Source organism: Macaca thibetana, chromosome 10 (assembly GCF_024542745.1).
Source record: "Macaca thibetana thibetana isolate TM-01 chromosome 10, ASM2454274v1, whole genome shotgun sequence".
Classification (NCBI taxonomy): Eukaryota; Metazoa; Chordata; class Mammalia; order Primates; family Cercopithecidae; genus Macaca; species Macaca thibetana.
This window is the reverse complement of record NC_065587.1, coordinates 37005460-37073463: the sequence shown is the minus strand read 5'-3', so window position 1 is coordinate 37073463 and position 68004 is coordinate 37005460. Positions and strand designations below refer to the sequence as shown.

The 68004-nt window shown below is 57.1% G+C and overlaps 4 protein-coding genes across 11 annotated transcripts in view; 3 read left to right on the top strand and 1 right to left on the bottom strand.

Annotated features, from left to right (window-relative positions):
- Window positions 1-8616, top strand: part of OGFR (opioid growth factor receptor) — a 431648-nt gene extending 423032 nt beyond the window's left edge. For 2 of the 4 annotated variants that reach the window (XM_050745087.1, XM_050745086.1), the window contains exons 3-9: window positions 2370-2433; window positions 3055-3133; window positions 4376-4454; window positions 5311-5377; window positions 6260-6408; window positions 7030-8060; window positions 8121-8616. In XM_050745087.1, coding sequence (XP_050601044.1) covers window positions 2370-2433; window positions 3055-3133; window positions 4376-4454; window positions 5311-5377; window positions 6260-6408; window positions 7030-8060; window positions 8121-8269 — 1618 coding nt within the window. In that variant the 3' untranslated portion in view covers window positions 8270-8616. Of the gene's footprint in view, window positions 1-2364; window positions 2434-3054; window positions 3134-4375; window positions 4455-5310; window positions 5378-6259; window positions 6409-7029 lie in introns of all 4 variants that reach the window. The other 2 variants (XM_050745084.1, XM_050745085.1) reach the window with 1 other exon arrangement.
- Window positions 8617-11490: 2874 nt separating this feature from the next.
- Window positions 11491-44323, top strand: COL9A3 (collagen type IX alpha 3 chain). The gene is made up of 31 exons (XM_050806927.1): window positions 11491-12183; window positions 13422-13457; window positions 14098-14169; window positions 14824-14877; window positions 16076-16111; window positions 16407-16430; window positions 16657-16710; window positions 17022-17075; window positions 17524-17565; window positions 19513-19569; window positions 20026-20079; window positions 20747-20800; window positions 21117-21170; window positions 21690-21743; window positions 22090-22143; window positions 22771-22824; window positions 23630-23683; window positions 23788-23841; window positions 24302-24346; window positions 24490-24543; window positions 24628-24681; window positions 25220-25273; window positions 25377-25448; window positions 32296-32331; window positions 33225-33269; window positions 36465-36497; window positions 36733-36879; window positions 37015-37069; window positions 37619-37801; window positions 41922-41999; window positions 43770-44323. The coding sequence occupies exons 1-31, from the start codon at window positions 11491-11493 to the stop codon at window positions 43958-43960; spliced, it is 2601 nt and encodes an 866-aa protein (XP_050662884.1). The 3' UTR covers window positions 43961-44323.
- A 21-nt stretch (window positions 44324-44344) lies between these two features.
- Window positions 44345-66071, bottom strand: TCFL5 (transcription factor like 5). Of its 5 annotated transcripts, none has more exons than XM_050745076.1 (6): window positions 65228-66071; window positions 64360-64546; window positions 63614-63776; window positions 61144-61387; window positions 58546-58687; window positions 44345-45290 (listed from the first exon to the last, which is right to left on the bottom strand). In XM_050745076.1, the coding sequence occupies exons 1-6, from the start codon at window positions 65872-65874 to the stop codon at window positions 45168-45170; spliced, it is 1506 nt and encodes a 501-aa protein (XP_050601033.1). In that variant the 5' UTR covers window positions 65875-66071; the 3' UTR covers window positions 44345-45167. The 5 variants fall into 5 exon arrangements, with proteins under 5 accessions (XP_050601033.1, XP_050601034.1, XP_050601035.1 ...); XM_050745077.1 differs by having other exon boundaries at window positions 61144-61384; XM_050745078.1 differs by lacking the exon at window positions 44345-45290 and adding an exon at window positions 49957-50202.
- Window positions 46573-50147, top strand: LOC126929248 (putative DPH3 homolog B). Its single transcript, XM_050745446.1, has 4 exons — window positions 46573-46595; window positions 47282-47291; window positions 49402-49654; window positions 50128-50147. Exons 1-4 carry the CDS (start codon window positions 46573-46575, stop codon window positions 50145-50147), a joined length of 306 nt encoding a protein of 101 aa, XP_050601403.1.
- Window positions 66072-68004: the final 1933 nt, after the last annotated feature.

Here is a 68004-nt window from a genome sequence, read left to right as displayed (position 1 = left end):
CCCCTCTCCCGGGCGGAGACACCTGGGGTCTCCTGGAGCTTCCGCAGCCCCGGGGACCCCACCCCAGACCGGCCGACCCCGGCCCCAGGGCCCGGCGGAGAAGTGCGGGGGCCGCGCGTGGGTGATAGAGCCTCCCGGGCCCCATCGTGCGTGGGAGCCGTTTCCCCCAGGGGTGCCTCGGGCGCGTCCCGTCTCCGGCCGCCGTGGCCGCCCCCGATGGGACCCCTCCTGCCTCAGGCCCGCGCCTTGGCCTCCTGGCGGCCCCTGCGCAGGCCCCGTGGCCTGGGGCTGGGTCTGGAGCCCGGGCCGGGGCCGGGTCTGGCCTGGGAGGCTTCGCTTCTGCACCTGCGGGAGCCCGGGGCTGGCTGGTGGGGCCTTTGCCTGTTACTTTTGTTACCGCCGGGCGCCTGTCAACGCCAGGGTTACTTTTGTTGCTAGCGGCTCCCTGAGCCGCGCTGGGAACGCCGCATTGTCACCGTCCGGTCCCGGTCGGGGAGCTGGGATTTATTTGGGAGCGTCCTTCCAGCTGAGCTGCCCGGGTTGTGGGGCCCGGGAAGTATCTGGAACTCCGAGCCATAGGCTCCGCATGGTTTCTCCCCTTGGCACCCAGCACTGTTTGCGTTTGCGCCTGGCCATGGTGGAGTGGGCAGTGAGAGAGCACGGAGGGGCTGGGCCCTGTCGCCGGGAGGGCAGCTGCCAGGCAGGCTGGGCAGGGGGGCGGGGTCTGGCACTGTCCTCCAGGACGGCGTGACCCCTGGGTGAGCTCTGACGGGCTCCTCTCACTGGAGTTCCTCAGGCCACTCTCCTGAAGCGGTGCTCAGAGGCCCTGACCATCCTGCCAGGCGCCTGTGACCTTTGACCTCTTCCCTTCTGCCTCCTGCTGTGGCTTCTGTCCCCAAGCCCCTCCCCTTCTCCTTCGGACCCCTCAGGCCTCCTGAGCTGCCTGTGCTGGACCCTGGCGGGGCTGTTTCACTTTCTCCTGGGCAGTGTCATGTGTGCACCTGTGGGCTGTCTGTGGCCACGTGCAGGCAGGACCCAGCCTCCAGAACTGACCCAGGGAGGTTCCCGCTGGCCCCAGGAAGAAGTAGAAACTGATGGCTGGGCCGGTCGAGAGAACCACAGGAGCAGGCCCTGTTGAGAAGTCAGGCTGAGAGGCTGGTGGTGGTGGCTCAGGCCTGTAATCCCAGCACTTTCGGAGGCCTAGGTGATCAGATCACCAGAAGTTAGGAGTCCAAGATTAGCCTGGCCAACATGGTGAAACTCTGTCTCTACTAAAAACACAAAATTAACCAGGCGTGGTGATGGGCACCTGTAATCCCGGCTACTCGAGAGGTTTAAGCAGGAGAATCACCGAAACCTGACAGGTGGAGGTTGCAGTGAGTGGAGATTGCATGAAGCTCCCATCTCCGGGGGAAAGAAAAAGAAGGAAATCAGGCAAAGAGGCAATGCCAGGCCCCAGCCGGAGCTCAGCGGGGAGCCAGGGGATACAGTGGCTGACTGGGCCTCCCAGACCCCCTTCTAGCACTCCCCAGGGATCCTGGGTCCCAGTTGTTGCCCTGGACAAGCACACCCATTCCTGCCCTACCCACCAAGTAGGGCTCAGCCCCAGCCCCCCTACCCTCATCACAAGGTCAGGGCTGTGTCCCAGCATCCTCATCACTAGGTACTTCCAGCCCTTTGCTTAGCCTCATGATGCTTGGCCTGCAGAGATGGGGGCTGAAGGGCTTGGGGCATCAAGAGGACCTGACGTCTTGCTGAGAAGCCATCTCCAGACAGGGCTGGAGGCTGGAGACTCAGGGCCTGACCTCACCATGGCCAGTGAGGTGTGGGGTTGGGCAGGGAAGGGGCATTCATTCATTAGACCCTGCCAGAAGCACCTGGTCTCCTCCTGGGGCTATAGGTGGTGAGGCCACTGCCCCCAAGAACCCAGCCTGGTGACTTCAGAGCACAAAGCAGGGGGAGTCTCCAGGGGCACAGAACAGAGGCTAAACCCAGAGTGGGGGGTGGCCAGCAGGCCTAGGAGGAGGAGAGGGTCAGGGCCACACCCCTGGGGAGGTGCACGTCAGCCAGGGGCCATCCTAAGGTGGAAACCAGGAGTCCCAAGGGGGCCTATAGAAGGAGCAGACCCCTACTTGGCTACTGTAGCCCTCTCTGGTTCTGTGCAGGGTGTTCGGATACTTTACTGAGCCCCAAATCTGCCCCACTGGGAACCCCCGAAAAAGAACCAGGGCGGGAGAATGAAAGGGAGGAGCCGTGAAACCCCCATCCTTTAAAGACAGGCCCAGGCCCTGCAGCCCTCACCACGGTGGGGGCTCACTTGGGGGTCTCCCGTGGGGGTCCTAATCCCATCTCTTCTCTTCCCAGTCCAGGATGACAGGGTCCCGAAACTGGCGAGCCACGAGGGACATGTGTAGGTACCGGCACAACTACCCGGTACGTGCCTGCCCCTGCCCCAGGACACAGAGCCCTCCCACCAGCTGCTCTTCTCAGAATGTCCCGGCTTCTTCTGGAAGGCCGGCCTGGCTTGCTGCGCCAGGGCCACAGTTCTGGGCAGGACCCTGCCTGGGGCACAGCCTGGTGTAGATTCAGAGCCCTGCCCATCCCCTCTCGTGGGAGACCACGGGCGTCCCCCTACCTTTCTGAGCACACTGTAGCCTTGCAAATGTGGCCATAGTGCCAGCCATGATGTCACCCACACGGCACCCCACCCCATGCCAGTCCTGTCTCCTGCGGGTGGTGGTTGTCCTCAGCAATTACCTCCACACCCCTGAATCACAGAAACTCCTGTGCTGCCTTCAGGGTGCTGAGGAGGGGACCTGCCAGACCTGCCAGGCCTGGCCTGGCTGGCGAGATGGGGAAGGGGGGGTCCCTGCCGCTTGGAGACAGCTGCTGTCCTCTGAATGGCCCCCACCTGCACAGTGAGGAGCCATGCGGACTCCTGGGGTCTTGGGCCAGCCTGGAGGTTTGCAGGTGCTCCTCCCCGAAAGGCACGGAGGGCCCCAGGGCAGCTTGTGTCTGATGGGTCCCTGCTGTCCCCTTTCTCTGGCTCTTCAGGATCTGGTGGAACGAGACTGCAATGGGGACACGCCAAACCTGAGTTTCTACAGAAATGAGATCCGCTTCCTGCCCAACGGTAGGTGCCCCACAACCGCTGGCAGCCGGCACTTCCGTCCTTGCCTGGCGGGGGTGGTCCACTGGGGCCTGGTTTGGGATGTCCCCCCGGGATTACCGGGACCACGGCTTTCAAATAGCGCCACAGTGCCCCCTGGAGGCGGCCAGAGGGACTCCAGGTCCCCCAGCCTGGGATCTCTGCAGAGAGGTGTTTGGGTCAGGGTGGGCTAAGTCTGCAAAGAGCCAGAGACTGAATATCGGCAGCTTTTCAGGCCACACGGTCTCTATCAAAACCACTGAGCTCCTCCACGACCTCATGAAAGCCACACATAAACCAAGGAGCTAAGGATGGTTTTTATATTTTTAAATAGTTGGAAAAAAATTATAGAAGCCGGGCCTTGTGGCTCATGCTTGTAGTCCCAGCACTTGGGGAGGCCGAGGCGGGTGGATCACAGAGTCAGGAGTTCGAGACCAGCCTGGCCAATATGGCGAAACCCCGTCTCTACTAAAAATACAAAAAAAATTAGCCGGGTGTGGTAGTGCGCGCCTGTAGTCCCAGCTACTCAGGAGGCTGAAGCAGGAGAATCGCTTGAACCTGGGAGGTGGAGGTTGCAGTGAGCCGAGATCACGCCACTGTGCTCCAGCCTGGGCAACAGAGCAAGACTCCCTCTCAAAAAAAATAGAACAGTATTCTATGACTTTAATATTATAGGAAATTAAAATGTCAGTGTCAATAAAGTTTCATGGGCACATTCCACACCTGTTTATGCATTTGTCATGGCTGCAACATGAAACAAAGAGACTGGGTGGCTGCACAAAATACTGTCAGGCCCCCATCTCGGGAGACTGTGCCTGCCACATCACGGGGCTGGCTTCAGCTGGGGGCTTTGTTTGAGGACAGATTTCTGTGGCTGACAGGCCACCTTTTGCAGGAGGCACTGAGGCCCCCTCCTATACAGATAGTTCCTGGTCAAGGACCACTGGTTCCCCCAGAGGGACCTTCCGGGCTCTCACTTGGGTTTGCCGCCAGCCAGCAGCAAGGGTCCAGTTCACAGATGGCAGCAGGGCAAGGGCTGTGTGTCGGAGGAGGGATGGGTAGCCCCGCTGAGCCTGGCACCCTGAAGAGCCTCAGGAGACAGGGACGAGGAGTAGCTTAGGGAAGCTGCTGGCAGCACTGCCTCCGTTTGTCCCCCCCACACACCCTGTCCTCCTGAGCGCGGGCAGGGTAGCTGCCACAGCTGACTTGTCCCCATGGGGCTCCCAGGCTGTTTCATTGAGGACATTCTTCAGAACTGGAGGGACAACTATGACCTCCTTGAGGACAATCACTCCTACATCCAGTGGTGAGTTGGGGAGAATAGGAGGATGGGCGGTGGGGGAGGCTTCGGGGGAGGGGTCCTCCCAGGCAGGAGCCTTCCCCATGCTGCTTCCTGGTGTGACTGAGCACTCCCTGTCCTTCCTGGAAGCTGGTGTCCATATGACACGAATGGACATTACTGGACATGCAAGAGCCACTGAGGGAAGGCTCAGGTCTGTCCCCAGTCTGTGGGCTCTTGGTGACCAGGGGGACAGGAAGGGCTGCACACAAGCTCCCTGAAACAGGAGAGGGGCGGGTCCTGCCTGCCAGAGGGGCAGCCTTGGTGCCAGGAGGCCTCTGTGAGCCTCAAGAGGTGGCCCCTGTGTCCCACTCAGCTGGGGCAGGATCCTGGCATAGTGCTGGGGTGAACCGCGTGGCAGGCGTCTCGGGGATCCACACTGTAGCCTCCCAAACACAGCAAGCCCTACTTTGGGGACAGCTCTCTGGGCGTCCACAGGGAGCCTCTGCTGGTGTGCGATGTGTCACGAGTGACAGCACAAGAGAGGGAAGACTTCCGTGAGGAGTAGAAAGGAAGGCCCTGGTCTGCCCGGGGTGGATGGCCACAGGGCCCCTTGCTGTCTGAGTCACCTCCCCAGTGCTGCTGAGCATGCAGGCTGTGGCTCGTGGCCGCACACCTCCTGTCCTGGGCCCTCGCCCGCTCACCTGAGCTCTCCCACCCGAGCTCTCCCACCCTTGCTCCTCTGCCTAGCCACTCCCTCCTAGAGTTGAGCCTGGGGGAGCCCAGAGAGGATGGGAGCTGCCCCGGGCTACACAGCAAGTACGTGCCTGAGGGCTGGAAGCAGCTCTCCTAACCCCTTGCCTGGGCATCTCTTCTCCTGCAGGCTGTTTCCTCTGCGAGAACCGGGAGTGAACTGGCATGCCAAGCCCCTCACGCTCAGGGAGGTCGAGGTGAGCCAGGCCTTGGCTGTGGCTGGAGGGGGAGATGGGGAGGCCTGGGCAAGCCACGCCTCTTCAGAGACAGGGTCACATCTGACAGCAGGCATTGAGTGCCCCCTCAGGGGCCCCTTGAAAGGCAGAGGTCCAGTACGATGACCGTCCCTCCCCAGTGGTCCTCGCCCCACCAGGCATCTAGAGAAACCTAATCTCCGAGGCTGTTTGTCCCCACGCGGGAGTCTGGGGCAGAGCCCCTGAGAGACCTGGAATGGCGGGATCTGCCTTTCTCACCACTGGTTCAGGCTGGAGTGGGGTCACCCAAGTCTGGAAGCTGCCCCTGAAGGATGCAGGGACTTAGAGAGCCAAGGGGCCCCTCCTGGCGCTTTCCCATGGCCAGCGACTTCCTCTCGGGGGAGGGCAGCAGCCTCGGGCCCTGGCAAGAGCTCGGAGCAGCTCAGAGGAGAGATGAAGACATGAATGTGTCTCTTGTCACTTTACCCTAAAAGTCTAAGTTCAGGCCAGGTGCCGTGGCTCACATTTGTAATCCCCACACTGTGGGAGGCTGAGGCGGGTGGATCACCTGAGGTCAGGAGTTTGAGACCAGCCTGACCAACGTGACAAAACCCCGTCTCTACTAAAAATACAAAAAAAAAATAGCCAGGCGTAGTGGCGGGCGCCTGTAATCCCAGCTACCTGGGAGGCGGAGGTTGCAGTGACTGAGATTGCACCACTGCACTCCAGCCTGGGCAACAGAGCAAGACTGTCTCTAAATGTATGTGTGTGTGTGTGTCTAGTCCAGGCCTCTGAGTGAGTCGGGACCCAAGGCCACCCCCACACTCCCCGAGAGAACCGGGGCTTCAGGGATGGGCCTGAGCTCTCCAAGGGGGTCTTTTCCAGGTGTTTAAAAGCTCCCAGGAGATCCAGGAGAGGCTCGTCCGGGCCTACGAACTCATGCTGGGCTTCTACGGGATCCGGCTGGAGGACCGAGGCACAGGCACGGTGGGCCGAGCACAGAACTACCAGAAGCGCTTCCAGAACCTGAACTGGTGAGGCCCAGCTAGTCCTGCCCACCCCCAGCCCCAGCACAGAACAGGGTCACGTCAGGTTCCGGGCAGGTCACAGAGCACTGCTGCAGACACAGAACTCCAGGGCCGCTTGGGCAATGGACCAAGGCCCTGAGCCCCTCCTTGCTGCCTGTAGAGCCAGGCGGTCCCTCCCTAGTAGGGTTGGTGAGAAGGTAAAGAATGCTGTTCCTGCACCTGGGAGGTGGCAGTCCGCATAGAGAAGCAAGCAGGGGTGAGGGAGAATCTGCAGTGGTACAGCCAGCTCTCACAGGGTGATCAAGGCCCCTGTACCCTGGAGGGACCCCTTGTGGTTCTTGTCCAGCCAGCTCCTCCCCACCAGGGGGACTCGGGGTACAGCCACCCTCTAGGTGATGTGTCAGTATCCCCCCCCACCCCCCATGTGTCTAGGGCCCACAGGCCATTTTCACGGGGACAGCGTGAGTCCTCCCCTGGGCCCAGGGAGGCAAATGGAAAGAAAGACTGGATCGTGGGCCAGGATGGGGAGACTCCCGTGGAGCTGGGTGGGAGTGCAGGCCAGGACAGGGTGCAGCCCAGCAGGAGGGGCCCGGGCCATTGACCTCTGCTGACCCGGATCTCCCACAGGCGCAGCCACAACAACCTCCGCATCACGCGCATCCTCAAGTCGCTGGGTGAGCTGGGCCTTGAGCACTTCCAGGCGCCGCTGGTCCGCTTCTTCCTGGAGGAGACGCTGGTGCGGCAGGAGCTGCCGGGCGTGCGGCAGAGTGCCCTGGACTACTTCATGTTCGCCGTGCGCTGCCGGAACCAGCGCCGCCAGCTGGTGCACTTCGCCTGGGAGCACTTCCGGCCCCGCTGCAAGTTTGTCTGGGGGCCCCCAGACAAGCTGCGGAGGTTCAAGCCCAGCTCTCGGCCCCGTCCGCTCGAGGGCTCCAGGAAGGCGGAGGAAGAAGGAAGCCCCGGGGACCCCGACCACAAGGCCAGCACCCAGGGTCGGACCTGTGGGCCAGAGCACAGCAAGGGTAGGGGCAGGGTGGACGAGGGGCCCCAGCCACGGAGTGTGGAGCCCCAGGATGCGGGACCCCTGGAGAGGAGCCAGGGGGATGAGGCAGGGGGCTACGGGGAAGATGGGCCAGAGCCCCTAAGCCCCAAGGAGAGCAAGAAGAGGAAGCTGGAGCTGAGCCGGCGGGAGCAGCCCCCAACAGAGCCAGGCCCTCAGAGTGCCTCGGAGGTGGAGAAGATTGCTCTGAACTTGGAGGGGTGTGCCCTCAGCCAGGGCAGCCTCAGGACGGGGACCCAGGAAGTGGGGGGCCAGGACCCCGGGGAGGCCGTGCAGCCCTGCCCCCAACCCCTGGGAGCCAGGGTGGCTGACAAGGTGAGGAAGCGGAGGAAGGTGGATGAGGGTTCTGGGGACAGTGCTATGGTATCCAGTGATGGCGCCCAGACCTTGGCCCTTGCCGGGTGCCCTGCCCCATCGGGGTACCCCAAGGCTGGACACAGTGAGAACGGGGTTGAGGAGGACACAGAAGGTCGAACGGGGCCCAAAGAAGGTACCCCTGGGAGCCCATCGGAGACCCCAGGTCCCAGCCCGGCAGGACCTGCAGGGGACGAGCCAGCTGAGAGCCCGTCGGAGACCCCAGGCCCCAGCCCGGCAGGACCTGCAGGGGACGAGCCAGCTGAGAGCCTGTCGGAGACCCCAGGCCCCAGCCCGGCAGGACCTGCAGGGGACGAGCCAGCTGAGAGCCCGTCGGAGACCCCAGGCCCCAGCCCGGCAGGACCTGCAGGGGACGAGCCAGCCAAGGCAGGGGAGGCAGCGGAGGTGCAGGACACAGAGGCGAAGCCTTCTGCCAAATCTGGGAAGCCTTAAGGAAAGGATTCCCCAATGGCGTGTTGGCTCTCCTGGCCCTGCTGCAGGGGCCGGGGCCTCCGGAGCTGCTGCGGGCTCCCCTCAGGCTCTGCTCCGTGACCCATGACCTGCAGTGCTGGCCTCCCTTGGTGGCCACTGTAGCGGCCACCGGAAAGTGCGAGGCCCTCAGGGAAGGCCAAGGCCTGCAGAAGCCTCCTGGCCTGGCTGCGTCTTCCCCACCCAGCTCTCCCCCGCACCCCTGTCTTTGTAAATTGACCTTTCTCGGGTGGAGGGGGTGGGGGGCAGGGCTGCTTTTCTTAGTCTGGTGCCAAGCAAGGCCTTTTCTGAATAAACTCGTTTGACTTTGAGTCTTTGGTATGGACTGGGGTCCTGTTGGGTGGCTGGTAGGGCTGGTGTCACAGCTGCTGTCCCTCCAGGCTCCGGTGGCCTGGCCCGGCTACTGCCTCGCATTGCTCCACCAGGTGCCCGTGGGGGCAGAGTGGTGGCACAGCCCTCCCCACACACCCACTTGGCCACAGTCCCCAGGTGTGCACAGGTGGGCAGGCTGCAGCCTCTCAGAGCCTTTGAAGGTCGGACCGAGGTCCCTCGGCAGGCTTTGCCACCTGTTGAAGATGAGTCTGGGGATTCCCCTGGGGTTGGCTGGGGTCAGTGCTTGTGCATGGTGGGGGTATAGACGAGGCCTTTCTGCCTGCTGTGATCTAGGATGCGATGCTGTGCCTCGGGCAGGCTTGGCAGTACTCTCTGTCTGGCTCCTTGGCTCCCTCAGGTCTGGTGAAGCCAGGTGTGCCCCCTGGGCAGCCCCTCCCTGCAGTCTGGTCTTGTCACCCTGGGCCAGGACCCCCACCCTTCCCGGTTCACCTACATTTCTACATCAGCGGGGTAAGGAGCTTTTGTGGGGCCTCAGAGGAGGGGCCGGACACTTGTCTTTGCTCAGTGAAGGAGGAGGTAGACCCAGGGCACCCCTGGGTGGGAGGATTAAAGCTGTAGACCCTGGTACCACTTCAGGGAAAATGCCCAGGTCCCATCTGGTGGCACCAGATACACAAGCCAGCAGTCACTGGGAGGAGACACCCCAGGTTCAATAATCCCCCAGAGCTGGGTGGGGAAGCTGTGGGACCCCTGGTGCCTCAACTCACGTGTGGCTCAGTGAGGGGATTCCTGCCATGGAGGGAAACCGAGGCAGAGGGGGACATAGGGCTAGAAATGCAGTCACTGGGGCAGCACCCAGCAGATTCAGCGTCCCTGGTTCAGGCCGTTGTGGGGCTGGAGTCGGTGGAAATCAGCACGTGAAGTGAGGAGCCCCTGTTGGAGCAGCCCTGGGGGCCGGTGCCTGGTGGTGGGTGCCTGGGGACAACAGGCAGTCCTGGCCAGCCAACCCGGGCTTCAGGGAGAGTGATGACCCACAACGGGCAGGCAGCAGCTGCGCCACTCAAAGGTGAGCCGGGGGAGGCTGAGCTCTGGCAGCGTCCACCCTCTGCCTAGGATCTGCCTGGAGCTGGGGGTGGTTTTTTGAGGGACTTGAAGGTGGTTCGGGGGACATCAAGTAGGTGTCCCAGGTGTGAGGCGGCTCCCCTGGCCTGAGGTGAAGGCCAGCTGTTTTGTCTCATTTGGATCAGATAGCAATTCATGCTGACCGCATGCTGGGCATCGTGGGGAGTGGGGTGTGGGGCCAGGGACCAGGGGGGAGTCACTGAGGAGGGGGCTGGCCACAGGGTCATGTTGCCAGGTAGAACTGGTAGGGAGGACTCGTCCTGTCCCCTAGACCCTGGGCTTGGGGTGGGGCTGCTGCTAGGAGCCCCTGAGCCCCCCTGCTGTCTGGGCTGACCTGCTCCACCCACCCCTCCCCCTTGTCAAAAGTCCTCTGTTAGGAAGCTCTGTGCCAGGACGACTTGGACTCCTCAGGAGGGTGAGCCTTTCCAGCTCCTCCCCCATCGCCTGATGGAATTCACACCCCCCCCCCCCACACGCTCTCCCCCAGCAGTGAAGGGAGACTCTCCCTCCACTCACTTCACCTCGGGAGAGATTAGAGCTACACTTTATGATTTTGAGACAGGGTCTCACTGTCTTGCCCAGGCAGGAGTGCAGTGGCGCCATCTTGGCTCACTGCAGCCCCGACCTTACGGGCTCAAGCGATCCTCTTGCCTCAGCATCCTGTGTAGCTGGGCCTACAGGTGAGCACCACCATGCCCAGCCGATGTTTTAATTTTTGGTAGAGATGAGGCCTCCCTCTGTCACCCAGGCTGTCTGCGTCCGTCGGGAGTGCCGCACTCCTGCTGAGCTGTTTTGCGCTCACTCCCCTCTCATCCCCTCCTGCCCTTGCTAACTCACAGCATGGCAACAGTCATGAGTCCCCACCTGCCCAACGGAAGCTCCTGCAGCCTCCTACAACCCCCAGGGCAGCCTTTCTCGGGGAATTCTCAAGACTCCTGGGGGAGGGACTGCCATTCTGCGCCTTCATTGACCCTACAGGCAACCGGAGCGTTTGAGTCCCCTAGGGCAGCGACTGCCCTGGCAGCCTGAGACAGACCTTGGCCAGGCTTGGCGACCCCCGAGCTTGTGGGAGATGGACATGGCCAGCACCGCCTTCAGGTTCCTGCTCAGGACACAGTTCCTTCAGGCCGGGGATTTGGGGGAGGCATCCTTCCCCTGGGCCAGGGTCATCGTTCTGCGCTCGCTCCGGGGAGTCTGGGGTTGGAGTCTTGTCTTAGCCAGTGGCAGCTGACGTGGCCTGACCACCCGGCCTGTCCAGGTCCACGGGTGACGGGCCGCGGTGGGGGTGCTCCCAGCCCAGCAGGCAGCCCTGGACAGCGACCCCAGAGCAGGAACCAGGGCTGCAGTGGGCACTGACCCGGCCCTGGTACCGAGGATTCACCCTCCCCCGGGTCTTCCTGGGCCTTGGGCCGCCTGGGTCCGCTCCAGCGCCTGGAGAGGGGTCTGCGGCTTCGGAAACTCGCAGGTCCCCCCTGCCCCTTCCTGAAGGGAGCCCTTCAGCGCCGCAGGCTTCCTCCCCCACACTTGGGTTGAAGAGCAAGGGGAGAAAAGAGCGTCTTTCTCTCTTGCTCAAAGCTGCGTGTGTGCAACGCGTCAGTCCCAGGATAATTTTAACTCGCGGCCGGAGAGAACGCGCCGCCGCCCGGCGCCTTTTTTTTTTTTTTTTCACCCTGGCGGGCTGGGCTGCGGCGGGGCGGGTAGAAGCCCCCCCGCCAGGTGGGCCCGGCTGAATGGGGGGCTTGTGCAGGCGGGGGCGGGGAAGGGGAAGGGGAAGGGGCCGCCCACCTCGCGCCCCGCCCGCCCGCCCGCCCGCTGCCAGCCCCGACGCCGCCGCAGTTCAGACTCCGCGCAGCCATGGCCCGGCCGCCCGCGCTCGTCCCGCTGCTGCTCCTGCTCCTGCTCGGGGAGCTCCTGGCGGCCGCCGGGGCGCAGGTGAGCGCGAGCTCCGGGCTCTGACGCTGGACGTGGAGCCGCGCGGCCCAGGGACGGCCCCAGCCCCGAACCCGCCACTCCGGGGTGCCCGGCGCAGCCTCGACGCCCCCAGCCCGTGTTGCCGTCGGGGCGCGGAGTCGCCAGAGCCTCGGGATGAGCCTCGACCGACCGCGTCCTTGATGGGTCCTTGCTGGCCCTGGTCGGCCGGCGCCGCCGCCTCTGCTGAGAGCACAAGGAGGCCTTTGTTCCCGCGGCCCGAGGGAGGCGGGGGACACACTGCCCGGGGGCGCCTGGCTCCGCCTGAGGCTTTGGGGCTCACGGAGGAGAGCAGGCCCCGGAGCCGCTCGGGACCCGGGAGGAGGGAACGCCGGGTCAGGCCCACCGCGGCACCTGCGCTCCTTAATGAGTTTTCTCCGTTTCAGAAAGTGGGACTCCCAGGCCCTCCAGGCCCCCCAGGGCCGCCGGGGAAGCCCGGCCAGGACGGCATTGACGTGAGTTTGGGGGTGGGGAGGGCCCCGAGCGCTCTGGGGTTCTGACTCTGGCCCCCACCTCCCTGAGCTCCCCAGCCTGATAGAAAACCAGGCCCCACCTCCCAGAGCCAGGGTGACATCAGGGGGCAGCCATAGCCTTCACGGGATGGAGCTGGCCCTGCGGGGATTGCTGGTGGGTAGGGGTGGAGGGTGTCACGTGGTGGCCCCCGACCCAGAATGCTGGCACTGAGCTGTGTGGCTCTGGGTCCCCTGTGTTCTGGGTTCTGGCCCCTGGGGCTGAAGTGGGGAGGGGCACGTCCCTCGGGTGGATGGGAGCCGGGGGTCTTATTGGAGGTTGCTGGGCTCTGGAGCCAGCCATGGAGGGGGCTCAGGGGCCGACTCGGTCCCAGAGATGATGTCCCTCACGGGTATCTCAGGCCTGGTGTGCACCAAGCAGCAGGAGGGGCAGCTGAAATTCTACAGCTGTGTGTCTCTCGGAGGGACCGTCTGGGGTGAACCTCCCCATGTGACCACCACCGGGGCGGGGGTCCCCTCAGGGCCTGTGCTCGCTGTGTGGTTCCCCATGGAGGGCTGTGGAGGGCTGCACCAAGAGCCCCCCGTGACCCACCCTCTGCCCCCCGCCCAGCTCGGCCTCAATGGCCACAGCCTCCTTCCCCGGCCACAGGGCTGTGCTCAGGACAGGCATATGGACCTGAACCCCCATGGCCCACGGCCCTGGCCTCCCTAGGCTCCTCCTGGGCCAGATACCTGGACCCCAGGGCTCCCACCTGAAGCCTGGTCTTGACATCTCAGTTAAAGACCGGGTGGTCGTCAACAGGGTGGGGAGCTGGGGGATCTTCCTGGAGACTGTGGGGAAGCTGCCCTTCGCAGCAGATGGAACAGAGAGGCCTCCCAGCCCCCAGGCCTTCTTCCTAAAGCCCCAGGCCATGGAGGGAGGGGATTACTGATGCATTCCCATCACTCCTGGGAGTTGCGTCCCCACGCCTGCAAAGTGGTTCCCAAATGCCCTGTGGCTGCAAGCACTGAGCCCCTCTCTCCAGGTCACCCCTTTGCCTGTTGCTGCCCCACACATGGGAGGGTGCCCCCTAGGTATGGATCGGAGGCTCAGGGACGCCTTTTGTCTGCTTGAGCTGGGCCTCCAGGGCTGAATTGGAGGCCAGTGCTGCTCTTTTCCCTGAGGCGGGGTTCTTGGGGGACCTCTGATTTTCAGGGTTACATGTGGGTATCTTTCCTCACAGGGCGAAACTGGACCTCCAGGTCTGCCTGGGCCCCCGGTGAGTGTCCCTGGCTGGGGAGACAACCTTTTTCTAGTCTGGAGAGAAAGAGGGGACTCGGAACAGAGGGGTCATTGATGTCCTGCCGCATCCTGCTGGAGCCCGGGTTTCCTAAGGGGAGGCCTCAGAGGGCCCAGAGCAGGCCTGGAGCCAGGGGGGCGGGAGGGGAGTGTGTGGGCTCAGCCTCTGCATGTTCTGGGCAGGGCCTGACTTTGAGCTTTCTTTGGACCAGTGCCAGGCAGGCCAGGGCCGGGGCTGGTACAGCCCTTCAGGTGCCCCAGGCCCAAGGTCGCACGGAGCCCTCCCACCTTCTCCAGCCCCAGGGATTGAGGGTCCTGGGGCTCAGAGTCCTGTCTGGCCCACTGGGGGTCCAACAGAGATGCCTGCTGGCCCTTAGCCAGGGAGGCTGAGGTAACCAGATGAAGATCTTACAGATGCCACTGAGGGATGAGGCAGGCAGCCTTCCTGGGCCAGCAAGGTGTGGGCAAGCAGGACACGCATGCCCCAGCTGAGCTGGGTCTACCAGACGGCAGGGAGGACCCAGGTGGGGGGGAATTGGAAAGCATTTTGCTTCCTTGCTGAAGGCCTGGGCTCGGAGCCAGACCCCGCCCTCACATCTCTGCCCTTTCCTCCTGCACAGGGACCAAAGGGGGCCCCAGGAAAGCCGGGGAAATCAGGAGAGGCCGGGCTGCCGGGACTGCCGGGTGTGGACGTGAGTGCGCCTGCCCCTCCCGCCATGCCCCGCTCCTCGCTCCAAGGCTCTGGAGGAGTCCAGCCTTAATTGCTGTTGTCCAGCTGGGCCTGCTCAGGCGGGAAGCCCAGTCCTGAGAGAAGTCTCCGGAAGTCCCCAACAGGGGTCCTTTGGCCTTCGTCCCAGACGCCACTAGCATCTGGCAGAGGACAGAGCCAGCCCAGTGGAGTCGGAAGTCCCGCCAGCCTTCTCTTGTCCAGGAACGAGTGCCCATTGTCAGGCCCCTCTGCCCACTGCTGCCCGGGCCCCTGTGAGCCCCAGGCTGGCCTCGCTCAGTCGTCATGGGCTCCAGGCCTGGCCCCAGGGCCACTGGAGCTTTATTCGGGAAGCCAGGCCTGAGAAGCGAGCTGTCCAGTCCTACTGGGTTGGTCCCCGAGGCCTGACTACAGCAGGCGCCTCCGTTGCTGGCTTCCTGCTGGCTGCCCCCCTCCTCCCAGACCCTCTGGGCACAGCAGGTAGACAATGGACAGGGCCAAGAGCGGAGGCTGCCAGCCTGAGGGTCTTCTGTGCCTCTCTGGACTCACCAAGGGAAGGGTCCGTGCTTCCATTTTTGCCTGGGAGTGGCATGTGCTTCCCATGTGGCCCCTCAAACTCACCCTCTGCCTCTTTCCCCAGGGTCTGACTGGGCGAGATGGACCCCCTGGACCCAAGGGTGCCCCTGGGGAACGGGTAAGTGCCTGCGCCAAACCCAGTGGCTTCAGTTCAGAAGTGAAGTCCCCCGGCCACCTTTGGCTGTTCTGTGTCCACAAGGCCAAGGAGCTGGTAGTTCCAAGGACAGCTGCCCTGCCCGTGCCTGGGGTGGAGGGGCAGAAGGGCAGGGTGCCACGTGGCCAGTCCCCTGTGCCTGCCTGCCTGCCCCACCCCCACATATGGTCAGAGTTGTCCTGGTATCCAGACCATGGCAGGGAGAAGAGGGATGGTTTGGGGGAACCCACCCCAGGTGCCTCCTCCCCAGGGCCCTGGGCGGACCACCACCAGGCGGACCACTACCAGGGACCCCGGGCACGCAGCCTGCAGAGTCCCCTGTGCCTGCCTGCTGGACACTGAATCCTTTACCCTAACTGAGCGGCGCCACCACCCAAGGGTGCCTTTCTCCCCTCGTGGCTTCTGAGTACAAAACCGAAACCAGCATTCTCTCTTCGGCCCTCATAAGACGTGGCAGTCAGCCAACCGGGTGCCACTGACCCCAGACTCAAAGCATCACAGAGGGCAGGAAGGCTGGGCTGGGGACACAAGGACACAGCCCTGCCCGTGGGCCCCTTGGGAGCTTGTCAGGCGTGAGGCGGATTCTGAGCTGAAAACAGGAGGGAAACAGTAGCTGCTGGCGGCCGAGTCCGTGGTGCCCGGGGGTGTGGGGTGGGCTCGTCTCCAGGCTTTCAGGAGGGCCCTCCAGCCTCAGAGCAGGGCCCGTGTGAGCCGTCCAGGGAATGAGACATTTCAAGCAGCAGGGCCCAGACAGGGCCCAGAGTTTGGAGAGCAGACGGGACCTGGCTGCCCAAGGCTCTGGGGACTTGCTGACGTGGGCGGGGGCTGAGGATTCAGCAGGCTCCGTGGGTGGGTTATCGGGAGGGCTTCCTGGTGGAGACAGGCACCTGGGGTCACTTCTGTGCATCTCAGACCTGCCCCAGGTCGTGCCTTCGCCTTTCTGTAGCAGGCACTGGGACTCTGGTGCCATCTGTCTCCGGCAGCTCCCCAGGACGGCAAAGACCCTCCAGGTCGAGGGCTTAGAGGCCCTGCCCCTCTGTGGAGTGGGGACTTGGACCCTGTTGCCCTGGGAGCTGGAGTTGTGGGTCACACTTCAGCGGGAGGGGATTGGGTTTGCAAATAGAGGCCCAGCCCAACCTAGACGCCTGCTTTCCTCCCACAGGGAAGTCTGGGACCCCCGGGGCCGCCCGGGCTGGGGGTGAGTATGGAGTGTGGTCCTCTCCTCTCCATGGAGTTTGGGGAACTGGAGAGTCTGGTCTAAATGGCATCCAGGAATCGCAGGGGCCATCCCTGGCCCTCTCCTCTGCCACCCCTCTGCAGCCTCTCCAGAGGCTGGTGCCTGAACAGGGTCTTGGAGCCCTCTCTGGGCTGGGACCAGATGCCCATGCTTGGAACCGCCCTTTCCCCGGGACCCACCTGAACCATCTTAGGGAGGGGTGAGGCGCAGCCCATCTTGTGCCCAGCAGGCTCTGACCCCATGTTTGGCTTTGCAGGGCAAAGGCCTCCCTGGACCCCCCGTGAGTACTGACAACCCTTGGGGCCCTGAGCAAGTGTGCAAGTACCCAGAGCCTGCCAGGCTGGGATGTCCCAAACCGTGCCTGGGTGTGGGGCTTCTCAGGGGCAGTGATCTGACCACCCCATACCTGGAGCCCCCCTCCCTTCGGAGGCGGCACACCGACCCTGGGTGGGGATCCTCGGGGCGCCCGGGTGCGGACCTCCTCACCTCTCTTTACCTCCCTCCAGGGAGAGGCAGGAGTGAGCGGCCCCCCAGGTGGGATCGGCCTCCGCGGCCCCCCGGTGAGTGGCTGTCCCAGACCCTCTTAGAGTGTGCTCACCTGTGGCCTCCACCCCCAGACTCAACAGCCAGGGACCCTCTTCCCCTCTCCCCTTTCCCTTTCTCCCCCACCCCTACCTTGGTAGGTATTGGTAGAAGCCCTGGCCAATGATCCAGACCCGACCCCAGGACGCAGACACCAGCAGAGGCCGTGGGAGTGGGGGCTGGCGGGAGCTGGGCGTGTCCACCTCCCTGGGAGAAGCCGGGCACCTCACTTAGGTGGGGGCTGATCCCACTCTAAGTCATACCACTCTAAGACATACCCCCTCCCCAGGGACCGTCTGGACTCCCCGGCCTCCCTGGCCCCCCGGGACCTCCCGGACCCCCTGTAAGTACTGGGCAGAGGCTCTAAGAAGTGCTGGGCATGGACTAGGGCACCGGGTTGGGCCCTCCCCCTTCCCCCTTCCCCCCCTTCCCCCTTCCCCCTCCCCAGGCTCCATGCCCTCCGAGATCTCCTAACCCTAACTTGGCCACTCCTAGGAACAGTCAGTGGTGGGGGCAGTGGCTGTGGCTAGGCCAGCCAACTTGGGGATGATCAGGGCTCAGGTCCCCAAGGCCACTCTGTCCCAAGGACAGGTGGATTCTGTCATTGTCACATGCCCTGTGGGTGGGCCAGCAGCACCCAGCACTGGCCACTTGGGGGACGGGATGAACGGTCTCCAAGTCCCCTGGTGGATGGGGAAGGTCGTGGTCTGTCAGAGAGTGGGTGGGTGGGTTGGGTGGGTGCAGGTGGACGGGGAGGGCAGGAGAATGTCAGCTGTCTCTTTGTATCTTAGGGACACCCAGGAGTCCTCCCTGAAGGTGCCACTGACCTTCAGGTAGGCACTTGCAGCCATATGTGAAGGGTGCTGGGAGATGCCTACCTTGGGGGGCGGGGTCTGGCCTGGAGAGGGACTCGTCCATCCTGGCAAGAAGGCAGGGCCCGAGCACTCCCTGGGGACGGGAGCTCAGTGCAGACAGCTCAGACACAACCTGGCAGACAGCCTGGCTGGGACCTCCCCCTCCCGCTTCCCCGCTTCCTGCCCTCCTCGCCACCGCCTAGACCTGCACTGTCCCTCACGAAGCCACCAGGGCGTGGAGCTGTGCAAATGTAATGAATCACAATCATGTCACGGAGTCATCGAGCTCCCCTGCGTCATCCGCAGAGGGCACCTTTGGCCACAGATGGCGACAGAATAGTCCCTCGCTGCATTCGGGACTGGAGTCTGGGGCCCACTTTTATCTTGATCTTTGAGCCATGTCAGTCACCCGAAAAGAAAACAGGCTCAGGCTAGGCACAGTGGCTTACGCCTGTAATCCCAGCACTTTGGGAGGCTAAGACGGGAGGATTACTTCAGCTCAGGAGTTTGAGACCAGCCTGTGCAACATAGTGAGATCTTTGTGTCTACAAAAAATTTTTAAAGTAGCCAGATGTGGTGGCATGCCTGTTGTCCTAGCTATTTAGGTGGCTGTGGTGGGAGGATCACTTGAGCCCAGGAGGCAGAGGTTGCAGTGTGCTGTGATCAAGCCACTGCACTCCAGCCTGAGCAACCAAGCTAACCCGTCTCAAAAAAAAAAAAAAAAAAAAAAAAAAAAAAAAAGAAGAGGAAAGAAAATGGGCTTGGGAGGCCACGGATCCATCTCTCCTCTGTTTGGCCGTCTGCGGTGGCAGTCAGTGACTCGTTTCCATAGAGACGTTTGATAGTTTTGAAGGGAAAAGCTCGGCCTACTCCGACCTGGCCACCGGTGGCTGTCTACCAGCCTCTCTCCTCACCCCACCCCGGGGCCCGGATGCCTGGCCAGCCTGTGTCTCAGAAGGGAGGCTTTAGGGAACCTTCCAGAATGTGGTGTGTGATTAGGCCCCTGACCATGGGATGAGTGGGGCGGGGGCTGAAGATACGGGTCTGAACCCTTGGCCCAGCCTGCCCATTGCAGCTGTGGGATAATCTAGAAGCAGCCCTGGGTTTCCTGAGCATCAGGCCTGTTGCCTGGGCTCACGGTGTCCCTCCTAAAAGCCCCGTGCTAAGCACGTTCCTGTGCTGAGGACGGCCCCGACCTAAGGCTGCTGCAAGGCCCCCTGCAGAGCCAGCTGCCCGTGCTGTGCTGAATGGTTGCTTTGAAACCCAGTGTCTGCCGTGGGGCTGAGAAATCCGAGCCGGCTGCTCTATGCAGCCTCCGCTGTGCTTGGCCAGTGCTGAAGGAGACCCTGTCTGTGTCCTGTCCTGGTGCCATCACCTGTGCGGAGTGGCCTCCTGGGGTCCCATCACCCGTGCGGAGTGGCCTCCTGGGGTCCCATCACCCGTGCGGAGTGGCCTCCTGGGGTCCCGTCACCGGTGCGGAGTGGCCTCCTGGGGTCCCATCACCGGGGCGGAGTGGCCTCCTGGGGTCCCATCACCCGTGCGGAGTGGCCTCCTGGGGTCCCGTCACCCGTGCGGAGTGGCCTCCTGGGGTCCCGTCACCCGTGCGGAGTGGCCTCCTGGGGTCCCGTCACCCGTGCGGAGTGGCCTCCTGGGGTCCCATCACCGGGGCGGAGTGGCCTCCTGGGGTCCCATCACCCGTGCGGAGTGGCCTCCTGGGGTCCCATCACCGGGGCGGAGTGGCCTCCTGGGGTCCCGTCACCCGTGCGGAGTGGCCTCCTGGGGTCCCATCACCGGGGCGGAGTGGCCTCCTGGGGTCCCATCACCCGTGCGGAGTGGCCTCCTGGGGTCCCGTGGGTGCTGACCTCTGCGTCAGAGGGTCCTGCTCTGTTTGGCTGGGAGGGGTCTGACCGCTCTGTTTTCCGACAGTGCCCAAGTATCTGCCCCCCAGGTCCCCCAGGGCCCCCTGGAATGCCGGGGTTCAAGGTGAGTCACTGGGACCCAAGCACTGCCCTATGCTGGGCAGGAGGTGGCCGGGCTCCCGTGGGGCTGTGGGGGTGGCAGGTCCGGAAAGCCGGGCCCTGGTTCCAGGGTTGCCCCAGGAAGAAAGCCAGTCCAGCCTCCCTGTCCCGCCTTCAACACCCCAGTGACAAGCTGATGCGGCCAGGCTGGGACTGGTAATGGGCGTCAGAGAGACTGTGGGGGAGAGCTAGGCTCAAGCCCCCACCCCCCCAGCCCTGGCCCGCTTCTGACCGCAGAGCGCCCTCAGGTGGGTCCCAGCGCCTCTCAGGCCTCGGTTTCCCCGTGAGGGCCCAGGCCCGCAGTCCTGTACTGCCGTGTGGCGGGCCCTGGGCTGACTGACCCTGCAGGCCTCACTTCAGTGTTGCCAGGGAGAGGGTGTTGGGGGGTCGGAGGGGACAGTGACCCCATGTTTGCTTTCAGGGACCCACTGGCTACAAAGGCGAGCAGGGGGAAGTCGGCAAGGACGGCGAGAAGGTAAAGCTGCTGCACAGCAGCTGGGGAGGGGCTGGGGGCTGGGGGCTGGGCTCGGGCGGGAGGGAGGGGCTGTCTCATGGGTGTGGCTGAGCTGGCACCTGCTGTGCCCTTCTTCTGGGGGCCTGGCTGGCCAGAGCTGCGTGATTTGGGCAGGGTCCCTGGACAGATCCCGCCTGCCTGGCCTGGCTGTGGAAGCTCTCCCTGGTTTGTGTCTGTGGCTGGGCAAGGAGCGTCTGTGAGGATGACTGGCTTTAGCCTGTAGCCTCCCCTCACCTGTGGCTGCTGTCCATGGAGGGTGTCCATCGTCACCTGCAGGCCGGGGGACCGGGTCTGGGATGGCCATTAGCATGGCTGGAGTGATCAGATAAGGACACCCAGGTGCACATCAGAGGGGTCCCTGCTTGGCCATGAGGAGGGGCCTGGACAGGGCTGAAGGGTCTTATGGGAACAGTGACCACGGACCCAGCCCCCCCAGGGCGAGGCCACCGAGACTCGCAGGACTGCTCTGGAGCTGTGTGCAAGTGACCCCTTCGCAGAGCCTCCAAGGCCCAGCTGTGAAGGGGGCAACGCCCCCAGCTGCTTGGACTTGAGTAGGGTGACTGGAGGCACTGAACGGTGCAAGGAGAGCCAGACTGGGCCGCTGACCACCCTGTCCCCTCTGTTTCAGGGCGACCCTGGCCCCCCTGGGCCCGCCGGCCTCCCGGGCAGCGTAGGGCTGCAGGTGAGGCTAGGAAGGGGTAAGGATGGTGGGATGAGAACTCAGCCCTGCACGTGTCTACCCCCGAGGGGGCCGTCTCGGGCTGGGGAGTGTTTGGCCAATACCCAGGCACAGGAGCGCGACCTGGCTGGGGGTCTCACCTCTGCCAAGGCTGCTGATCTCAAGGCTGGTGCCCCCTACCTCTGGGGGACCTGAGCTGAGGCTGAGGGCTCATGGAAGACACCAGGGCTCCCAGGGGTACCCTGAGGGCCGAGGCCCTGCGTGCTCCCCGGGGTAGAGGTGAAGCCCTAGTCTCTGCATCTGTGCCTCTCTCCCGCAGGGCCCGCGGGGATTACAAGGACTGCCAGGGCCACTCGGACCCCCTGGGGACAGGGTAAGTCCTGCAGCCCCTAGTGGGGGCCGGCCAGGTGGCTGGGGGCCTGGTTGTCCACATCTCCAGACTTCAGATGGGCCCCGTGAGTGACGCTGTGAAGCAGCCGTCACTCCGGCTCTGGCCGTCGCCGCTGTGGTGCACGCCTTGCTCTGGGCCCCAGTTCTCGCGTGTGCTCTGGGCCCCTGTTCTCGCGTGTGCCTGGGCTGACAGTCAGCGATCACGGACACCCACACGTGGTCCCAGGCTGCTGTGGGGGCTGTTCTTGCGTGTGCCTGGGTGAGGGCTGATGAACTGCTCGCTGACACCCACACGCGGTCCCAGGCTGCTGTGAGGGCTGTTGTGGCTTAGGCCAGAGCAAGGGGCAGGAGGGATTTGGAGACGACCAGGTGGCATCTTGGGGGAACTTGCTGGGGAGCCCTAGAGGAAGGGCTGCTTGTGTCTGGGCCTCCCCTGAGGGAGCACTGGGGGGATGCCAGCCAGGCCTCAGACAATAGGACCCCAGATCCCCTCTCTCTGCAGGGTCCCATCGGGTTCCGAGGGCCACCTGGGATCCCAGGAGCGCCTGGGAAAGCGGTACGTGTGTCAGTGGACGGTGGGTCCCATGCCTCGTGGCCTCTCTCCCCTTTCCCTCTGCTCCTCTCAGATGCCCCCAGCCCCACTGGGGCCCCCCTTCTGTGGCTGAGCTGTTCCCTGGACACCCTGGGAGGGCTTGTGGCATGAGTAGGGGGTGCTTACCAATGGAATCCATTCTTCGTGGGACATTCGCCTCCTTTCTGGTTCTGGACGTGGAACGAGAGGTCACCATTGTCCCTGTGGCACCTCCGGCCATCTCTGACCACTCCTGGAGGGCTGTCCCCTGCCACTCTCTGACCATCTCCGTGGTGTTAACTCTGTCCTTGTCCCACCTTATTATTTCCAGGGTGACCGAGGCGACAGGGGCCCAGAAGGATTCCGTGGCCCCAAGGGTGACCTCGTAAGTGAGAGGGAACTTGGTTCCCTGGGTCCTTATGTGGAAGAACCCAATTTCCCTCCTGACTCGTGCTGGGGAGGGGGACACACTTGGGAGTGAGACTGTGAGGGGCCACCCTGGTTGGGCCTGGGGGTGTGTGGGGGTGAGCCTGGCCCTGGAGGGCCCCAGCTCTCTCCCTGGCCCCAGCTGTTCTCCCAGAGCCACATGGGAGCTCTGTGGCCCCTGCAGAGCGGCCAGCGGGCCAGGTAGAGGGACCGGGTTCCAGGGCTTGGATCCTGCCCCAGAGAAACGGCTCTCGGGTTGAGCAAGTGAACATAAGGAAAGTCCAGAGACAGTCAAGCGTTCCAGGAGTGGAACTGAAGTGACCGTCCCCAGACTGGTCAGCCTCCACACCTCCCTCGACCGAGCCCTCGAAGCCGGAGCCGCAGGGAGCCACCGTGCCATGCTGCAGCACCCGTGGATCCAAACACAGTTTTCTCCGAGCACCCACAGGCCCCAGGGTGGTGGTCGGGGGTGGCCCCTGCCACTGCCCTCCACAGCTCGTTGGTGTCCCCGAGCAGCTGGCCGGGGAATGCGTGAGGCCATCTGGGAAGAGACTGCCACTGCCTCTGTCACTTGTGTGTCCTCTAGGGCAGACCTGGTCCCAAGGGAATCCCCGGAGTGGCCGGGCCAAGTGGGGAGCCGGTGAGTGCACGTGGCTACTCCCCCGAGAATGCTCCTCCCCTGGGTGCTGGCCACGTACAGGCAGAGGCCGCATTCAGAAGAGCTGGAGCTCAGTGCCCTCTGCTGTGGCCATCTTGAAATCCGGGTTAACGGTTGAACAGCCCCACTGCCCTGCACATTTCTCTTTTGCCCAGAGCCTCACGAGTGTGCAGGAGTAGGGGCCTCAGGCTGGGTTTGCCTGCATGGAGGACACGGGAAGTAAGGGTGGGTGGGCAGCACCGCTGGGCAGAGGTGGCCACTCCTGGGGTCCCAGGCACCCGTGCAGGCACCTTCCTTCCTGCTGTGTGCCCACCCTCAGCCCAGACTGGAGCTCCCGTCCAGCCCCTCGTGTTGCCTCTGCCCCTGGAGCGGTGCCCTCTCTTGGGACACCCAGCACTTGGCTGTGTCCTGATTCCAAAACCAGTCCAGGGTGGACGAGGCAGGCCTGGCCTGAGTCCTGGCTCCCAAGCCTCAGTTTTCCCCCCGTAAAATGGGCCAGAACCGAACTTCCCTTAGGGCACCATGATGTGCCTCGTGGACAAGGCCTCGGGCGTCCGCGCGGCTTCAGCACCACCTCTGCCACCCACCGCACCCCTCACCTGTGTGGTCACCGAGGCAGCACTGGTTGCCACAGGCCACCTCGATCATGAAACCAGACAACTGCCAGGGTTTGGGGGCAGACACAGTTTTAGGTTGATGGGGAAGGAGGCTGCCCCCAGGGCGGGACTGTAGAGGAAGGGAGCGGGGGCCGCCTGCCCAACGGGCCTTACGCATCCCTTGTCCCCAGGGCATGCCGGGCAAGGACGGCCAGAATGGTGTGCCAGGACTCGATGGCCAGAAGGTTGGCATGGGGCTCAGGGTGTGATGAGAGGGAGGGGCTGGAGGGGAGTTCAGCCTTCTGAGGCCTCAGCCTCCCCTTCCCCACCCCAATCTCTGTCCTCACAGGGAGAGGCTGGTCGCAGCGGTGCTCCGGGAGAGAAGGGCCCCAACGGGCTGCCGGTGAGTGCCTGGTGGGTGGGGCCAGCCTGGGGCGCCACAGCTTCTGCCTGCCCTGGGGCCCCTGTCGGGCTGGGTGGGTTGGTCGCTGTAGGGCTGGCTCCCTGTGAGGGGTTCTGGGGCCTGTGTCCATCAGGGCCTGGCACAACCCCTGGCTCCCAGTGGGTGCTGTGCCCGGTGGGTTGCCTGTGTGTGTGCATATGTGTGCTTATTCATATGTACGTGGGACATGTGTGAACACGTGTATGGCCATCCCTGGATGCCGTGCGGTCATCACCCCCAGGGGCCCGGAGTAGGGGCTCCTGCATCCAAGGCCAGGGAAGCTCTCAAAGCCGCACGTAAGGTCGACAAGGCTGGGAGAAGTCAGCCCTGCCCTTTGGGTGCACTCACTCTGGCCCCTGCACCCTGCCTGTGTACACATTGCCGTGACCGGCAGGCCTGACCTCAAGCTCTCTCCTGGCAGGGCCTCCCCGGACGAGCAGGGTCCAAAGGCGAGAAGGGAGAAAGGGTATGTGGCTGCAGCCGCTTTCTCTCTGCAAAGGGAGGCGAGGGGATGGGAGGCGAGAGGCCGGGAGGCGAGGGGCCGGGAGGCCAGTGACCCGGCCCAGATGCAGGTGTAGGCAGGCACTCATAGCTTTCCTTTCTCTGCAGGGCAGAGCTGGGGAGCTGGGTGAGGCTGGCCCCTCAGGAGAGCCAGGCGTCCCTGTGAGTATCTGCGGCGCCCCAGACCCCACCCCATCTCGCATGTGTGCAGGCCCTGCCCTCACACCCTCCTTCCCTTCCCTGTAGGGAGATGCTGGCATGCCTGGGGAGCGTGGTGAGGCTGGCCACCGGGGCTCAGCGGTGAGTGCAGGGATGTGGTCTTGGGTCAGGGGTTAGCACTGAGCCATTGGCACGTGGGCCCAGTTTCTGAGCAGGCCGGGGTGGCATTTGGTTGCCTTGATGAGCCAGGCTCACAAAAGCCGAGGATGCTGGGAGGTGTGGGGCCCTGCCTTCTTGTCCCTCGCCCACTGGGAGATGGTCCAGGCCAGGCCGGAGCTGCCCTGTTTTCAAGCCCTCTATGCTGAGCCTAGCCTTGTGCCCCTGTAGACTGAGATGACAGCACGAGCCACAGGACCCTGGTCGGGGGAGCCATGGGCATGGGTGTCTGGCCCCGAGTCTGACCTGACAAATTGGGTCCAGGGCATGCCTGCGTTCTGAGACCCCCTAAACTGCCCTGGGAGGTAGCCCTGCCTCTGTCCCCAGCAATCCAGCCAGGTGGCTTAGAACTGGCTCCAGTGTCCACCCAGCTCTGGGGGAAGGCCGAGCCAGGCTCCCTGGGACCTCTTGGGGGCTCCTCGAAACCTGAGACATCCGCTCACACCTCATATTTGTCTTCCAGGGGGCCCTCGGCCCACAAGGCCCTCCCGGAGCCCCTGGCATCCGAGGCTTCCAGGTGGGTGAGGTTGGGGCAAGGGTCTGGCACAGGGGGCGGCATACCCAGACGGGTGAGACCCGACAGGGTATGGGCACTGATGAGCCAGGACCTCTTTCCCCAGGGCCAGAAGGGCAGCATGGGAGAACCCGGCCTTCCAGGCCCCCAGGGCTTCCGAGGTGATGTGGGCGACCGGGTAAGTGGCCCTCTCAGCAGGAAGCAGCCCTGCGCCCCCACACCCACCCCCTACCACAGTCCCCAACCCCCTACGACAGTCTCCACCCCCTACCACAGTCTCCACCCCTACCACAGTCTCCACCCCTACCACAGTCCCCACCCCTACCACAGTCTCCACCCCCTACCACAGTCCCCAACCCCCTACCACAGTCTCCACCCACTACCAGTCCCCACCCCCTACCACAGTCTCCACCCCTGCCACAGTCTCCACCCCCTACCACAGTCCCCAACCCGCTGCCACAGTCTCCACCCCCTACCACAGTCCCCCAACCCCTACCACAGTCCCCCACCCCTACCACAGTCTCCACCCCCTAGCACAGTCTCCACCTCCCTACCACAGTCCCCACCCCTACCACAGTCTCCACCCACTACCACAGTCCCCACCCCCTACCACAGTCCCCAACCCCCTACCACAGTCCCCACCCCCCTACCACAGTCCCCACCCCTACCACAGTCCCCACCCCCCTACCACAGTCCCCAACCCCCTACCACAGTCCCCACCCCCTACCACAGTCCCCAACCCCCTACCACAGTCCCCAACCCCCTACCACAGTCCCCAACCCCTACCACAGTCCCCAACCCCTACCACAGTCTCCACCCCTAACACAGTCTCCACCCCCTACCACAGTCTCCACCCCCCCCACAGTCCCCAACCCCTACCACAGTCTCCACCCCCTACCACAGTCCCCAACCCGCTGCCACAGTCTCCACCCCCTACCACAGTCCCCCAACCCCTACCACAGTCCCCCACCCCTACCACAGTCTCCACCCCCTAGCACAGTCTCCACCTCCCTACCACAGTCCCCACCCCTATCACAGTCTCCACCTCCCTACCACAGTCCCCACCCCCTACCACAGTCTCCACCCCTAACACAGTCTCCACCCCCTACCACAGTCTCCACCCCCTCCCACAGTCCCCAACCCCTACCACAGTCTCCACCCCCTCCCACAGTCTCCACCCCCTACCACAGTCTCCACCCCCTACCACCGTCTCCATCCCTGCCACAGTCCCCAACCCCCTACCACAGTCCCCAACCCCTACCACAGTCCCCACCCCTACCACAGTCCCCACCCCCTACCACAGTCCCCAACCCCCTACCACAGTCCGCACCCCCTACCACAGTCCCCAACCCCCTACCACAGTCCCCACCCCCTACCACAGTCCCCACCCCTACCACAGTCCCCACCCCCTACCACAGTCCCCAACCCCCTACCACAGTCCCCACCCCCCCCTACCACAGTCCCCAACCCCCTACCACAGTCCCCACCCCCTACCACAGTCTCCACCCCTAACACAGTCACCACCCCCTACCACAGTCTCCACCCCCTCCCACAGTCTCCACCCCTGCCACAGTCTCCACCCCCTACCACCGTCTCCACCCCCTACCACCGTCTCCATCCCTGCCACAGTCCCCCACCCCCTACCACAGTCCCCAACCCCCTGCCACAATCTCCCACCCCCTACCACAGTCTCCACCCCCTACCACAGTCCCCACCCCTTACCATAGTCTCCACCCCTTACCACAGTCTCCACCCCCTACCACAGTCCCCAACCCCTACCACAGTCTCCACCCCCTACCACAGTCCCCAACCTCTACCACAGTCTCCACCCCCGCCACAGTCTCCACCCCCTACCACAGTCTCCACCCCCTACCACAGTCTCCACCCCAACCACAGTCCCCCACCCCCCCACAGTCTCCACCCTCGCCACAGTCTCCACCCCCTACCACAGTCCCCAACCCCTTGCCACAGTCCCCAACCCCTACCACAGTCCCCACCCCCTACCACAGTCTCCACCCTCACCACAGTCTCCACCCCTACCACAGTCCCCCACCCCCGCCACAGTCTCCACCCTCGCCACAGTCTCCACCCCCTACCACAGTCGCCAACCCCCGCCACAGTCCCCAACCCCTACCACAGTCCCCACCCCCTACCACAGTCTCCACCCTCACCACAGTCTCCACCCCCTACCACAGTCCCCACCCCCTACCACAGTCTCCACCCTCACCACAGTCTCTCACCCCCTACCACAGTCCCCGACCCCCTACCATGGTCTCCACCCCTACCACAGTCCCCCACCCCCTACCACAGTCCCCCACCCCCTACCACAGTCTCCACCCCCTACCACAGTCTCCACCCCTATCACAGTCCCCCACCCCCTACCACAGTCCCCACCCCCTACCACAGTCTCCACCCCTATCACAGTCCCCACCCCCTACCACAGTCTCCACCCTCACCACAGTCTCCACCCTCACCACAGTCTCCACCCTCACCACAGTCTCCCACCCCCTACCACAGTCTCCACCCCCTACCACAGTCCCCGACCCCCTACCACAGTCTCCACCCCTACCACAGTCCCCCACCCCTACCACAGTCCCCCACACCTTACCACAGTCCCGCACCCCCTACCACAGTCTCCACCCCCTACCACAGTCCCCCACCCCCTACCACAGTCCCCACCCCCTACCACAGTCTCCACCCCTACCACTGTCCCCACCCCCTACCACAGTCTCCACCCCCTACCACAGTCTCCACCCTCACCACAGTCTCCACCCTCACCACAGTCTCCACCCTCACCACAGTCTCCCACCCCCTACCACAGTCTCCCCCCCCCTACCACAGTCCCCGACCCCCTACCACAGTCTCCACCCCCTACCACAGTCCCCACCCCTGCCACAGTCTCCCACCACCCCTGCCACAGTCTCCCACCCCCTACCACAGTCTCCACCCCCTACCACAGTCTCCACCCCTATCACAAACCCCACACCCTACCACAGTCCCCACCCCCTACCACAGTCTCCACCCCTACCACAGTCCCCAACCCCCTACCACAGTCTCCACCCCCTACCACAGTCTCCACCCTCACCACAGTCTCCACCCTCACCACAGTCTCCCACCCCCTACCACAGTCTCCACCCCCTACCACATTCCCCGACCCCCTACCAGTCTCCACCCCCTACCACAGTCCCCACCCCTGCCACAGTCCCCCACCCTCTACCACAGTCTCCCCACCCCTACCACAGTCTCCCACCCCCTACCACAGTCTCCACCCCTACCACAGTCCCCCACCCCCTATCACAGTCCCCAACCCCCTACCACAGTCCCCAACCCCCTACCACAGTCCCCCACCCCTGCCACAGTCCCCAACCCCCTACCACAGTCCCCCACCCCTGCCACAGTCCCCCACCCCCTACCACAGTCCCCACCCCTACCACAGTCCCCACCCCTACCACAGTCCCCAACCCCCTACCACAGTCCCCAACCCCCTACCACAGTCTCCAACCCCTACCACAGTCCCCACCCCCTACCACAGTCTCCACTCCTAACACAGTCTCCACCCCCTAACACAGTCTCCACCCACTACCAGAGTCCCCAACCCCTACCACAGTCTCCACCCCCTACCACAGTCCCCAACCCCTACCACAGTCTCCACCCCCGCCACTGTCTCCACCCCCTACCACAGTCTCCACCCCCTACCACAGTCTCCACCCCCTACCACCGTCTCCACCCCCTAGCACCGTCTCCATCCCTGCCACAGTCCCCCACCCCCTACCACAGTCCCCCACCCCTGCCACAGTCCCCCACCCCCGCCACAGTCTCCACCCTTGCCACAGTCTCCATCCCCTACCACAGTCCCCAACGCCCTACCACAGTCCCCAACCCCCTGCCACAATCTCCCACCCCCTACCACAGTCTCCACCCCCTACCACAGTCCCCACCCCTACCATAGTCTCCACCCCTTACCACAGTCTCCACCCCCTACCACAGTCCCCAACCCCTACCACAGTCTCCACCCCCTACCACAGTCCCCAACCTCTACCACAGTCTCCACCCCCGCCACAGTCTCCACCCCCTACCACAGTCTCCACCCCCTACCACAGTCTCCACCCCTACCACAGTCCCCCACCCCCGCCACAGTCTCCACCCTCGCCACAGTCTCCACCCCCTACCACAGTCCCCAACCCCTTGCCACAGTCCCCAACCCCTACCACAGTCCCCACCCCCTACCACAGTCTCCACCCTCACCACAGTCTCCACCCCCTACCACAGTCCCCGACCCCCTACCACAGTCTCCACCCCTACCACAGTCCCCCCCACCCCCTACCACAGTCCCCCACCCCCTACCACAGTCTCCACCCCCTACCACAGTCTCCACCCCTATCACAGTCCCCCACCCCCTACCACAGTCCCCACCCCCCCTACCACAGTCTCCACCCCTACCACAGTCCCCACCCCCTACCACAGTCTCCACCCTCACCACAGTCTCCACCCTCACCACAGTCTCCACCCTCACCACAGTCTCCCACCCCCTACCACAGTCTCCACCCCCTACCACAGTCCCCGACCCCCTACCACAGTCTCCACCCCTACCACAGTCCCCACCCCTACCACAGTCCCTCACCCCCTACCACAGTCCCGCACCCCCTACCACAGTCTCCACCCCCTACCACAGTCCCCCACCCCCTATCACAGTCCCCCACCCCCTACCACAGTCCCCACCCCCTACCACAGTCTCCACCCCTACCACAGTCCCCACCCCCTACCACAGTCTCCACCCTCACCACAGTCTCCACCCTCACCACAGTCTCCACCCTCACCACAGTCTCCACCCTCACCACAGTCCCACCCCCTACCACAGTCTCCACCCCTACCACAGTCCCCACCCCCTACCACAGTCTCCACCCTCACCACAGTCTCCACCCTCACCACAGTCTCCACCCTCACCACAGTCTCCCACCCCCTACCACAGTCTCCACCCCCTACCACAGTCCCCGACCCCCTACCACAGTCTCCACCCCCTACCACAGTCCCCACCCCTGCCACAGTCTCCCACCCCTGCCACAGTCTCCCACCCCCTACCACAGTCTCCACCCCCTACCACAGTCTCCACCCCTATCACAAACCCCACACCCTACCACAGTCCCCACCCCCTACCACAGTCTCCACCCCTACCACAGTCCCCGACCCCCTACCACAGTCTCCACCCCCTACCACAGTCTCCACCCTCACCACAGTCTCCACCCTCACCACAGTCTCCCACCCCCTACCACAGTCTCCACCCCCTACCACATTCCCCGACCCCCTACCACATTCCCCGACCCCCTACCAGTCTCCACCCCCTACCACAGTCCCCACCCCTGCCACAGTCCCCCACCCCCTACCACAGTCTCCCACCCCCTACCACAGTCTCCCACCCCCTACCACAGTCTCCACCCCTACCACAGTCCCCCACCCCCTACCACAGTCCCCAACCCCCTACCACAGTCCCCACCCCCTACCACAGTCCCCCACCCCCTACCACAGTCCCCAACCCCCTACCACAGTCCCCAACCCCCTACCACAGTCCCCCACCCCTGCCACAGTCCCCCACCCCCTACCACAGTCCCCCACCCCCTACCACAGTCCCCAACCCCCTACCACAGTCTCCCACCCCCTACCACAGTCCCTAGTGCCCCGGGACGCAGACAGGGAGAGGCCCTCATAGCTCCTGGTGGCAATTCTGACCATGGGCAGTGTCTCCCTGCATGGTGGAGGCAGTGGCATCAGGGCCCCAACTGTGGCGCCTTCGGCCCCTCTGACCTTCCATGTGGTGTTACTTGTGGGTGGGTGGCTGCAGGAGCCTGGGCTCTGCCTCCTGCCTGTGTAGAGGCCTGGCAGGGGACCTGGCGGGCGACCCGCACACAGGCAGTGCTCATTCCTCAGGACTGGTGTGGAGGCTGAGGCTCCAAGAGCCAGGCCGGCTCCTGCCTGCGGTGTCTGCAGAGGCACCATTGACAGAGGATTGCGCTGCTATAAAATGGGTTTGAACACCAAGTCCAAGTGACCACAACAGTCACAGTTTCTACCTCGTCAAGACTTTTTCCTGCTGGGCTTGCAGCAGCTGCGGCGTCGGCTCCTTGGGGTCCGGGCAGAAGGGGGACATGGCCTGCCCAGGGCCCCAGCTCACTGGGAGGAGCCTATGGGTCTGGTCTAGGCCCCAGCCACGCTCCGCCAGGTCCCTGGGGACCTCGTGTGCCTGCTGTGGCCGCCTCTGCCCGGCAGACAGACCCCTTTTTAGACGTGAATCCCGAGAAGCCTCCAGGACACAGCTGCAGATGCCGGTGCCTCCAGGGTGATGGTCATTCCAGGGTGATGGCCAGGGCTGTAGACACCACTGCCCCATGGGGAATAGCGGGCTGTTTTTTAGCCTCCAGGCAGGACATTCTACAGGTGGGGGCCGTGCCAGCAGCCTCAGGGCCTCCGAGAGATGTCAGGGCTGGCACTTGCCCTGCGGGTAGTGCGCCTGTCCCAGGTGTGGGTGGGGCCTGGTGGCTGAATTTCCCTTTTGCTTTAAACTCACAGGAAAGCCTCCTGCTTTTCTGCCCCTTGGGCAAGTTCTCACTTACACGGCCATGTGAGCACGTGGACGTTTTTTAAAGGGGTTCATAGCAACTCCCGGACATGTCCTAATTTCACAATCCCAGGGGAAGGTGATTAGATGAGCTTTTGCATCTTTGACTCCACTGTGATGGAATTATCCTGCGATTGTGCAAAAATACCCGCACGAATTCACGGGTGTTACAAACAATGCCAAACCTAACGGGACTGCACTATCCACAAGGGAGACTGGACAGAGCCGTCGGGCCCAGAGGCTGTGAACCTGAGCTTGGTCTATGGGCCTGTGTCTGGGAGGCTGTGTTCACAGAAGCCCTTTGTACAGCACAGATGGGGATGTGGGGAGGTGTTTACCATTCCTGGGCCCAGGGCAGGCTTACTTTAGGGATTCTTGTCATTCCTCTAATCCAGAGCCTTTTCTCCACTCCCAGGGTCCGGGAGGCACCGCAGGCCCTAAGGGAGACCAGGTGAGCTGGGCGCAGGCCGGGGCAAAAGGAATGATGGCAAAGCTGCACGGCTTCTCCCAGACCCTGCCTGCCCTGGCTCTGGCCCTGGCTGTGTTTTCGGGACGCTGAGCCTCCTTTCCCCTCTTGCTGTCTCCGTCGGTCGCCCTTTCTGGCTCCTGCCACTCCTGCTTAGGACAGCGGCAACAGCACTGGGCACCCAGCCCCCAGGCATGCCCCAGCGTCCCCCGCTGCCTTCCTGGGTGCAGACGGCTGGCCAGAGTGTCCCTGCATGGCCCTGGGTGCAACAGAAGCTACTTCTGGTACAGGAGGCACCAACAGGGACCCTCAAAAGGACGGAGGTGTTTCCTGCTGTCCTTTTGGAGAATGAACAGAGGGAAGGGGCTAGGCTCTGCGTGTGTGTTTTGCAGGCAGATTCGAAATGCATTTCTGCTCTTCCGAGCACTTCTCTCTCTGGAAAAGTGTCGGGGTGGCTGGGGCCGTGGTCGTGGCTGCCCTGCCCTCCTGCACTGCCTGCTCTGGGTGAGTGGGGCCGTGGTTTTTGTGGCTCCCCTGCAGTGCCTGCTCTCACTTCTGGGCACACGGCCTTTCCATACAGCTGGAGGGCCTGCGGCAATCGAACCCCCACGCTCGGTTCTGCTTGGCAGAAAAGCCTCATTATGCAAACAAATGTCTTCCCTTTTTTGGCCCCGCCTCTGCCTGCAGGTCTCCCAAGGCAGGGTCCTGGGCTGCCTTTGGAGCTGATTAAAAGGCAGTGAGACCCTGGGGCCTGGGCTTTTGGCCTGGACCTCAGGATGAACATTACACCCACAGAGGCTTGAGAGCAGGGAGTTTAAGGCATGAAGTCTCTACTGATGCATGAACAGCTCTTTTAACTTTGGGGGTATTGTTTTCAGGGCATTGCAGGTTCCGACGGTCTTCCTGGGGATAAAGGAGAACTGGTGAGTAATTAGGTAACCTCACTGTCACCAATAGCTGGGAGCGAGGTCGTCACTGTGGCCGGGGAGTAGTCCTGGGGACAGGGTCAAAATCTGCAGCTCTCGGTGGAAGAGCTGCAGCTCTGCTGGGCAGCGTGGGGATGGAGCAGGGTCGGGCAGAGGCCCTGGCCACTGGCCGTCCCTTAGCAAGTGGGCAGGGCCTGGCAGGAAAGCAAGGAGGCTCTGAAGCCTGACCTGACCAGGTCAGACCTGTGGGGCTCCCACACTCTGCCCCGTGGAGTGGCACCTGCCTGAAGCAGTCACAGCGGCGTTTTTGTTTTGTTTTCTTGTTTTTGTTTTTTTTGGGGTTTTTTTTTTTGAGACGAAGTTTTGCTCTGTTGCCCAGGCTGGAGCACAGTGGTGCGATCGTGGCTTACTGCAGCCTCTGCCTCTTTGGTTCAAGCGATTTTCCTGCCCCAGCCTCCCAAGTAGCCAGGATTACAGGCCCTCCCACAGCCGACTAATTGTTTATGTTTTCTGGGGGTTTTTGTTTGTTTGTTTGTTTGTTTTGAGACGGAGTCTTGCTCTGCTGCCCAGGCTGGAGTGCAGTGGTGTGATCTCGGCTCACTGCAAGCTCCGCCTCCCAGGTTCACATCATTCTCCTGCCTCAGCCTCCCGAGTAGCTGGGACTACAGGCGCCCGCCATCGCGCCCGGCTAGTTTTTTGTATTTTTTTTTAGTAGAGATGGGTTTTCACCGTGTTAGCCAGGATGGTCTCGATCTCCTGACCTCATGATCCGCCCGTCTCGGCCTCCCAAAGTGCTGGGATTACAGGCTTGAGCCACCGCGCCCGGCCTGTTTGTTTTTGAGACGGAGTCTCGCTCTTTTGCCCAGGCTGGAATGCAGTGACGCGATCTCAGCTCACTGCAACCTCCCTACTTCAAGCGATTCTCCTGCCTCAGCTTCCTGAATAGCTGGGATTACAGGTACCTGCCACCACGCCTGGTTAGTTTTTGTATTTTTAGTAGAGACAGGGTTTCACCATGCTGGCCAGACTGGTCTCGAATTCCCGACCTCAGGCAATCCGCCCACTTCCGCCTTCCAAAGTGCTGAGAATACAGGTGCGAGCCACCCTGCCTGGCCTAATTTTTGTATTTTTAGTAGAGATGGGGTTTCACCATGTCGGCCAGGCTAGTCTCAAACTCCTGACCTCAGGTGATCTACCCGCCTTGGCCTCCCAAAGTGCTGGTATTACAGGCGCGAGCTGCCGTGCCAGGCCCACAGCTGGTTTTTAACTCCACTTCCACAGACCTGAAACTCAGGTGAAGCATAAAATTAGGTTCTTGTTTGAGTCCCTTGATAGACAGATTTCTCCTTCTGGAGGTAACAAATGGAGCAGTCATGAGTCCGAGGGAAGGAGGGCCTTTCTGGCTTTCCCGAGGCCAGGGTTTTTAATCTGTAATTAAGTCTTTCCTTTGTGATTGGGTGAAATAGAAGCAGCCTAGCCTCAGGGACCCCAGTCTCTGGCAGACCCCCACAGCCCCGTGTAAACTTTTTGTGCCTCTGGCCAAAAGACCTTAGTTGTATGTGTTTCATGTCGTGAATTCTTTTTTTAATTTTTTTTTGAGACGGAGTCTTACTCTGTCCCCAGGCTGGAGTGCAGTGGTGGGATCTCAGCTCACTGCAACCTCAGCCTCCTGCGTTCAAGCGATTCTCCTGCCTCAGCCTCCCGAGTAGCTGGGACTACAGGTGCCCACCACCACACCCAGCTAATTTTTGTATTTAGTAGAGACGGGGTTTCACCATGGTGGTGGTCAGGCTGGTCTCAAACTCCTGACCTTGTGATCCGCCTGCCTTGGCCTCCCAAAGTACTGGGATTACAGGCATGAACCACTGCGCCTGGCCCATTTCGTGAATTCGTAGACAACCCTGACAAATGGACCCTGGAAATCCCAGAAGCTGCCCTACCTGGCTACTGTTGCTTGTGGGGTGAGGGGCAGAGCCCCTGGCAGGCGTTTCGGGAAACCTAAGGCTTTGCTCTCAGCTACTCACACAGTCGAGCTGTACGAGGTGACCCCTACCCTCCTGGCCTCAGTGGGGCATGGTGCCCGGGCCCGGTTGGTCCCTCAGATGTGTGGTTAGGCTGTGTCAGTCCGTTTTCTGCTGCTGTAACAGAACACCACAGCTTGGGTAATTTACAAGGAAAAGAGATTCATGTGGCTCCTAGTTCTGGAGGCTGGGAAGCCCCAGACCAAGGGGCACATCCATCGAGGGCCTCCCCACTGCGTGATTCCATGGTAGAAGGCAGAAGGGCCGAGAGGAGGTGCCAGAGTGGGGGAAGGGGCCCAACCCATCCTTTTCATGAGGAGCCCACTGTGGAGACAATGGCGTTAGTCTACTCCGGAGAGCAGAGCCCTTAAACCTAATCACCTCTTAAAGGCCCCACCTCTTTTTATTTTTTTTGAAATGGAGTCTCGCTCTGTCACCCAGGCTGGAGTGCAGTGGCCAGATCTTAGCTCACTGCAAGCTCCGCCTCCCGGGTTGACGCCATTCTCCTGCCTCAGCCTCCTGAGTAGCTGGGACTACAGGCGCCGCCACCTCGCCCGGCTAGTTTTTTTTTGTATTTTTTTGGTAGAGACGGGGTTTCACCATGTTAGTCAGGATGGTCTCGATCTCCTGACCTTGTGATCCGCCCATCTCGGCCTACCAAAGTGCTGGGATTACAGGCTTGAGCCACCGCACCCGGCCAAGCCCCACCTCTTAACAGCATCGCAGTGGCCCTTCAATTCCAGCATGTGTTTTGGAGGAGACACTCAGCCCAGCCGACTATGTGTTGACGCACCTGCGGCCAGTCATTTCTGAGGACCCGGCTGGAGGGGGTCCCAGGGTTTTAGGGCAGAGAGGTTCAGCCTATCATTAGGCATGTTAGTAAGAAAAAGGAATGGAAATGAAGTAAGCGTGTGTAGGAGACAGTACCGCACAGCTACCAAAGTCACTCTTCCCGGGAAAGTAAATTTTTAAAAAGCTTCAATCAATCAACACAATCACAGCAATATAAAAAATGTATATAGAAGACAGAAGGAAGGAACCACTGTCAATATTTGGATGTAGTCTAATAGCAGGTGTGTGGATGACTTGATTTATTTTATCCTCGACTGGCTACTTCCCACCCACCCAACAATACACACTTAGTTAAAACACACAACTCTTCTCTCCTCAGGGTGCCAGCGGCCCGGTCGGACCCAAGGGAGAGGTGAGTGCCCGGCCACTGTTCCGACGACACAATCCGTGGGTGCCTGCTGGCTTCCTGCCCACTGCTGGGCAACCAGGCGGCCCTGCAGGGTACTGCCCAGATCCGAGATTGTAAAAAAGCTTGCTCTGGTCAAGGCTGGGCAAGATGGCTCAGTGCCGGCCAGGAAAAGAGCATGTCAGGGTGGCTCTGGGCTCCTGGGCTCGCCCCTGACCCGCCTTCCTCTGTTTCTCTGCAGTCTGGCAGTCGAGGGGAGCTGGGCCCTAAAGGCATCCAGGGTCCCAATGGCACCAGCGGCGTTCAGGGTGTCCCCGGGCCCCCCGGTCCTCTGGGCCTCCAGGGCGTCCAGGGTGTTCCTGGCATCACGGGGAAGCCGGGCGTTCCGGTACGTCGCTTTTCCAGCTTTCACAGGATTGAGATCGTGTTTTTTCCTGAAGGAAGTTACTTTGCGGGGTGATGGTGGGAATGCCTTACAGAGGCTGCCACCCCCATGCTGACGAATGTGTGGGGTGAATTCCAGGGGAAGGAGGCCAGCGAGCAGCGCATCAGGGAGCTGTGTGGGGGGCTGATCAGCGGTAAGTCAGATACACGCACGGCTGCAGCAGGGCCTGTCCCCACCTGGGGTTCCCGTGCCTGGTGCTACACACAGCCTTCGCGCCACCACTTTCCAGCCAGACTGAGCCGCTAGCACTCACCCTGCCTCTTAGCCCTTGGGGGTCCACGTCCGCCTTGGCGTCTGCCCATCCTCTGCACCAGAGGATGGCCCACTCTCCAGCCCCGGATTCAACCAGATGCCCGGCACGCAGCAGACGCCCTAAAGTCTACTGAATGCGATGGGTACAAGAATAGCGGAGTGTGCCCCTGTGGCTGGCAGGGCAGGTCCCCAAACGCCCCCGAGGGCACTTCCTTCACCTTCCCATTCTCAGGCTTCTCAGGCTCCAAGGGGTTGGGGGTCCTTTCTAGCTCCGGCCTTCATCACCCCGAAGCAGTGAAACCGTTTTCCATCAATCGGAAGGAAAACGTCCTTCTGGAAGGCAGCTCTGTGCAGATATTTCATGCTTCACATAACGATACTTTTGATGATCCTCTCTCAAGTAAACGCCTGCACCCTTGTTTTCCCAAAGAACAAATTGCACAGTTAGCCACGCACCTGAGGAAGCCTTTGGCACCGGGGTCCATTGGCCGGCCCGGTCCAGCTGGCCCCCCTGGACCCCCAGGACCCCCAGGCTCCATTGGTCACCCTGGCGCTCGAGGACCCCCCGGATACCGCGGTCCCACTGGGGAGCTGGGAGACCCCGGGCCCAGAGGTGAGTGGTCGACCCCACGACATGGTCACCCTGCTGTAAAAATCCCTGAGACTAACTTGTTAGTAGGCGCTGCTTCTGGTGCCTGCCAAGCGCCTTCAGTGGTAATGCCCGAAGGCAGGGGCCCCTCATATTTTGGGGCCTAGCGCAGTTAACGCCTTAGTAATCCTGTGGGAACTGGAACATTTTTAAAATGTGATGTTTTTCTCAAATACCATTAGAACAATATTTGGCAGGGAGAGGTTGATTAAAACTGTGGCGAAGGCCGGGCAGTGGCTCCCGCCTGGAATCCCAGCACTTTCAGAGGCCAAGGTGGGCAGATCACAAGGTCAGGAGTTCCAGACCAGCCTGACCAACATGGTGAAACCCCATCTCTACTAAAAATACAAAAATTAGCCGGGCATGGTGGCACACGCCTGTAATCCCAGCTACTCAGGAGGCTGAGGTAGGAGAATCTCTTGAACCCTGGAGGCAGGGGTTGCAGTGAGCTGAGTTTGTACCATTGCACTCCAGCTTGGGCAACAGAGCGAGACTCCATCTCCATAAAAGAAAAAAAAAAAGTGAGGAATGGCCAGGTGCAGTGGCTCACGCCTGTAATCCCAGCACTTTGGGAGGCCAAGGCAGGTGGATTACTGGAAGTCAGGAGTTCAAGACCAGCCTGGCCAACGTGGTAAAACCCCGTCTCTACTAAAAATACAAAATTAGCCGGATGTGGTGGCATGCACCTGTAATCCCAGCTACTCGGGAGGCTGAGGCAGGAGAATCACTTGAACCTGGAAGGCGGAGGTTGCAGTGAGCTTAGATCACGCCATTGCATTCTGGCATGGGCAAAAAGAGCGAAACTCTGTCTCAAAAAAATAAAATGTGAGGAATGAATAAATAAGAGTTGCATTTATATTGACAAGATGCACCTTCATGAAAACTGGCAGCATGTGAAAATTTCTGTTGCAGGCCGGGCGCGGTGGCTCAAGCCTGTAATCCCAGCACTTTGGGAGGCCGAGACGGGCGGATCACGAGGTCAGGAGATCGAGACCATCCTGGCTAACACAATGAAACCCCGTCTCCACTAAAAATACAAAAAAATTAGCCGGGCATGGTGGCGGCGCCTGTAGTCCCAGCTACTCGGGAGGCTGAGGCAGGAGAATGGCGGGAACCCGGGAGGCGGAGCTTGCAGTGAGCCGAGATCGCGCCACTGCACTCCAACCTGGGCGACAGAGCGAGACTCCGCCTCAAAAAAAAAAAAAAAAAAAAAAAAATTTCTGTTGCAAAAGGCAAACATACGAAATTCAAAGTTGTCTCCATATTAAGGGCTATGAAGAACACAGAAAGCTTTAATTTAGAAACAAGACGAAAATCACTGACATTCGCTGATCCTCCACGCGGCTGTGCAGTGTGCATGGCTGGCAGTATTGACTTGCCAGAAAGGCTTTGAGGTACCCAGGTGTAAACTGGGGAGGTCTGGAGGCATGGAAGACACACAATTGTGTTAACTGTTGGACACGAACCCTTACCAGAATTTTAAAATGTCAAGACGCCTTCCATCTGCAACATCCGGTCAGCTGCCCTTCAGCCCAAGTAAAGGATTTAAAGCTCACGATTCCAGTGGATCCCACCTTCCGGACCAGATAACGTCCTGCTTCCCAAAAATAGCTTAAGAAAAATGTTTCTAAAGGAAACTTAACTCTGCGAGTTTGTCTTCATCTCTGAGATGAAATTGAACTATTTAGCAAGGTGGTCGTGTTCCATAGTTAGTGATATTATTTCACTTATTTTAAAGATACTGAGATTGAAGATTTTCAGCACTTGAGTGTCAAATTCATTTTGTTGTCCATATGTCCAAATTATCAAATAACTTCCTGTTTTCCTGGAAACTTCTTTAAGTTATGACTTTCTCAGGCCATCTAGGCTAGTCTTATGCCACATGAGGGACTGCAATCTTCAAAAAGAGACCACATAAGATTTTCTCCAGATAGGGACCTGAACTCCTTCAAGACTTTGAAAATAAAATTCAGGCCAGGTGCAGTGGCTCACGCCTGTAATCCCAGCACTTTGGGAGGCCGAGGTGGGTGGATCACCTGAGGCCAGGAGTTCGAGACCAGCCTGACCAACATGGTGAAACCGCATCTCTACTAAAAATACAAAAATTAGCTGGACGTGGTGGCGCGTGCCTGTAATCCCAGCTACTCAGGAGGCTGAGGCAGGAGAATCGCTTGAACCCAGGAGGTGGAGGTTGCAGTGAGCCGAGATCACACCACTACACTCCAGCCTGGGCAACAGAGCAAGACTTCGTCTCAAAAGAAAAAAGAAAAGAAAATTCAAAAAGCACATTAATGACCATTACCGATTCTCAGAGAGTGGTGTGGTGGAATTAGTGAGCAGAGACCACACTGACCCGTGTGCCTGACCGTCCTGACCGTCCTGGCCGGCCTCTGGGACGGCTGCACTTTTGTGCCCTGTGAAGATGGGCACGTCTGCGGCAGGAGCCGCTCCCTGGAGAGGTGCTTGGTGCCTCGGGCCATGGTCAGTGAAGCTGGCACGATGCCCAGAGCTGACCATGGGAACTGAATGTGAATATAAATGCACGCTTGGACCCACTGCAGGTCCTCGCTCAGAAGCCTCTGTTACTGCTGTGCCTCGAGCCCCCTCCCTGGAAAAGGAGCACCAGCAGGACCGCCTTCTGCCCCAGGGCACAGTAGGTCAGCCCGCGGCGTCGGGCCAGTCACGCCAGACACACTGGGCACCAGGGGCCACTGAAGCCCGCTGCCCCGCTGGGGAGGCCCACCCGAGTTCCCAGGCCATGGGCACCGCTCCCGCCCGTGGCCGTGCGTGATGTGCAGATGGGCAGTGACTGCCTCAACGTTGGCACCGCCAATCACACCTGTGCTCATCAATTTCAGAAGGTAGCAGGATTGCAGGATTGAAACACACACACAAACACCAAGCAAAACAGAGTTGGTGCCGCTGCAATGACCATCAGACGAAACAGACCGGCTGTGTGATGCTGCCTGCCTTACGGGATCCCTGCGCTGACAAAGGCTCACTTTACCGGGAGCAAATCCTAGAGCGACCTGTATGCATCCAGCCTCGTGGCTTCCGGGCGCACAAAGCCAGGATTGACACGGCTGGGCGTGGTGGCTCGGCCTGGAATCCCAGCACTTTGGGAGGCCAAGGCGAGAGGATGTCTTGAGGCCAGAAGTTCAAGACCAGCTGAGGCAATACAGTGAGACCCAATCTCTATAAAATTAGCCGGGCATGGTGGCATGCCTGTAATCCCAGCTACTCAGGAGGCTGAGGTAGGAGGATCCCTTGAGTCCAGGAGGTTGAGGCTGCAGTGAGCTATGATCACAACACTGCACTCCAGCCTGGGCAACAGAGAGAGATCCTGCCTCAAAAAAAAAAAAAAAAATAGATGGTAACACACCCCTCTCCTCACCCAGCAAAACACAGATGTAAGATTTGAATGACGCAATTAGAGGGACGTGAAAATGCCCTTAGATGACCCATGGGTTGAAAATCATTTAAAATAGGATTATAAAATATTAATAAATAACTGCTTAATAGGCATAAATATTTTGAACAAAACTAAAATCCCATTCAAATTGCCTGCCGGAGGTCCGCGAGGTCGTTCAGCCATGCAGGGCTCAGCAGCAGGCATATGTTCTGACGGCTGTGCCACTGGGCGGTTTCGCTGTGGGAACATCTGAGTTCACTTGCGCAAGCCCGGCCTCCCTCACCCCTGGGCCGTGTGCCAGAGCTGGGGCTTATGGCTGGAGACCTGCACAGCCTGTTACTGTGCTGGGTCCTGTGGGCAGTTCTAACACAGTGGTGGGTATCTGTGTTAAACACATCCAAACACGGGAGAGGTATGGTGAAAATTGGGTATGATAATCTTATGGGACCACCATCACCTATACGGCGGGTCGTTGACCTGCAGCCGTCCTGCGGCGCAAGACTGTGTACAGGTGGGTCCCTCTTGTCGGACCCCGTCAAGCCCTGTGTGTGTGACGTCTGTACTTCGGTAAAAAGCGGGAACCCTGTTTATTACAAAAGTCGATCAGACACCGCTGTGCTGTGGCTGCAACAGATACTCTAACCATGTGTCCGTGTCCACACCTCGTGACAGGAAGCCAGGGTGACAGAGGAGACAAAGGCGTGGCAGGAGCAGGGCTGGACGGGCCTGACGGAGACCAGGGGCCCCAAGGTACGAGTGCACGGCCAGCACGGCCTCACTGGGTGGCATCTCTTCCGCCATCTTGTAGCTTTATGTGGGGTGTGCTTGGGTTACGAATGGGTCTCTTTTCCTCTTCTCTTGGCAAAGCAATCTCAGAGGCAAGATTAGGAATTGTCTCAGTAACCACTGTAATACATAAAAGTTTAATCGGGGCTGGCGCGGTGGCTCACACCTGTAATCCCAGCACTTTCGGAGGCTGAGGCAGGCGGATAACCTGAGGTCAGAAGTTTGAGACCAGCCTGGCCAACATAGTGGAACCCCATCTCTATTAAAAATACAAAAATGAGCCGGGCATGGTGGCGGGCGCCTGTAATCCCAGATACTTGGAAGGCTGAGACAGGAGAATCGCTTGAACCCAGGAGGCGGAGGTTGCAGGTTGCAGTGAGCCGAGATCGCGCCACTGCCCTCCAGCCTGGCGACAGAGCGAGACTCTGTCTCAAAAAAAAAAAAAAAAGTTTAATCAGTAAGCAGATCCTCCTGGATCTATTTTAGCTAAGTCGATTTGGTTAGATTCTGTTTAAGCTATTCAGTATCTATTTCAGTTAAATTCTGACAGAATTTTCTCTTAATTGACCTGTGCAGCCATTGAATGTTTCCATTTCTTTTTCTTTTTTTTTTTTTTTTTTTTTGAGACGGAGTCTCACGCTGTTGCCCAGGCTGGAGTGCAGTGGCGCGATCTCGGCTCACTGCAAGCTCTGCCTCCTGGGTTCACGCCATTCTCCTGCCTCAGCCTCCTGAGTAGCTAGGACTACAGGCGCCCGCCACCGCGCCCGGCTAATTTTTTTTTGTATTTTTAGTAGAGACGGGGTTTCACTGTGGTCTCGATCTCCTGACCTTGTGATCCGCCCGCCTCGGCCTCCCAAAGTGCTGGGATTACAGGCTTGAGCCACCGCGCCCGGCGAATGTTTCCATTTCTAATGTCAAAAATAAATGCTTTGTCACGGAGGGAGGCGCGCCAGGATCCCTGGCAAAGGCCATCCCCTTCCTGCCCCTGCCTTAGCCTGGTGCCTTCTCAAAACCAGGAGGCCTTAGGCTCCAAGGATGTGTGTGCCCAGGTGAGAAGGCTCCCGCTCCCACCTTTCCCTGGTTGCCCTGGAGCCCTGTCCTCCCCTCCATGCACTCACACTGCTCTCTGGGTGCCCCACGCTCCTGGGCTTTCTCCTTTGCTGACCTAGCTCTGCCTCTACCTGGTGTCCCAATGCGCAGGTGTCCCGGGCCCCCAGCTGCATCTCTCCACCTGTGTGGCTTTGAACAGCATCTGTGTTGCGCTTGCTGGTGGACAGCAGCCTCCCAGCTGTGCCATGACCACACCATTCTGGACTTTGTCACCTCATCTCAGTGAATGGCTCTGACACCCCGACTTAGGCAGTTGACTCCCTCTTCCCTCACACCCAGGCCTTCCCCCATGGTTCCACTGTCATCACTCACCAAAGCCACCCCGGGCCCCCTGCCCACTACAAATCCACTCCTCAGTCACACAGCCCCCACCAAACCCGAGTAAGTCAGAGTGCGGGTGTCCTCAGGACGGCTCTGCACCCTTGCCTGGGGCTAGCCACGCCTGGCCTTCTCGGGGCACTCCCAACAGCCAGCCCCCCGGAGAGCCTTTGTGTGCCCTGTTCCCTTGGCCTCCCCAACCCCCCACGGCTGATGAAAGAGCAGGGCTTGCTCGCAGCTGGACGTCAAGTACCCCTGCTTTCAGTCCCGGTTGCAGCTGAACTCACCCTTCTGCTCTGTCCCAAGGACCCCAAGGCGTGCCCGGCACCAGCAAGGATGGCCAGGACGGTGCTCCCGGCGAGCCTGGGCCTCCCGGAGATCCTGGGCTTCCAGGTGCCATTGGCGCCCAGGGGACACCGGGGATCTGCGACACCTCAGCCTGCCAAGGAGCCGTGTTAGGAGGGGTCGGGGAAAAATCAGGCTCTAGAAGCTCATAAAATTCAACATAAGGAAATAAGCAAGTGGCAAGAACGCCTGAAGCACAGTGGGGCGGTAATGAAGGAGCAGGGGTGTGGCAGGCTGGCGACGTCCAGAATAGTGAGCGCCCCAGCTGCCCCTCGGCCGCCGACTGGACGCACAGGCCCTGCCAGCGAGCACCCTCATCGGGCTGTCGCCTGACCGCATACCTCAAAAGGCCCTAGCTGATAAACATGTAAGCCCAGCATTTGAGAGAAGGTAGGGTGTTTGTATAAAACGTTGTGTACAATTCCATGAGATGAAAAATATTCAGTAACTTGTTTACATAGCATTTGTGTAGAGACTGTGATCTCATCCCAATAAAATGATGTATTAAATCTTCAGATTAATGACTGGCTACAGAGTAACAAAAAATAAAGAATTTAATGTACAGTAAATTCTCTCCCATACAAAGGTGTAGTCTGATGTTTTGTGTACAAACTTGCATCTCCAATTAACAGTATTTATTGAGGGTGACTTTGTATTGCACTAACGTCTATTGCTATTACCTGTTGTGATAAATAAAGCCACTCATTTAAAAACTCAATTCCAAACACCACAGTTTATTACACATAAAGTAATGACTCTCGATATGAAAATGTGGGCATTTAAGCATCTACTGTGACAGTATTTGTGGACAAAAGTAGCTTTAAAGCAAGTATCTGGAAAATGTTTAGCACAAAGGTTTAAAATGGTCCTGCATGTTGCAGTACACCACCACGTGACTCGGAATCATTACAAGGGGGTGTGACATAACAAATGAAATAAAATTTCCAAACTGTTTTGAGTTAACAATTTAACCTGTTCCAATTGCTAAAGGGGTGTATTTAAAATGTAAATACAATAAGTAAAAAGCAGTGTACTTTTTAAGATTAAAGAAAGTAAAAGGATGTTAATTTTTTATCATGTTAAGAAAACATGATGGAATCAGGGCATTGAAAAAATGCTTCCTAATTATTCAGATGGCTTCATCCCCAAATGGTCTAAGAGGACATTCATGGATAAGTATTTGGTTCTAGATAAATATTTTTACAAAACGTGCTCTCAAAGTCCCTACTGGAGTCCCGTCAGCTTGAGTCACGCCCTTTTCGAGTCAGACGATCTGAGCACAGTCCCAGGATTGCGGAAAATGTGCATAGATCACGAAGGAATGGCTGTTCACTCCCAAAGGATTCCTGTTCAGTCCAATCACTTGATCTCCATCGAGGGGCTACTCTGTAGACTCTGCTGTGCAGGACAGGCCACCAAGGAGTCTGGTCTGGTCAGCTTTAGCCTTCGGCCAGTTTTACCGCAAAATACACTCTCAAATTCCTAAAGTTAAGAAGTGATGGTTAATGTACTGAATTAATAGACATGAAAACTGCTATCTTCCAAAGTGCAAAAGGTTGAAATTAAAAGCTATGTAAATGACTTTAAAATACGCTGTTTTAAGGTGTCATTCACGAACTTGGGTCATACCTCACAATGGGGTTTATGGAATAAACAGATTTGAGCATTTTTTTTCAAATAGCAGTTATACTGTACATATACTTTTATTTAGTTTTTCCAATACTCAGAATGTCTGGCCACATTGTATTATTGTGGTAAAATATACATGACATGAATGTTCCAACCATTAACAGGCCCTAGCTATAAATCTGTAAACCCAGCATTTGAGAGAAGGTACAGTGTATATATTAAACGTTTCAGGCTGGGTGCGGTGGCTCATGCCTATAATCCCAGCACTTTGGGAGGCTGAGGTGGGTGGATCACCTGAGGTCAGGAGTTCAAGACCAGACTGACCAACATGGTGAAACCCTGTCTCTACTAAAAATATAAAAATTAGCTGGGCGTGGTGGCAAGCACCTGTCATCCCAGCTACTTGGGAGGTGGAGGTAGGAGAATCTCTTGAGCCTGGGAGTTGGAGGTTGCAGTGAGCCGAGATCATGCCATTACACTCCAGCCTGGGCAACAAGAGTGAAACTCTGTCTCAAAAAAATAAATTTTTAAAAAGTTTCAACCATTAGGCCAGACGCAGTGGCTCATGCCTGTAATCCCAGCACTTTGGGAGGCTGAGGCAGGCAGATCACCTGAGGTTGGGAGTTTGCGGCCAGTCTGACCAGCATGGAGAAACCCCGTCTCTACTAAAAATACAAAATTAGCCGGGTGTGGTGGTGCATGCCTGTAATCCCAGCTACTCGGGAGGCTGAGGCAGGAGAATCGCTTGAACCCGGGAGGCGGAGGCTGCGGTGAACCGAGATCACGCCATTGCCCTCCAGCCTGGGCAACAAGAGTGAAACTGCGTCTCAAAAAAACAAATTTTTAAAAAGTTTCAACCATTAACAAGTCAGGGGCATCTACCCCTATCCCAGGGCGACTCCCTTGCCCTCTGCACTGCCACACATGGAGGGTTCTGAGGCCAGCACGGTGGAGGTGCTGCTTGCTGAGATGGCTCTGTCCTTGGGGAGACCCTGCCAGCAGGGTGGGGGTGGGGTGGGCTTGCTCCTGTCACACCACCTGTCTTTTACAAAAGGCCCCAGTGATGATGGCAGGGTCAGTCCCAACCTCCCAAAGGAGAGACTGAGACACAGAGAGAGGCACAGGTGACGGCCCGATGACAGGCGCCCACCACCACAGGTACGCCAAGTGCAGAATGTGGAAACATCTACAGGGCAAATCATTCCCTTTCAACAAATGAACAGTGAGGAAGACAGGAAGGGGGAACTATTACGGGATAAGATATATTTAAAAACTGTCAACCAAATGCGATGTCTGGACCCTGATTCAAACGAGCTGACTGTAGAGACACTTGGCTCACGGGAGAGTCTGCTCAGACTCGGGAAGGAGACTCAGAGGTGGGTATTAAGGGATGAAGGCATTCGGGAAGCAGACTGATAGTGCGGTTGTTTTTAAACAGGCCTTTTCTTTCTAAAGATATATTTATGAATGAAATGATGTTTGGAATTGTTTTAAAATAATTCAGTGGGGGTGGGAGGGCGAGGGTATAGGTGAAACAAGCTGATGCCTCAAACTGAGTTAGAGGGACCTGGGAGTTCATCATTCTCCCCATTTTTGTGCACATTTGAAAATTTCCGTTGTTTTAAAACATAGCATTCTACACGATTAAATCCAGGTTTATATATTGTTTATTGCGGTATTAAAACATAGAACAAAATTTGCCTTTTAAGCACATGTAAGTGAACAGTGGAGCAGTGTGAAGTCCATTCACAGTGCTGTGCAGCCGCCACCACCACCGTTTCATCACCGCAAACAGCAACTCCGTACCCACTGAACACTGACTCCACACCCGCTCCGGCCCCCAGCCCCTGGCACGTACCATTCCGCTTTCTGTCTCTATGAATCTGACGGCTCCAGGTGCCTCGTTGATGGAATTCTGCAGGGTTTGCCCTCTTGTGACTGGCTTATTTCACTCAGCATAATGTCCTCAAGGGCCATCCACGCGGGAGGCTGGGTCAGAATGTCATTCCTTGTCATGGCTGAATAAGGTTCTGTTGTGGGTAAACATCTGTTTACTCATTCATCTGTTGGAGCCCACTTGAGTTGTTTCTGCCTTTTGGCCATTGTGAAAGGTGCTGCTATGAATATTCATAGAAAAGCATCCATTTGGGTCCCTGTTTCACCTTTTTGGGGTTTATGCTTCTCTGGTGATTCTATGTTTACCTTCTGAGGAGCTGTCATACCGTTTTCCACAGCGGTGGCACCATTCACACCCCCATCGGCAACACACGGGGATTCCGATTTCCCCACATCCTTGCCAACACTTGTTATTTTCTGTTTTTTTTGTTTTTTTTTTTAATAGCCATACTAATATGTGTGAAGTAGTATTTCATTGGGTCTTGATTTGTATTTCCCTAACGACTAACAGCTTGGCGCATCTTTCACGGGCTTATTGGCCATCTGTGTATCTTCTCTGGAGAAATGTCTATTCAAGTGCTTTGCCCATTTTTGAGTTGTCTTTATTTTGGACAGGGTCTTGCTCTGTCTCTCAGGCTGGAATGCAGTGGCACAACCAAGGCTCACTGCAGGCTCAGCCTCCTGAGTAGCTGGGACTACAGGTGCGTGTTACCACGTCCGGCTTTTAAAATATTTGTTTCTTCTTTTTTTTTTTGAGATATACCCAGGTTAGAGTGCAATGCCATGATCTCGGCTCACCACAACCTCCGCCTCCCCTGGTTCAAGTAATTCTCCTGCCTCAGCCTCCTGAGTAGCTAGGATTACAGGCGCCCGCCACCACGCCCGGCTAATTTTTGTATTTTTAGTAGAGACAGGGTTTCACCATGTTGGCCAGTCTGGTCTCGAACTCCTGACCTCAGGTGATCCACCCACCTCAGCCTCCCAAAGTGCTGGGATTACAGGCAGGAGCCACGGTGCCCAGCCTGTGTAGTCTCTTTGCTGCTGAGTTATGGTAAGTTTGTACTGAATTCAAGTCCAGAGGACGTAAGAGCCATGCTGCCAAGGATTTAACTTCCAAATCGTCTGGAGTGGCTGTAACATTCCACCTATCCACTTTTAAGCAACTTCCCAACCAAGCAAGCTGCCATTTCCAACTACTGCGTACACTCAGAATCTACGCCTGCATATAAATATACCCAATTTTTTTTTTTTTTTTTGAGATGGAGTCTCGCTCTTGTCACCCAGACTGGGGTGCAATGGCACAATCTCAGCTCACTGCAACCTTTGCCTCCTGGGTTCAAGTGATTCTCCCACCTCAGCCTCCTGAGTGGCTGGGATTACAGGCATGTGCCACCACGCCCGGCTAATTTTTGTATTTTTAGTAGAGACGGGGTTTTAACATGTTGGCCAGGCTCGTCTCGAACTCCTGACCTCAGGTGATCCACCCACCTCGGCCTCCCAAAGTGCTGGGATTACAGGTGTAAGCTACCACACCTGGCTTCTTCCCAAATTTTAAAAGGTTTTAGGATGCAATTTAAGATGACCCCACATTTTGATAATTTCCTACATTCTGATACCTAAAGCCTACATACGAAAAACATTGGCAGGGTGTGGTGGCTCACACCTGTAATCCCAGCACTTTGGGAGGCTGAGGCAGGTGGATCACGAGGTCAAGAGATCGAGACCATCCCGGCTAACACGGTGAAACCCCGTCTCTACTAAAAATACAAAAAACTAGCTGGGCGAGGTGGCGGTGCCTGTAGTCCCAGCTACTCGGGAGGCTGAGGCAGGAGAATGGCGTGAACCCAGGAGGTGGAGCTGGCAGTGAGCCGAGATCGCGCCACTGCACTCTAACCTGGGCCACAGAACAAGACTCCATCTCAAAAAAAAAAAAAAAAAAAATTGCCTATATTTGGTAAGATAGAATGCACCTTTTAGGATAATTAAATGAAAGTCAGAGCCCAGGCCGGCTCCACCAAAGTTGGACCCTCGGAGATGGTCTCAGACTGCCAGGGCGTCATCCCTTCAGCGACCCCCGCTGACCGTGGCAGTGTTTCGCGACGAGGTGGAAATCGAGGACTTCCAATATGATGAGGACTCGGAGACGTATTTCTGTCCCTGCCCATGTGGAGATAACTTCGCCATCACCAAAGAAGATCTGGAGAATGGGGAAGGCGTGGCAATGTGTCCTAGCTGCTCTCTCCTTACAAAAGTGACTTATGACAAAGATCAGTCTGCGTGTGGAGAAACGGTCCCAGCCCCTTCAGTCAACAAAGAATTAAGTGCTGAAGAAGCCTTCAGTTTTTTTTTTGTTTGTTTTTTTGAGACGGAGTCTCGCTCTGTCGCCCAGGCTGGAGTGCAGTGGCGCGATCTCGGCTCACTGCAAGCTCCGCCTCCTGGGTTTACGCCATTCTCCTGCCTCAGCCTCCTGAGTAGCTGGGACTACAGGCGCCCGCCACCGCGCCCAGCTAATTTTTTGTATTTTTAGTAGAGACGGGGTTTCACCGTGGTCTCGATCTCCTGACCTTGTGATCCGCCCGCCTCGGCCTCCCAAAGTGCTGGGATTACAGGCGTGAGCCACCGCGCCCGGCCTGAAGAAGCCTTCAGGAATCCGAATCCTGAACAGCTGGAAATGAGCCCAGATAGAAATTTCAAACGCAAAGCTTCTGGCTTCATGGAGACAACCATTTGTGATCCGCTGTTCTGTAGGAGTGTCGTGGATTCTTTCCATCAACTCTGCTGATTTCATCTGCAGGAAGCAAGTCCGTAACATGACGTATCTGGATTTTGTGCTTAGAACCTTAAATTGGAATCATTCTTAATTATCCATCTAAATTTAAAAGAAGATAGTTTCAAAAAAAAAGAAAGGAAGAAGAAAATAATCATTCTCAGACATAACCAGGCACTGGCGAGATCTTCTCAGCTATTTTCACACAGTGATGAGGCTAGCCCCAGCGTCTGCCTTCACTGTGGACAGTCGGGCACAGGCAGGGTTAAGCTGTGGTTCCATCTGGACCCTTGCAGGGCCCGCCCACAACCCGTCTCCTGGGAGTTGGGGCAGCTGTGAAAGAGAGGAACAGATCCCTTTAGTCCCCCTCAACCGAGCCCAGGCCAAAGACATGGTACTGATGTCATTGCACTCTCAGTCAGCATCTATTTGCAACAGAACATATGTGAAATAGTCAAGTTTTAAAGGAATTTTTATAGCATCAAAACATATTGAGATGATAACATAACAAAGTAGATACTCATATTAGATTTGTGAATATGAGAAGAATAACAATAAGACAGGCGTGGTGGTGATGGGTGCCTATAGTCCTAGCTACTCGGGAGGTTGAGGCAGGAGGATCACCTGAGCCCGAGAGGACAAGGCTGCAATAAGCTGTGGTTGCACCGCACTCCAGCCTGGGTGACAGAATGAGAGCCCCTCACTAAAAAAAAAAAAAAAAAGAGAGAAAGAGAAAAAAAAATAATAAGAAAAAGAATAATACCAACAATAAAAAAAAATTCTTGGTAGGAAAAAAGAAATAGTTCTAACTACATGTCAGGAAAATATACCAGGAAGTTATTAACAGGAAGAAAGCTGCCGGGCCTTTGGGAGGCCGAGGCGGGCGGATCACCTGAGGTCAGGAGTTTGAGAACAGCCTCACCAACATAGAGAAACCCCGTCTCTAATAAAAATACAAAATTAGCTGGGCGTGGTGGCATACGCCTATAATCCCAGCTACTCGGGAGGCTGAAGCAGGAGAATTGCTTGAATCCGGGAGGCAGAGGCTGCAGTGAGCCAAGATCGCGCCATTGCACGGCAGCCTGGGCAACAAGAGCAAAACTCTGTCTCAAAAAAAAAAAAAGAAAAAAGAAAAGAAAAATTACAAGCTACTTAGAACTGAGAAACAATGAAAGCATTGTGTCCTAACCTGTGAAATGTTTCAAAAGCACACCAGACAAATTTACTATAATGCATTGATTAGAAAACAAGATAGACGAAATAAACTTTCAACCCAAGATGCCAGAATAAAATTAAACTTAAAGAAGGAAATAAGAGAAATAAGGTTTTTGGATAATAAAGATAAAAGCAAATTATGACGGAGAAAGCACTACCACTGACCCCACACGAAAAACCAAAAAAGTGAATGACTGAGCCCCAGAAAGACTCCAGCTCAGCCCGGGCCAGAGGGTTACAGTGGACCAAGGAGCTCAGGTGGCCAGAGGTAAGGAGGCATAAACTCATTAGGTCAAAGACAATGGCTATTCTTTTTCAACATGCTTTATTTTTAAAACAGGTCACAACACAGCGTTCGGCTCATTCTGCCACGAACAAGCGACAAAGGCTTGCTCTGCAGCTGAGAGGCCCTCCAGTGGCATGTTCAAAAACAGAATGAAAATCTGAATGTGGGCCAGGCGTGGTGGCTCACGCTGGCGATCCCAGCACTGTGGGAGGCCAAGGCGGGCGGATCACCTGAGGTCAGGAGTTCGAGACCAGCCTGGTCAATATGGCAAAACCCTGTCTATACTAAAAATACAAAAATTAGCTGGGCATGGTAGCGTGACTAAACAGCACGGGAGGCTACGGTCACAGGCTGCTGGGAATGGATCCAAGCGAGGATGCAGTAGCTCAAGAGGTACAGACAAGCGCCGGGCAGCCAAGGAGAGCAGAGAAATGGGCGGTTGCCAGTACAGGACACGAGGTCCAGGGAGTTCTCACAGGAGGATCATGAGAGAAGTCACAGCGTGTCCACAGGAAAGGAGGACAGAAGGGACAGGCCAGTCCGAGTCTGCAGCAGGGCCTGACGCCAGACAGCATGTGAGGGACAGCGACACCAGGGCCTGATGCAGACGGCAGGGAGACACGAAGTGGGATTCAGCCACCTGCTGGTGTGAAGAAGGGAGGGACAGACACCACAAGGGAGGCCCCAGGTGTGGTCGGCGCCTTCAGGGCCCCCAGTGTGCAGGGGCGTCTCACAACTACACACAACCAGCGTCCCAGATGCCATCCCGACTGCGGAAAAAGCTGTAGTGGGCACTATCGCGACAGCAGGCAAAATGTGAGTAACAGTCTTGCACCAAGGTTAAATGTCCTCATTTTCATCGTTATGGATATTAAAAAGTAAACACGGGGGCCGGGCGTGGTGGCTTAAGCCTGTAATCCCAGCACTTTGGCAGGCCAAGGCGGGCGGATCACCTGAAGTCAGGAGTTCGAGACCAGCCTGGTCAACATGGCGAAACCCTGTCTCTAATAAAAATACAAAAATTAGCAGGGCATGGTGGCGTGTGTTTGTAATCCCAGTTACTCGGGAGGCTGAGGCAGGAGGATCGCTTGAACCCAAGAAGCAGAGGTTGCAGGGAGCCAGGATCACACCATTGCACTCCAGACTGGGTGGCAAGAGCGAGACTCCATCTCAAACAAAAAAAATTAAAAACTCGGCCAGGTGTGGTGGCTCACGCCTGTAATCCCAGCACTTCGGGAGGCTGAGATAGGTGGATCACCCGAGGTCAGGAGTTCGAGATCAGCCTGCCAACATGGCAAAACCCTGTCTCTACTAAAAATACAAAAATTAACTGGGTGTGGTAGCGCACATTTGTAATCCCAGCTACTCGGGAGGCTGAGGCAGGAGAATCACTTGAACCCAGGAGGCGGAGGTTGCAGTGAGCCGACATCACGCCATTGCACTCCAGAGTGGGTGACAAGAGCGAGACTCCATCTCAAACAAACAAAAAAAGTAAACACTGGCCGAGTGTGGTGGTTCATGCCTGTAATCCCAGCACTTTGGGAGGCTGAGACAGGTAGATCACCTGAGGTCAGGAGCTCGAGACCAGCCTGGCCAACATAATGAAAACCCGTCTCTACTAAATACAAAAATTAGCTGGGCATGGTGTCTCAACTGCAATCCCAGCACTTTGGGAGGCTAAGGTGGGTGGGATCACTTGAGGTCAGGAGTTTGAGACCAGCCTGGCCAACATGGTGAAACCCCATCTCTACTAAAAATACAAAAATTAGCCGGGGGTGGTGGCGCACGCCTATAGTCCTAGCTACTCGAGAGGCTGAGGCAGAATTGCTTGAACCTGGGAGGCAGAGGTTGCAGTGAGCTGAGATCGCACCACTACACTCCAGCCTGGGCAACAGAGCAAGACTCTGTCTCAAAAACAAAACAAAACAAAACAAACAAAAAAACATGGACGTACTTAGGTATAAAGAAGCATGGTGTCTGCAACTTACTATCAAATGGATCCCAAAGATACTGGAGAGAAACTGGGACTGGCAGGGAGAATGGAGCAAACCTGGACAGGCCTACAAAGAGCTCTTTGTACCGTTCTTGCGATTTTTCTGTAAGTTTGAAATTACACCAAAATTTAAAACTACCAAAAGTAAATAGAGCCATCTAAACCCAGAATGTGGGGCACTCTCTAGATAACTGGCCTGATCTCTTCAAAACCTCAATGCCATAGTTAATAACTGTGGGTGGGATTCTTACAGCTCAAAGAGCTTGAAAACCGTCATCAAATGCAGTGTATAATCCATGGGTGGGTGGCTGGACTGTGGGAAAAAAACAGCTAAGAAAGTCATTTTTAGAACATTTTGGCTGGGTGTGGTGGCTCATGCCTATAATCCCAGCACTTTGGGAGGCCAGCCTGGGCAACATAGCAAGACCCTATTGCTACAAAAATTTAAAAAATTGGTCAGGCATGGTGGCTCATGCTTGTAATCCCAGCACTTTGGGAGGCTGAGGCAGGAGGATCACTTGGGCCCAGAAGTATGAGACCAGCCTGTGAAACATGTCAAAACCCCATCCCTACAAAAATAAAATTAGCTGGGCATGATGGCACACACCTGTAGTCCTAGCTACTTAGGAGGCTGAGGCAGGAGGATTGCTTGAATCTAGGAGGCAGAGGCTGCAGTGAGCCATAATCATGCTACTGCACTCCAGTCTGGGAGACAGCAAGACTCTGTCTCAAAAAAATAAAATAAACATTAAAATGAAAAAAATTGGGCAGGTATGGTAGCAATAAAAGAACATTTTGGACAGATCTGAACACAGTCTGTGCATGAGAGGATATGAAAACGACTTGCCATCATCTTGATGAGGCATGATAGTGGTGTTGGGGTTCCATGGAAGGCCTGTCTTTCAAAGATTTATGTAGAAATATTTAGAGATGAAGGTTCGTGTCTATAATTGTCTTTGAAATTGTGCGTGTGTACAAAGTAAATACGGTAAATGTTCATTGCAGAGATTGAAGGATAGGTCTACAGACGATCACTGTACTTCCTATGTTCACTAGAAAACTAACAGGAAGTGAATCATTGATGGTTGACGCCGCCCTGCCCTCACCCCATACTTGTCTATCCCCTGCCTCCCGATGTCCCCACCTGATGCCAAGATCCTGCTTCTCCGAGTCTTCCCTCCCAGTAAACAGCCCCGTCCACCCAGTCACTGAAGCCAAATCCTGACGCCTTTTTCCCATCACACCCCCCAACTGGTACCACCACAAACACAAGCAGCCTCATGCCTTTCCTCCTGCCCAGCGCCGCCCCCTGGCAGCCACTGCCGGGCCAGCCACATCTCCCAGCTGCTGCAGACTCCTGGTTTCCACTCTCACCCCAGTCCAACTCCTAGTTCCCAGCATCCGGTGCCCCCAGCAGCGGGGTGACGTGGGTCAGGTCATGTCACTCGCTGCCAAAAGACTGCCAAGGCCCCCAACCCTCAGGATTTGCGGTCCACCAGGCCCCAGCCTGCCCCAGGGCCCTGCCCAGCAACGCTGGCTAGCAGACAGGCACTCCTCAGACCCTGCAGCTCCCAGGTCCCGGCTGCCAGCTCCCTGTCATCATTGGGCCTTGGTTGGGCGCCTCCCTCAACCACCCAATCCAAGGCAGCCCCCCAGTCAGGCTGGCTCATAGCAGCATCCTCCATCCGCAAGGCCCTGCTCCCACTGTCTTCACGTTTACTTGTCCCCCGCCTCCCTCCATGCCAGACATGCCTCTATCTTGCCCGGGGTACCCCAGCATCGTCAGCAGTGCCTGGTCACACTGCAAAAGACCTGCTGAGTGAAATGTATACCAAATAATATAGATAAATCACTTAAAACTCTCATGTGTTATGTCTTTAAGGACAAAAATACGCACGCAAGTAAAAGGGGGAAGTCACTAAGGAAATAATTAAGAACCCATGTGTTTTGGCTTTTTAGGTTCTAATTCCCCGAAAAAATTGTGAATTGACTTGACCTCAGCCTATTTCTTGGTGGGTCTAATAATGTGACCCAGAAATAATCAGGTTCAATGTAATTACATTTCAGAAAGATTCAGCAAACAGAATGTATGTAAAATATATCCATAAACATCTGGTCTACTTAATCTGACTGTACATACAATTAACATTTTTTAATTTCAAAAATTATAAATGCCTTTGTCTTATTTGAGTAAATTAGATCAATAATGATTTGCTAATAGATACACAAAACCAAAACATTAAAGCATTTTTAAAACACAAAAGCTTTATTTTATCAAAACAAATCAACAGTCTACCTCTAACAATAATCTTCAAGAGTAACTGCATTGTAAATAACCAAAAATGATCCAATTAGAACACATTTAACATAGTATCGCTATAGAATGCAATTAAATGCATAATGAAAATAAAGAACCTAAATTATACAACTCACAAGATGTAAATGTCATGTGGACATAGAAAAGGGACAGAGACAAGACAAATTTCTGCCTGGTGCTGAAGGGAAGAGCCTTCACTCACCACCGCCCAGCTGCGGGGGCCTCTCTCCAGCCCCACCACGACAAGACACAGAAGCCCTTCTTTTGAGATGGAGTTCGCTCTGTCACCCAGGCTGGAGTGCAGTGGCGCTATCTTGGCTCACTGCAACCTCCACCTCCCGGGTTCAATTCTCCTGCCTCAGCCTCCTGAGTAGCTGGGACTACAGGCACGTGCCACCACGCCCAGCTAATTTTTGTATTTTTAGTAGAGATGGGGTCTCATCACGTTGGCCAAGCTGGTCTCGAACTCCTGGCCTCAAATGATCCACCTGCCTCAGCCTCCCAGAGTGCTGGGATCACAGCATGAGTCACTGCGCCAGGCCTGGGAGCCCTTCTTGAAAGGGGTCCTTGTTTGTTGCAGCAACCTTAGCTCGTTCTCTAGTCAGACTCCTGCCTGGGTCAACAGCAGCAATTCCCCCACAGCCTGGACCAGGTACAAAGTCAGGACCCTGTGGATCTATTTCACTAAGGTCTGCTCACTCCTGGAGGGCCAAACAGCCACTCACCCTGGCCACTGCAACGCTGAGGCCGGGACCTGGAACTCGGGTCCCCCCAAGGCAGGGCCCAGAACCCTGGAACTCGGGTCCCCCCAAGGCAGGGCCCAGAACCCTGGAACTCGGGTCCCCCCAAGGCAGGGCCCAGAACCAGCCCTGTGACTGACACCGTCTTCCTTTTGGGCCACTGAGGGGCTGACCGAACTCCCACATTCAAACCACACGTCCAGTTCCAGCCAACCACAATGGCTTCCTGCAGGCCACTGCCATGACCATGCAGACAGGATCACGGCAGGGTGGCTGTCCTGAGAGACTGGATATGCTGGCGCTAACACGCCGGCTCCTCCCTAGTCACCCAGTCCACAGAAGTACAGTCACTCAGTCCACAGAAATATAGTCACCCAGTCCACAGAAGTATAGTCACTCAGTCCACAGAAATATAGTCACCCAGTCCACAGAAGTACAGTCACCCAGTCCACAGAAATATAGTCACCCAGTCCACAGAAGTACAGTCACTCAGTCCACAGAAATATAGTCACCCAGTCCACAGAAGTACAGTCAGTCCACAGAAATATAGTCACCCAGTCCACAGAAGTACAGTCACTCAGTCCACAGAAATATAGTCACCCAGTCCACAGAAGTATAGTCACTCAGTCCACAGAAATATAGTCACCCAGTCCACAGAAGTACAGTCACTCAGTCCACAGAAATATAGTCACCCAGTCCACAGAAGTACAGTCACTCAGTCCACAGAAATATAGTCACCCAGTCCACCGAAGTACAGTCACCCAGTCCACAGAAATATAGTCACCCAGTCCACAGAAGTATAGTCACTCAGTCCACAGAAATATAGTCACCCAGTCCACAGAAATATAGTCACCCAGTCCACAGAAGCACAGTCACCCAGTCCACAGAAGTATAGTCACTCAGTCCACAGAAATATAGTCACCCAGTCCACAGAAGTATAATCACCCTGTCCACAGAAGTATAGTCAACTGGTCCACAGAACTACACTCACCCAGTCCACAGAGGCAGTCACCCGGTCCACAGAAGTATATTCACCCAGCCCACAGAAGCATAGTCACCCAGTCGGCAGAAGTATAGTCACCCTGTCCACAGAAGTACATTCACCCAGTCCACAGAGGTTTAGTCACCCGGTCCACAGAAGTATATTTCTTATTAACCTGCTGGGCATATTTGAAGTTCATATCAGACTATTTGTCACGTACCTGCATTTTTGTTTCTCTTTCTTTTTTAGGGTGGGTGGGGGTGGGGCAGGGTCTTGCCCTGTTGCCCAGGCTGGAGTGCAGTGGTATGATCTCAGCTCACTGCAGCCTCCACCTCCCTGGCTCAATCAATCCTCCCTCCTCAGCCCCCCACCGAGTAGCAGGGACTACAGGCGTATGCTACCACACCAGGCTAATTTTTGTATTTTTAGTAGAGATGGGGTCTTGCCATGTTGCCCAGGCTGGTCTCAAACTCCTGGGTTCAAGAGATCCTCCCACTTCGGCCTCCCAAAGTGCTGGGATTACAGACGTGAACCACTGTGCCTGGCCGGTTTTTGTTTTTCTATTCTTGCTTTTATCCCTTTCACAAGTTTTCCCGAGGGCAAAAATCACGTCCTACACACCCGTTAGCCCCAGTACAGTATACCGTACAGAGCAGGGCCCAATCTGCTATCTGACAATTGACTCTTCACAGTCATTTATACACTGCGGTGTAACACACGTAGGCTATGACTAACACTTCAGTAAATGACAAGTTATATCATTAATAAGCAGAGCTTTGTTCATAATGGACTTAGTATCTGACGTTAGATTCCAGGAAGCTAAGGATAGTCTGAGTTATCCTTAGGAAAAAAGAGGGACATTGATAAGAAAAATTTATAAAATTCTGGAAATCTACCTGGCCTACCACTAACCTTTTTAAGAGAATCTCCGTGTCTTTCCTGGATATATTTCAGGAATGCTGTGGTCCACTGCAGAGTTGTGGCCTTGTCAGTCTCGGCATTGCAGAACGGTACTAAGAGATTCAACTCATCACAGCAAATGCGGATTCTGCGCCTACAGTCAAAACCCAAAGTCATCACCGAGAGAGGCCGGAGCAAAACAAACACGTAAAAGGAAGCATCTCGCTGTAGTACTTGAGGGAATCAGAGCCCGTGAAGCCTGGCCACTGAGTGCCACGGAAATGCCCATCACCACAGGAAGTCCCACAGCTTTGCCACGGCCTCGTCTACAGAGGCAGCTACTGCCTTTGGGAGGCCAGAGCATCCTTGGGTGCCCTCGGCAGCCCCATGACCCACACGCTCCCTGGAGCTTTCCTTATTTACTTCTCATGGGCCAGGTTCAAGTCTCTGGATTAGGGATGGTTCCAAAGCCCCTGAAATTGGAAGCAACATTTTTTGTCTGACACCTTCTTCCGTCTGGACCACTGAGGGGTCCAAATTGGGCAGATTCCTCTTTCATTCAAGACTGATATTACTTGCCCTTTACGGGCTAAAAACCCTACCAGGAACTCACGCACAGCTTTCAGATTCTCCAAGGGGCCCTGATTCTGAAAGGATCACGGCCCAACACTCTGTTAATATTCTGAAACTCAGTCTTTGTAGAGATAAACAATTGGAGTCTTGTTATTAGACTATTTTTTAAACTTTTACATATTACATTCAGTACCATGCAAAGTCCTAAACAAGCAGATACTCAGCAACTTATTCAATATGGCCTTTGTTACTCGTCTTCACACCGTGTATTTAGAATTTTAATTAGAGACTCTGCTGGTAAAACAGCAGCTGGCATTTACTAGGTGCTTTTGGACTTCTAGGCATTGAGCCAAACACTCTTTACGCATCAGCTCATTCAACTCTAACCACAAGTCTATGCAGTAGAGCTAGAGTCAAATTTCCAAACTGTCAACATACGGTGTAAGGCTTTCTACATAGCAGCTACTCAATGAATGTCTATTAAATAAATGTCAGAGCAAGCAAAATGCCCTTCATAATTCACAGTAGGCTGAGGAAGGCCCTCAGTTAGTCTATGTGTATGTAAGTATCATAAAAAGATATATAGCTAGCTTTTTTATTTTCTTTCTTTGGGACATGGGTCTCACTTTGTGGCCCAGGCTGGAGTGCAGTGGCAGGATCACAGCTGACTATAGCGTTGACTCCTGGGCTCAAGCGATCCTCCCACACCTCAGCCTCCCAGGTAGCTGGGACGACAGGTGTGCACCACCACTAGTATTGCTGGTTTTTCTTTAGAGACAGGGACTTGCTATGTTGCCCAGGCTGGTTTCAAACCCTGGGCTCAAGCAATCCTCCCACCACGGTCTCCCAAAGTACTGAGATTACAGCCATAAGCCACTGCACCCTGCCCTAGCTAGTTTGAATAGATCCCTTTAAAAGAAATTGCCATGCTGGGCGTGGGGGCTCACTCCTGTAATCCCAGCACTTTGGGAGGCCGAGGCACGCAGACCATCTGAGGTCAGGAGTTTGAGACCAACCTGACCAACATGGAGAAACTCCGTCTCTACTAAAAATACAAAATTAGCCGGGCGTGGTGACGCATGCCTGTAACCCCAGCTACTAGGGAGGCTGAGGCAGGAGAATCACTTGAACCTGGGAGGTGGAGGTTGCAGTGAGCCAAGATCGTGCCATTGCACTCCAGCCTGGGCAACAAGAGTAAATTTCCATCTCACCAAAAAAAAAAAAAAAAAAAAAAAAAAAAAAAAAACCCAATTATAATAGAAAAAAACTAACCACCTCTTAATTCTACAAAGGATACCACAAATAAAATCTACAGACAAAACCACTTAAATAACAATTTTAACCTCCTTCTTCCCAGCAATCTTAAAAGAACCAGGAAATCGTGCAGAATTCAGTTGGCTGGTTAAGCAGCAGTTACCATAACAGCCTGATCACTCTCCTCAGAAAGGCCTGCAGTCAGCGCTAGCCCTTAGTGGAGTCTGCGAACCTAGATTTGTAGAGTTAAGAGTGGCTCCCAGGACCTACACTGTGCAAACAATATGGTTGACACTGATCACCTGTTTTCCTTCTGGGAGACTGGACTGCGGCTGCATGCAGGGAGGGCGTGCCTACGTGACGCGCCCCTGGTCTCTAGCAAGCTTTCCTGGTTGGTAACACCTCACCCACGTTTTCAGACCACATGACTGGGGCATGAGGGGCATCCTGCCTGACTCCACAGGGCACGCTCTTAGAAGCTTGCACCTCATCTCCTGCCTTCTTCCCATGCACCTTTGCTGACCTCACCTGGCATCCTTTCTCCATAGTAAGTCACAGCCTGAGTGACTACATGCTGAGTCCCGGGAGTCCTCCTAATGAGCCAGTGAGCCTGGGCGCAGTCTGGGGGATCCCTGATCCATCTGGGAAAGTTAACGATGCTCCTACCTCCTTTCTTCCCTCTGAACGCAGAAATGGCTAAGGATCATTTTATCTGTGATAACCATGTAGTATGACTAAGGGAATCATTTATGAGCCAGCTTGACAAGCAGTCACACGTATTACCTTCTATCTCTTTCCATTCGGTTATGCCTCTCCCTACGCTGAGACCTTCCTCCCTGGGGCCCACTCTGGGCCTGCTCCCCCAGGTTTGACTGTGAGGACTCCGAGGACTGCCAAGCGCCCTGTGTGGCAGTGGCACCTTCGCCCACATTCTGAATCTCTCCAAGGGCTCTTCGCTCTACATTTGTGTCCAACTGACGCATTCTACTCCGATTCCTCTTCAGTGCTTGTTTGCATAGCGCTTCTTCTTTGCAAAAGAAGAAAAAAGTGGTTTTTAATTTTTTATTCTTATCTCAATTAATGCTGAACACAGTTTTGGCCTTTTCAATCCAAGATATAAACATTATTGGGTAAGCAGCACAGAGAACCGAACCATAAAGAGATGTACTAATGCAGTTACTCAGTGTCAGCAGGGAAGAGAAGTCCAAGCCTATTTTATATAATGAAACTGAACAGCCGGGCGCGGTGGCTCATGTCTGTAATCCCAGCACTTTGGGAGGCTGAGACGGGCGGATCACGAGGTCAGGAGATCGAGACCATCGTGGCTAACATGGTGAAACCCCATCTCTACTAAAATACAAAAAAAAAAAAATTAGCCGGGCATGGTGGCGGGCGCCTTTAGTCCCAGATACTCGGGAGGCTGAGGCAGGAGAATGGCATGAACCCGGGAGGCGGAGCTTGCAGTGAGCCGAGATCATGCCACTGCACTCCAGCCTGGGCAACAGAGCGAGACTCCATCTCAAAAAAAAAAAAAAAAAAAAAACAATGAAACTGAACAAGAATCAATCATCAAATTAAATACGTCTTCCAAGTGCTATGCAACCAATATGACCTCATCCAAAGTCCCTCTTTTTTTTTTTATTTTGAGATGGAGTCTCACTCTGTTGCCCAGGCTGGAGTGCAGTGGCATGGTCTCCGCTCACTGCAAGCTCCGCCTTCCGGGTTCACACCATTCTCCTGCCTCAGCTTCCCGAGTAACTGGGACTACAGGCGTGCGCCACCATGCCCGGCTAATTTTTTTGTATTTTTAGCAGGGACAGGGTTTCACCATGTTAGGCAGGATGGTCTCGAGCTCCTGATCTTGTAATCCACCCGCCTCGGCCTCCCAAAGTACTGGGATTACAGGCTTGAGCCACCATGCCCGGCCCAAAGTCCCTCTCTTTAATCAACAGGTGTTACCTATGAATACAGAAAACAAGAAGTTGTTTACTTTTTCTCAAGGTCAGAATGCGAAAAAAAAAAAAACCACTTGGACATATTTCCTCCCAAAAATATTTTCTTTATATACAATTATTCTAAGAACAAGAAAAAAACCCAATTATTTTAATATGACAGTATTTTTACTGCAATGCTCAGAACAAAACTGAAGCAGCACTAAGTGTATGCCCTCGCCTCAGAAGTGGCTCTCCTCCCCAAAGCATTATGTAAGTAGCGTCCGAGCTCTTCTGCTGCATAACAGGCTGTGCCACGTGTGCATATGTGGAACTGTATCCATCAAAGAACCGCAGGCACGTGACTGGCAGGCGTGCTCATGTGCACGTGTATGCCACACAGAGCACATATTACAGAAGGATGATGAAGCTTTCAGCAGGAGAGAGGAATTCAGTTGTTTTGGTGACATTTTATTCCTTAACCTGAGTAGCCAGCACAGAGGCTACTTTAATACTTATCTTTGTATCTTACAAATGTGAACATACACTTTGGCATAAAATTTTGCAAGGAGGAAAAGGAGTGACTGACACAGGAGAAGGCAGTAGCTCTCCATCCCCCACCTGTCTTCACCAACTCTTGGAAAGCTGAGTGTAAGGAGTGTTCTTTTCATCGGGTCACTTGACAAATCAGTTTCCCAGGGAGGAAGGGGCTAGGCAGGTGTTTCCCAGGGAGGAAGGGGCTAGGCAGGTGTTTCCCAGGGAGGAAGGGGCTAGGCAGGTGTTTCCCAGGGAGGAAGGGACTATGCAGGTGTTTCCCAGGGAGGAAGGGGCTAGGCAGGTGAGCACAGCAGTGCCTTCAGCAGTGACTTTATTTCCAAACTTTCTGAATCACCTTACGGCCTCTCGCTGGCAGCCCAGGGTCCTCCTATCAGCATCCACCTATCCAAAGGCTTTCAGCAGATGTTAGATGCCTGCCTCACTCATGGAGTACAAAATAAGGAAAATAAAAAACTATAAAGTACTTTCAGTAACTTGAAGATAATGGAAAATTTATGTAAGTCTATCACTTTAATGTTATGAAAAAGCCCTCAAACTCAATGTTCCCACATCAAGGTTAATTATATTTGTGAATCAGAATAATGTTTAAAGTGATAACACGGGGAAGCAGGTGGACGGATCCGGAGATACACGGACACCTCCAAGACTGTTTCCCATGTGTACAAACCATCTGTCTCCCCTACCCCCCGCCCAAGGCCAAAATACCATCAGCCACAGGGCTCGGTCACAAGAAAGGTCCCACTACCTGCTGCTTCATCGCTTACCTCCCACTTTAATCCAAACTTGCTCAGGCAAAGCTTTGTTTCTACTACCTAATGTCTGTTTAGTGGATTCAATTTCTTGCTGATAACAGAAAGAAAATGCTCTAGGCAATCCAATATCCTGGTGCTTGGCAGCTTCAAGGACAGAACATGAGTTACTAGAACTCTGGAAAAAAATGAAGCAACAGGAATTTTATCAATATGTGACTTAATGTCCTCTTTACTGCACAAATAAAATGCACTTAACAAACATCAAAGCTACTAATACATAATTTGGAGAACTTTAGTTGCACTGAAGATTTTAAAACATTCCCATACCACATAAATACTCAATTTGCACAGGTGTTTTTTTGTTTTTTTTTTGAGACAGGATCTCACTGTGTCGCCCAGACTGGAGTGCAGTGTCGGGATGTCAGCTCACCACAACCTCCACCTCCCAGGCTCAAGCGATTCTCCTGCCTCAGCCTCCTGAGTAGCTGGGATTACAGGTGTCTGCCACTACCCCCCAGTTAATTTTCGCACAGGGTTTCACCATGCTGGCCAGGCTGTTCTTGAACTCCTGACCTCAAATGACCCACTCACCTCAGCCTCCCAAAGTGCTGGGATTACAGGTGTGAGCCTCGGCGCCCCGCTTAAAAGGTTATTAAGCTCACTCAAGGGGAAAAAAAGTACTTGGGACCTAACCAAAATAAGTTAAAATTTACCCATTTAATCCAAAAGAGCAAAGCTTCACAAATCATGTTCCCTACCTGTGTCTGTGAAAGATTAGAATTTCCACTAGTAGAGCAAGCATTTGTAGTAAACAGTGGGTATGTAAACTGCAAAGCAGTAGTTGTAGCAGCAGTTTTATTTTTCACTAATGTTGTACATTTGTTTTGTTGTTGATGAAGAGGAACATTCATTAATTCAGATGGATGTCGAATGAGAGTTACCAAACTGCCAAGACAAAAGAAAGCCCAGAAGTGTCAGGAATACGTGGCAGACAAGCATCCACCATCCCACTCTCACGGCTCTGGCCACTTTTTCCAGACAGCAACTCAACTCTCATCCTGGAAATCTCTACACAACAGTTATCAACTCGCGCTGTTGGGGAAGTCCCAAATCTGCGCCACCTCCCTGCTCTCGTCACATCCTGACACCAATCTTACTTCTGCCATCCTCCAGTCTGACCATGATGGGCAACTACAGGTTGGGATGAGCAAAAAACTGCGGACTCAGCCCTTCCACAGCCATTCCTGAGGGTCACCAAGGGGGCGGCTGCAGGCTGGAGCCTCATTTTAGAGCTCAAAGCCTGCAAACCCGCGTGGGGCCTTCCCAGGCTTCCCTGACATCTAAGAGTGCCACCCGGAGCACATGGTTCCCAGGAATTCTGCGCGCTCGGTCCCACTCTCCAGGCGGGGCCACTGGGGGGAGGGTGTTTAGTTCCAGGAAGTACCTGCTCCCCGGGGCCCGCACAGCGCACACAGCCTTTCGGGGAGGCCCCACACCCGGTGGGGTCCGCGCCCTGTGCCGCCGGGAGGGCAGGCTGGGGGAGTGCACAGCGAGGGCCCCCTTTGCCTCCGCCCCGGCCCTGGCCTCCACCCGGGCCCTGCCAGCCCCCGGCCGCCGGGCACGCACTTGTTGAGCGCCACGCCCGGCTCGGGGGGCTCGGGGCCGCGCGGCGCGGGCGGCGGCTCGGCGGGGATGCTGTTGAAGCGGTCCTCCAGGCGGACGCGCACGGCCGGCTTGGCCCGGGCCTCGGGCGCGCCCTCGGGTCCAGCCGCAGCCGCGCCCGCGCCCTCCTTGGCGGCGCCTTCGGCCCGGGCCCTCGCCCCATCCCCGCCGCCCGGCGTCTTCTCCGCCGCGCCCGCCTCGCTCAGCAGCATCATGCGCAGCTCCTGGAAGTCGATGTGGCCCAGGCAGGGCGCGTCGGCCGCCAGCGCGGACGGGCACAGCACCGGGTACACGGGCGCCGCGCCCCCAAGACCGCCCGCCGCGAAGCCGCCCGCGCCCGCGCCCGCGCCCGGGCCCGCCGCCGCCAGCAGCGCCGAGTTGAGGCGCGTCTCGAGCTCGCCGTCAGCCGCCGCCTCCATGTGCGAGTAGAGGATGTGCTGCAGCTGCGTGTACTCCACCTCCGTCATCTCCACCAGGCTCAGGTCGGTGGTCGTGAAGCTCAGTCCCTGCTCGCCCAGCGCCGCGTCCCCGCCGCCCGCGCCCTCGACGCCCGCCTCGCCGCCTGCCGCGCCGGCCTCCGGCGGCGGCTCCCGCGGCCCGGGGCCCGACATGGCGGCGCGGCGCGGCCCAACGGCGGCGAGGGCGACGCGGGCGGCGGGAGGCGGGAGGCGGGAGGCGGGAGGCGGGAGGCGACCCCCGGCCCGAGCACTACGCTGCGCCGGCCACAGCTGGCGCGCCGTTGGGGGAGGGAAAACCGCTGAGTGCCTCGCACTGCGCCTGCGCCGCCCCGCCCCGCAACGGCAACCCCACCCCTGCGCTAGCCCCGCCCCCTCCGTTACCCGCCGCCGCCGGCCCCGCCCTCGCCCAACCGCCCGCACGCCCGGCCCCGCCCCCGCCCCACGTCGGCGGCTGCTTGCACGAAGGGCCCGCCCCCACGGCCCAGCCACGCCCCCAGTTCCCAGCCACGCCCCTGCTGCCCGGCCACGCCCCGCTGAGGCCCGGCGAGGGCAGCTGCGCTGGATTCAGCGTGAAACCTACGCGGTGACACCCTGGGGAGAAGCCACATCCGTGTGTGCACGTGCGCCCCATTACAGCCGCAGGAATGAAGACGTTGTCAAAACAGCTACCTGGACCCACAGTGCCCAGGCCATCCGCTTTATCCGCGTAAAATGCGCAACGCATGGCCGGGCGCCGTGGCTCATACCTGTAATCCCAGTACTTTGGGAGGCTGAGGCGGGTGGATCAGGAGGTCAGGAGATCGAGACCAGCCTGGCCAACATGGTGAAACCCTGTCTCTACTAAAAATACAAAAATTAGCTGCGCGTCGTGGCGGCGCCTGTAATCCCAGCTACTCAGGAGGCTGAGGCAGCAGAATCGCTTGAACCCAGGAGGCGGAGGTTGCAGTGACTCAAGATCGCGCCACTGCACTCCAACCTGGGCGACAGAGCGAGACTCCATCTCAAAAAAGAAAAAAGCACAGCGCGATGGTAGTGGTGCATTCCCAGCGCTGGGCTCACCTCCACTGCCCCTGTCACCACGGGTCCTGTGTAGCAGTCAGCACACTGCCCCTCCCCCACCTGCAGCCACTAATCTCCTTCCTGTGTCCAGGAGTTTGCCTAGGCTGGGCCTTCCCTCTTAATGGAACCATGCAATATGTGGTCTTTAAGAGATTTATTTTTGCAATCTTGAAATAATTCCTGGCCGGGCGCGGTGGCTCAAGCCTGTAATCCCAGCACTTTGGGAGGCCGAGACGGGCGGATCATGAGGTCAGGAGATCGAGACCATCCTGGCTAACACGGTGAAACCCCGTCTCTACTAAAAATACAAGAAAATTAGCCGGGCGAGGTGGCAGGCACCTGTAGTCCCAGCTACTCGGGAGGCTGAGGCAGGAGAATGGCGTGAACCCGGGGGAGCGGAGCTTGCAGTGAGCCGAGATCGCGCCACTGCACTCCAGCCTGGGGCACAGAGCAAGACTCCGCGTAAAAAAAAAAAAAAAAAAAAAAAAAAGAAATAATTCCTGTACTTAACCTCTCACCCACATTCCCATCTCACACAGTAGTTAGTTGTCTGTTCTCTGTCTAGACATTAGGACACTTAAAGGCCTGTGACTTGCACATCGTCTTCTAAGCCAGGTTTTAATCTTTCGCTCATTTCATCACAGTTTAGACACAGGTCAATATATTACAATGATTCAGCGATGGGCTATGAAAGTTCAACCATGCAAAGCTAAACTCACACATGTATAAGTGAAAATAATATATCAGTTTTGGGCAAAACATCAGGTTTCAGAAAACAATATCAAGGAGGAAAGCATGGACTTAAAACTCTCAGGGACATGGCAACAGAAGTCGTCTAAAGTAAAACAGAGAGAGGGAAGGCTAAGAGAGTGAGCAGAGCATCAGTGAGCTATGGGGCTGTTTCAAGCAGTGTGATTTGAAGTCCCCTGGCAGTGGAAGGATGTGGAGAAAGACATTTTAAGAAGTAATGATTGCCAGGTGAGGTGGCTCACCCCTGTAATCCCAGCACTTTGGGAGGCCGAGGCGGGCAGATCCCTTGAGGTCAGGAGTTCGAGATCAGCTTGGCCAACATGGTGAAACCCCATCTCTACTAAAAATATAAAAAATTAGCCGGTTATGGTGGCATGTGCCTGTAATCCCAGCTACTCAGGAGGCTGAGGCAGAAGAATTGCTGGAACCCGGGAGGTGGAGGTTTCAGTGAGTAGAGATTACGCCGCTGCACTC

Bases quoted from the DNA above. Each gene is read 5' to 3' on its own strand.
- COL9A3 (XM_050806927.1), top strand. From the start codon at position 11,491: ATGGGGGGCTTGTGCAGGCGGGGGCGGGGAAGGGGAAGGGGAAGGGGC. The intron at 14,878-16,075 runs GTAAGTGCCTGC...TTCCTCCCACAG, and splicing joins AGGGTGCCCCTGGGGAACGG to GGAAGTCTGGGACCCCCGGG. The intron at 20,801-21,116 runs GTGAGGCTAGGA...TCTCTCCCGCAG, and splicing joins CGGGCAGCGTAGGGCTGCAG to GGCCCGCGGGGATTACAAGG.
- TCFL5 (XM_050745073.1), bottom strand. From the start codon at position 65,874: ATGTCGGGCCCCGGGCCGCGGGAGCCGCCGCCGGAGGCCGGCGCGGCA. The intron at 63,777-64,359 runs GTAGGGAACATG...ATTTTTTTCCAG, and splicing joins CTAATCTTTCACAGACACAG to AGTTCTAGTAACTCATGTTC. The intron at 61,388-63,613 runs GTAAGCGATGAA...TCTTTTGCAAAG, and splicing joins AGTTTGGATTAAAGTGGGAG to AAGAAGCGCTATGCAAACAA.
- LOC126929248 (XM_050745446.1), top strand. From the start codon at position 46,573: ATGACAGGCGCCCACCACCACAG. The intron at 49,655-50,127 runs GTGCTGAAGAAG...TTTCATCTGCAG, and splicing joins TTCAGTCAACAAAGAATTAA to GAAGCAAGTCCGTAACATGA.